General features: G+C 39.1%; 3 protein-coding genes across 3 annotated transcripts; 1 reads left to right on the forward strand and 2 right to left on the reverse strand.

Annotated features, from left to right (window-relative positions):
* Positions 1-3,143: 3,143 nt before the first annotated feature.
* cnot6a (CCR4-NOT transcription complex, subunit 6a) lies at positions 3,144-17,646 on the reverse strand. Its single transcript, XM_084944818.1, has 12 exons — positions 17,392-17,646; positions 16,283-16,404; positions 15,796-15,982; positions 15,335-15,420; positions 14,694-14,798; positions 14,423-14,491; positions 13,415-13,572; positions 11,891-12,045; positions 10,230-10,384; positions 9,779-10,012; positions 8,280-8,482; positions 3,144-8,125 (listed from the first exon to the last, which is right to left on the reverse strand). Exons 2-12 carry the CDS (start codon positions 16,392-16,394, stop codon positions 7,910-7,912), a joined length of 1,680 nt encoding a protein of 559 aa, XP_084800944.1. The 5' UTR covers positions 16,395-16,404; positions 17,392-17,646; the 3' UTR covers positions 3,144-7,909.
* A 118-nt stretch (positions 17,647-17,764) lies between these two features.
* Positions 17,765-27,218, reverse strand: simc1 (SUMO interacting motifs containing 1). Its single transcript, XM_084944810.1, has 10 exons — positions 26,642-27,218; positions 22,381-23,667; positions 22,040-22,287; positions 21,839-21,908; positions 21,449-21,609; positions 20,890-20,979; positions 20,372-20,503; positions 19,454-19,610; positions 18,796-18,880; positions 17,765-18,298 (listed from the first exon to the last, which is right to left on the reverse strand). The coding sequence occupies exons 1-10, from the start codon at positions 26,783-26,785 to the stop codon at positions 18,087-18,089; spliced, it is 2,586 nt and encodes an 861-aa protein (XP_084800936.1). The 5' UTR covers positions 26,786-27,218; the 3' UTR covers positions 17,765-18,086.
* Positions 27,219-42,639: 15,421 nt separating this feature from the next.
* Positions 42,640-47,314, forward strand: adra2db (adrenergic, alpha-2D-, receptor b). The gene has a single exon (XM_084944831.1). It carries the CDS (start codon positions 43,065-43,067, stop codon positions 44,334-44,336), a length of 1,272 nt encoding a protein of 423 aa, XP_084800957.1. The 5' UTR covers positions 42,640-43,064; the 3' UTR covers positions 44,337-47,314.
* Positions 47,315-72,089: the final 24,775 nt, after the last annotated feature.

Here is a 72,089-nt window from a genome sequence, read left to right on the forward strand (position 1 = left end):
TGTAAATATTTTATTTTATCTTTTCATGGGACAACACTGAAGATATGACACTTTGATGCAATGTAAAGTAGTCAGTGTACAGCTTGTATAACAGTGTAAATTTGCTGTCACCTCAAAATAACTTGACATAGAGCCATTAATGTCTAAACCGCTGGCAACAAACGTGAGTACACCCCTAAGTGAAAATGTCCAAACTGTGCCCAAAGTGTCAATAATTTGTGTGGCCACCAGAGATGGGCAGTAATCCAATTACTTTTTTCAAGTAACGAGTAAAGTAAGGGATTATTATTGCAAAAAAGGTAATTAGATTACTGTTACTTTCCCGTAAGCACGCTGCGTTACTAAAACAGATTTTTTTGCGAGAATGTCTCATGACAATGACGTAAGCGAGTGCGACGCAACAGCTGTGTGCAGATTAATAATGGATAATATAACGAGTGCGGGAGAGAGTATGACCGTGCAGCGTTTAAAGCGTGGAAGTACTGACCTTACTTTGAGTTTGATTCTGTAAAAAGTGACAAAAACATTAGCCTCCGCTGCTCACTGCGTTGGAAGAAAACTTCTTTTTACAGCAAAAAAACCCCTAAACTTCCAAGTAAGCACCGAGTACGCTGCCACGTAATGGGAAATTCAGAGAAATTCGCGGATTCTTCCACCGACCGCTGCGGCACACCTGCACCAGGGCAAACATCCGCCTGCCCCACTCCCGCTATACAGGTGAAAATAGAGCAACAGGACCGCTAGTCTTTGATTTTATTTATTTTCTGCTGTGTTTCACTTGTATTCATTTGAAAGACTGAGTGTAAACACAAAAACCTATTTTATTTTTTTATGCTGGAATGTGCAGAAAATAGGTTTAAATGTTAAACAAATTTCTTCCAGCCAGAGAATGTTGCATATAATTTAATGTTTGCTTGATGCATAAAGTTAAAAGATTAAAACTAATAAAACAAATTTTAAAAATAGACTTTTTCCATTTGATTAAAGTTTATATGGTGGATTATGCAGAAAAAGTAGAATTGGGCTGAAAGATCTATTGCTTTCTTATCTATTCAGGTTGTAAATCATGTTTTTAAAAACTAACTAAGTAACTAATTACTTTTGAAAATAAGTCATCAGTAAAGTAACAGGATTACTTTTTGGGGGAAGTAATCAGTAATTAGTTACTGATTACTTTTTTCAAGTAACTTGACCAACACTCGTGGCCACCATTATTTTCCAACACTGCCTTAACTCTGTTGGGCACAGAGTTCACTAAAACTTCACAGGCTGCCACTGGAATCCTCTTCCAGTCCTCCATGATGACATAATGGAGCTGGTGGATGTAAGAGACCTTGCGCTCCTCCACCTTCCATCTGAGGATGCTCAATAGGGTTTAAGTCTGTAGACATGGTCTTTTTGGAGGTGTGTCGGGGTTGTTATCATGTTGGAATACTGTCCTGTGGCCCAGTTTCTGGAGAAGTGATCATGCTGTGCTTGAGTATGTCACAGTACATGTTGGCATTCATGGTTACCTCAGTTAACTGTAGCTCCCAAGTGCGAGCAGCATTCATGCAGCCCCCAAACAATGACATCCCACCACCATACTTGACTGTAGGGAAGACACACTTGCCTTTGTACTCCTCACCTGGTTGCTGCCACACACGACTGACACCATCTGAACCAAATACATTTATCTTTGTCTCATCAGACCACAGGTAATCCATGTCCTTAGTCTGCTTGTCTTCAGCAAACTGATTGTGCGGTTTCTTGTGCATTATCTTTAAAATAGGCTTCTTTCTGGGATGACAGCCATTTGATGCAGTGTATGGCATATTGTCTGAGCACTGACAGGCTGACCCCCCCATGCATTCAACCTCTGCAGCAAAGCTCACAGCACTCATACATCCATTTTCGAAAGACAACCTCTGGATAAGTCGCTGAGAATGTGCACTCAACTTTGTTGGTCAACCATGGTGAGGCCTGTCCTGAGTGGAACCTGTCCTGGTAAACTGCTGTATGGTCTTGCCTACCTTGCTGCAGCTCAGTTTCAGGGTGTTGGTAATATTCTTATAGCCATCTTTATGTAGAGTAGCATTTTTTTTTCCAGATCCTGAGAATTCTTTGCCATGATGTGCAATGTTGAACTTCCTGTGACCAAATTCAACACACCTGTTCCCCATTTGCATCTGAGACCTTGTAACACTAACGAGTCACCAGGAAGGGAAAACAGCTGATTGAAAATGTCTAAATTGTGCCCAATTAGGGGTGTACTCACTTTTATTGCCAGCGGTTGAGGCAATAACGGCTGCATGCTGAGGTATTTAGAGGGGACAGCAAATTTAATTCAGTTAAGCTCAATTCAATTTATACAGCACCAAATCACAACAACAGTTGCCTCAGGGCACTTTATATTGTAAGGTAGATCCTTTCAATAATACATGCAGAGAAAAACCCAACAATCACATGACCCCCTATGAGCAAGCACTTTGGCAACAGTGGGAAAGAAAAACTCCCTTTTAATGGGAAGAAACCTCCAGCAGAGCTGTGTATCATTACTTTGTTGAACCAGGCTCAGAGCCCCCACTCTCTGAGCCTGGTTCAACAAAGTGATGATACACAGCTCATCATCAGTGAGGTGGTGGACTAGAGGAATTTGAGAAAAATGAATGATGGGGGTCTCTTACAAGTTAAAAAAAAAAAAAAAAAAAAAAAATCAGTATGGGCAGACCGCACTTTCGCTTTTCAGAAGACAAAATTGCTTCATTTTCTCCCAAGTTATATAAATAACTGACAAATTGCTTATAACATTAAGCTATAATATAAAATATAATCTCTGACTTTCTTCCTTCATAATTAAACCTTTGAATTATATTTAGCGTATAGGAGTCTCAACACAACAGGTCAAAGTGCCCTTCACCCTCAGCGTTTCTGAGATCATATTCGCAAGAATGGTACAGATGGAAACCACCACAGAATGACTCCGACTGTGTGGAGCCGTGAGAAAACTATATATAATCTGAGCCAGTGATCTCCTGTTGGCAACATCTGTAACATCTGATGAAGTCACCAGCCGAGGAAGAGGAACAGAAATACGCAAGTGTTAACCAAAACCTGAGAAAGGCTGGGAGGCGGGAGGAAAAAAAAGCAGGCACGACAAGGAGAACAGATATAGAATTTATTTTCCAATATCCATTGCAAAGAATAAGAGGTGACACGGCTTGAAACAGATAATACAGAATTTATTTTCAACCAGAAGTAGGAAAATACATAGGTAGGTGTAAAGGAAACGAGCAGAACCTGTAGTCAAAGAAAAAAATAAAAATATAAGAAACGAAAAATAATAAAAACTAGACCAAAGAGAACTGAGAGGACGGCTAAGGGGGTACAACGGAAAGCATTGTTTACCATTCAGTTTCATTTTAAAACAGTATGTGTTGATTTGAAAACAGCTGCCTTGATTTCTCATCTGGGTTAATGGACATTCTACAACATTGTGCAAGTGTTTTTGTCTTTTTTTTTTTTTTCTTCCTTTTTTTGCTGGTATTTCATGAATGGTAAACAATAGTTGGTCCAGTGCATAAACACAGTGACACAGATCAATATATGTACTCAGCTGACTACAGATAAGACAATCCTGATCATTGAACAACTACCACTAAATTGGCAGGGAGAAGGAGATGAGTAAATATACAAGATGGATGATAAAAGGAGGGAAAAAAAAAAAAAAAAAAAAAAAAAAAAATGCTGTTCAGGTAACCTGGAAGGGTAAAGATGGGAGTCTTAAAAATAATTAAACAACCACACTGTGAAAGATGAAATAGCTACATATTCCAGGTAAACATCTAAAGAAAATCTGAATGTGTTTGAATGTTTCTGGGTATTATTGCCAAGTTTTTAGGACAAATAAAAAAAAAAAAAAAAAAAAAAAAAAAGGGGGATGCATCTGAAATGAGCCGTCAGGTTGAGAATTCAAACTGAAAACGGGTAAATATGCGGTTCAGGAAAAGGACAAAAGTGCTTCGTTTTCCTTACAGCCCTACATTTCATGAAAACTATGAGCTGGATTTAAAAAAAAAACAAAAAACAAAAACCCCCCCAAAACAAAACCCTGAACTGGATCTAGACTGGAGAACTGAACTACGAGCAGCTTTGGTGTGCACCCATACAAAGAGACGCAGCCTGGGGAGAAGGTTAGAAAGAAAAAATACAGGGGAAAAAACTTTTAAAATCTCTTTACACCTAAAAATGAAACAAGGAAGAAAAAGGAAAAGCCAAAAAGTGATTAGTCACTGGGGCTTACAGGTTGTCACAACTCAGCTTTGATTTGACAAGATTCAGTCTGACGCCATCTGTGGTTTAACGAGAAATGATGAAGAGGACGTTTTTGTCAATAGTAGCTAACTAGTTTGACAGATTTAACCACTGTGATGCACGAGAACAGAATGAGATGGACTAGTAGTACTCAAATCATCACAGTACCAGTCTAGCGGCACATCATTAGCTTAATCTTACAAACATGTTTTACACCTCTCACAAAAGAATCGAAAGACACAGAAAGAAAAATAAAAAATAAGATGTTTTTTGTACTGAACTGCAGCCACTAGAAGACAGCTCTGCTGCCCTAACCTACAAGCACTAGCACTCTCCTGCTAGTGCCATGCAAGATCCAAAATAAAGCTGAAATGTAAAATAATAAGAAAAAATTAAAACTGCATATCCCTGCGCTCAAAGTCGTGCTGTTACCAATGATGCAGGGATTTGTTTTTCCTTTTAGCCCCACCAGTAAGCTCTCCATCCTTCACTGTGGGAGGTATTATCCAGAACATTCAACTTCTGATCAACCCATCAAAGACTACGTCTCATGATTTCTACAGAGGATTTGGTTTGTGATGGGATGAGTCGAACGGGGAAAGAAAAATTGAGTTTAAGTAAAAACAACGTAGCAAACATAACACCATCGTAGAATTCATGATTTACACATCAACAAACACAATTCAATCTGTTTAGAAAGGAAACATGAGATACATCTTTTATTCACACTTTACAAAAAAAAAAAAAAAAAAAGAAAAAGAAAAAAAAGAATATTAAAAAAAAAAGCTACCCTCTGAATCTACTACAATACTAATGCCATTCAGGAAAGAAGAAAAAAAAAAAAAAAAAAATACGCATTAAAAAAAATTATTTAAAAAAAAAAAAAGAGATGGGGACCAAATTTATTCTTCTTATTTAGGTGCTTCCCTCTCACTTTAAAACCTGAATTTCAATGCATTTAAAGTAATGAGATCTTTACTACAAATACAACAGGGAAGGGAGTGAGGGAAGCTGCATATGAACCTACTAAGTGCTTCTCATCTGTATAAAAGCATGACTGTTTAAGTAGCCATCTTGCTTGTGACAGATTTAATTCATTTTTTTAAAAGATGTATCAAATTCATAAGCAACAGGTTAGCCCATCCTAAGTTTGCTGACCCTCATCCCTTGTTTATCCAATCGCAGAGAAAGGAGGACCTTCAACCCTTTCCAAATTATAGAGGGAGGGGCGGGTCCACAAATGGCACTATAGCTGCAGTAACAAGGGTAGGAAAACTATACAAAGTGGTTGAGCAAAGGGGATTAAAAGATGCAGCTTGTGTAAGATAGTTGAAAGGTTAAAGTCCAAGATGGGCAGTTTAGGGTGAGAGGTGTTAGGTTGATGGACAGGCTTAGGGAGGTTTAAATTTGTGGCCGGGCAGGGGAAAGCTAGGGGCTATGCGTTTCTGGGGGCATGGAGCTGTGTAAAAAGAGAGCAAAACATGAGTGGATTTATAAAGACAGGAAACCCTACTCATGTTCCTAAGAAAAGGAGAAAGGGTTGGTAGTGAAAGCATACCTGATTACTAGAGAGCTTAATGAATAGCAAGGATATACACATCATAACATTGTCACAGCTCATAAAAAAAGGAAAATAAACATTAACAAAAACCAAAAAGGACATAAAATCTTCACAAATGTCTCAACAGTATTTAAAAATAAAAGGAGAAAAGGTTGTTCAGGCGTTCGTCGCATGTAAATAGTGCAAGACAACGTCAACTGCTACAGTGAGGCACGATGTACATATATGTGGGGTTTATATAGGTTTTGCCAGTTACATCACTATTGAGCAAGTTATAGAAATGAACAGATGTAACTCATCCTTGCGTGTCCTTTTGTCAGAAGTGATGGCAGCGGTGTGGATCAATGGCTTTGTTAATGGGCAAGAAGCAACAGTTTACTCAGTGTCTATTTACATATCAGCAAATGCCAGCAAATCATTAAAAAAAAACTGCAGAGAGAAAGGGGAAAAATATACTGATGCATTAATTACAGTTAATCTCAAGGAAGTGCAAAGTTGTGACAGCGAACGCCTTGAACAATCTCTTCTTACGTCTTTTGTACAAGCTGGTAATATCAATTCATCTCAACATTAACTGGATAAAAATTTAGCCTTAGTTTACAATACAATCTTTTTTTTTCTGATCATAATTTACTGATCATAATTTACTCTTCGTACAAAAAACGCCAGAAAACAGGTCTTTTGTGGTTCATATACAATCATGTAAAGACTGAGTCTAGATTTCTATTCTGTACAAACACTTGTGAAAAAAAAAAAAACCACGGCTTTGTGTATGGAATTTATGGCTGGGGAAAGTCACTACTGGCCTCAGTGCTACAGATCTGCCTGCAAATTACCTGTGTGGTGGGTGTGTTTATTTGTGTTTGTGTGTGTGGCGTGTGTGGAGCTGGATGGCAACTCCTGACAGTGAGAGGAATGCTGGTTTTATTCCTGTGTATCGGCCATTACTCGCTGTCCCTGCCCTAAAAGCAATCAAGACAAATATTGGTAATAGCCCCCCCCAATCGCTTTGCCCATCAGCCTAAATCCCCTCACCGCTTGGTCAAAAAAAACAAAACAAAAAAGAAAAAGGTGACGCATGGGCCACATGAGCTCCTAAGCACAAGACTAACCTAACAGCTATACAGGCTGGGGTGAAATTGTCAGCAAACAGGATGGTAGCGTCTATCAAATTTTCACATCGTGGCTTTTCAGCACTACACACCATCTGTGTGAAACATCAAACCTAAGCTCGGGATTCTTGTTTTCTAGGCATCTGTGGATTTTGGTAGCAGTACCAGGTCCAGGGTCAGAGGTGTAGACTATCTTGTAGCACCACGGGAGGCCATGACTACACAAAAGGCCTCAGCACCACAGAATGACAGCAGGAAATCTCACCTCATACGAGCTGCGCTACATCCGCCTCCTGGGATACTTAAACTACCAGCAAAAAGCTGCTCTAATCCCAACACATCTGCCTCAACAAATGTGTGTATCCTAGAAAACCGATCATGTAAGCTGGCTGCCGAAAGTCTAGGGGAGAACTAGCACAAGCAAAGGATGGAGTATTGAGACTGACAAGTCTGCTGTCTTTGCTGGTTTCAGGTTTATACAGGACAGACAGACATGCAGACCATCAGCCATGGAGCTCTTCAGTGGAAAGTAATTTCCTTCAGCCAAAAAAAAAAAAAAGTATCCCCCCTCACTCTTAAACCAAACAGTGCCCTAAGTGACAAATATGAATGAGTTACCATCCCTTCTCATTTTAAAAGACAGAAGCAAAGTGTGTAGGGTTGGTGGATCTTGAGAACAAAGGGGAGTCCAAAAACAAAATATGGTACACGAACAGGACTGAATTGAGCAGTTAAAAAACAAAACAAAAAAAACAAAAGAAAAATATAGAATATCTATAACATTATACGAAATCCCTGTCAGCCAGACCTCACTGTATGAATATTTTACAGGTTGTGTTTTTATGTCTTCCTCCTTCAGTTTGGTGGAGGGAAGAGCTGGTAGTGGGAGGAAGGAGGAGGGTTGAGAGGGAGAGGCTCCCCCTGGTGGTTAGGCAGGGTCTCACTACCTGCGTGTTGGCAGATGGAGCCCATTCACCTGGGGGGGCAGGTTGGGCAGGAGCAACTCCAGCTGAGCAAAGAGGGAGAAGTGGTCAGAGGGGATGTGTGGATGTGGGCAGCCGCTGACATTGTTCTCTACAAGCCAGTGGTGGTCCAAAGGGCCCAAGATACCTAGCACGTTCAGGTGAGGCTTCGAGTAGAAAATATAGTCGATGACACCCTGAGAAGAGAAATAGAGAAGTGACTTTTGCACAGTTTTGTGTAAGAACAGACTGGTCCTCAATATCGTTTAAAAAAAACAAACAAAACAAAAAACAAATACATTTAATATAAAAAACAAAAAAACCCCCAAAACATCACATATGTGTAATTACCTTAAAATCGAAGGTGTAGTTGGTATAAGGCATCAGGCCGTTCTCATAGGCGCTCTTTAACTTGAAGCCGTGGGTGATCCTGCCATTAGACGTGCTGTTCTTGCCATTGCAATTGAATTTGGTCAGACAGTCGCTGTAACGGAGCTCCTTGAAGTCCTTGTGTGTGCAGTCCACTCCACCAGTACTCAGGTACTCCACTACGCCTGAACAGAGAAGAACTGAACCATCAGCATTTAAAAACAAAAAACAGATGACGACGACAACTTAGCCCACTATGAAAATATTTTTAAAAATTAAAACAGGTGGAACATGGAACATTTATTAGTTAAGAAAAAATACACAGTTTGCAAAGTAATTTGTGAGACTCCATTATTATTTCAACTCAAATTTGATTATAGTAAAAAACTTATAGTAAAAATATATTGCACTACTGTATGCAGTGAGCAGGCTAACAATTCTGTTCACCACCACAAAAAGGCAAATACTGATGCAATTTATGTTTTTATGAATGCCAAACAATTATTTTCATGTATTTATCCAATTATAATCAAACCCATTCTCAATTGCAAGGCAAGAGAAAATTAGGCAAAACAAGGTTGTCAGCATCTTTAAACGTGCCATATTTAACCATCCTTTACTCGCTTCACTGAGATATGTTCGGCAGCAACAACGTTAACCAGCTGTTAACATAAACTCAGCACTTCACTGGAGGCACCTCAAACACCCTCAAACCTGCCTGGCATGAAGGGTAACGTGCCCAAGTGTCAGAAGAATAAAGCATAACCACTGAATAGGCTAAAAGTAGTCTTTTAACCACTGTACAATTTTTACTGGACAGTTTTAATTTATCATGCTTTTTTTTTTTAAACAAACAAACAAAAACCTTTGACTTAATGTATCCCTTTATTGGCAATTAGATTTTCCACTTAATAATCATGTGGAATTTATCCACTTTTTTTACTTCATGTTCTGATTTTTTTTTTTGTAAGACATCAAGCCCCCCTTAAGGGACTAAACAAACAAAATAGACCCACAAAAATAAGAATAAATAATTAAATAGATAAATAAACTGTGGCCATAAACACCTGAAGAGCAACACTGTTTGGTATTATATTTTAGTATTGTCCTAAGACAACTCCAACAGTATTATTTATTTAATTATTTAAGATTTAGAAATACACCAAATAATTATATTAGAAAAAATATTTTGTAAATGGTATGACAGATTACACTGTTAGGAGATACTAAAAGATCCTTACAAATACTTCTCTATTTTTAATTACTACTGTTTTACGTTGTGGTATTTATGCAACAAGGCTTTAATGAGTACAAAGTTGTAGAAACATTGCTCTAAGCTTTATAATACAAAAAAAAAAACAAAAAAACTTTTTTTAAATTTATTTTAAAAAAATGTTTTATTTTAATTTTATGAACAATCGGTGAACTCTAAATAAAACATTTTCGTAAGAGCAGGTCGAGTACAGCTCTTTCCTACTTACCCGAGTCAGGCAAGGAGTTGAGGTCAGCGCACAGCACCAGTGGAATGGCATTAGTCTCGCCAGAGACAGAGGACAACTTGAGGCTGCGTGTGGCCTTATCCACTATGCTTTTCACCTCTGACAGGAACATCATGGTCTGGACCAGCTTGACATCAGAATACTCTGGGTCCCAGTGCATGTGAGCATTGGCTACAAGGAGCAGCTGCTTTTCCATGCCATGGAGAGACTTACCAGCTGAAATGAGTGGCAGAGAAAGAAGGGTGGGGCATATATTAACAGGCATGTTTAACAGGGCACAGGGGTACTAAGAGCATTAGGACAAACTGAACACATTGCCCTTGGTATAATCGTCACCAAAATCCTCTGCAATACCTCTCTTGAATAAAATTCAGCGAGAAGATGAATTTGTAGTACAAAGGGCAGAACTGTCTGATCTTAACTGTCTACTCACAGGAGAGCTCCATCATCTCTTTGCGGACCTCAAGCAGTACAGCTACCCCAATGTTATCCTTTGTCATCACCCTGTTCAGCATAGCCTCTGAGCCCTCGGAGTTAGCCATGGCCAGCTGGTTAAACTCCACTGTGTGCTTCTGCACTGCACTGAACCTAAAGACCAACGGGGAAAAAGAACAACTTAAAACACTTTCTAAGCAGAGATGAGCAGAAATAAATAGAAAAGTATTAAGAGGCCCATAGAAATCAAAACCTGACTTATATTTGGCATTTCTCACATTCAGGGTTAAGACTTTGCTATTGTGGACCATCTTTTGTGCGATACTGGCAGTCTTGCCTTGGGGGGTCCAGTTCAAAATGCACAGCCTGATGAATAGAGCCTACCCACCGACATATTGTTTGCAATCAAACTAAAATAAAATTAAAAACAAAATCCATAAATATTGTATCGGTCTGAATGCTACAAAGAAATAAGCATACTTTTCCTCTGACTCTACACAAAACTGGATGGCTTTAGACTTGGGTACTTGGGAACTAACTGAAAACCGCTCAGCCTTGTTTGGGAACCCAGGTTTCATAAAAAATTTATGATGATTCACACAAAAATTCAGGTCACTGTGAAAGCACAAGAGTGCAAGTGGTTAGAAGAACCAAGATGATGATCTGGATGTGAGAGCAGCCAAATATCAATCAGGTAAGGTTTCTCATTTCATGGTCCTGCTATCAGAAGCTTTTGATCACCTTACTAAAGGAGTTCAGGACCTCAAACCTGAGAGGTTGGGGTTAAAATTATACATGAATGGTGTGTATTATATAATTATTTATTCTTTTAAACCTCACTGACTGTGTGCATTCTCTGGTAAATCACAACTTCTCTAAAAGAGACAACTGGAGGTGAGCTACTATTTGAATGCTAATAAAAGCTACATGTAAAGCTTTTCCTGTTTCTAGAACAGTTTTAACAAAATGTTAAAAGGTTTATGGTTTCAGTTTAACCGTTTGTTGCACATATTGTCTTCATGATGGAACTTTTTGACAGTGATAAAAACATTACTACTATTAGGTGCTATATGAATAAACCTTTTAGCTTTAATGCAAGCATTACTAAAGACAAACTACATTAACCACTAAAGAGTGAAACAAAACTACACATACCAAAAGAATAGTTTCACTTCAAGTTGAAAACAACAGTTAAACTTTAAGTTAAGCTAAAGCTAGATTAGCCTTTTTGGTAATTGCATTATACGGCTGATGGCATCACTGTCTGGAGACTACAATAAAAACCTAATAGACTTTCTCCTTTGAAGTGTAGTTAAACTGATAAGATATACATAGCAATACTTAAGCATAGGTTACAGTGTCCCAGTGTAATAGACTGGATTTTGAGTGAAAGGTTTACAACATGATATTTCATTTCTTTCTGAGAACTACTGCATCCACTTTGTGGACACTAGAGACAACCCAAAAGGAACATCGGTCACTCAGACAACAGCAGTAGGTGACGTCAGGTTTAATTGAGATTGTTTTATCACTAAGCACTGGCTAACAAGTATTAGTGAATATAGTGAAGCAGTTTCAATCTAATTCACCACAGGAACTCAAATCACTGCGAGCTATTCTTAAACCAAGAAATAGTTGCCACAGGACAAAAACACATACTTTTCTGTCCTGTAAAAAATTGCACATCCATCCACGTGCTTTCGATCTGACTCAGACATAGTTCTGGCTCGTGACTTTGGACTGAAGAACCCGTCATATCCTTGCTCCTTCAGCTCTGGCAAGAAGAAATTGTAGTACTGCTCTGTCTCAACTTCCTGCAATTAATAGCAAAAAACAAGTTCCAGGGTGAACAGGAAAGGCTGTTATTCATGGAAGTACATCAGTTAACCCCCTCTAAATATAAGGCCATCTGGCTACATTAGCCATCTATTAACAGGATGGGTAAGAGACAGCGTGTGATAAAATAGCCATGAAAATCTGCACAATATAATAACTAATGGTGATCTTTGGGGATGACACTGATGAATAGGAGAAACATCTTTGTGCAAGACATAATTTAAAGAGCTCCCAATTAACACTTCTTGGGGTATGTACACATTTGAAATGCAATACTATTCCCACCTTTTTATTCTTTTATATCTAAAATTTCCAAAACTCATTTTGTTTGTATGTTTTATCTGATTTTCTCTCTTTTTTTTTTTCACAAAAAAGTATAACATTTTAATTTGACGCAGACTAGAGTTTACATATTAAAGTCTTTTCTGTTTTAAAATCTGGTTTTGAGCTTACACATTTTTACAAATGTAAAATGTAAAAACTAGATTACAACATTGATAAATAATAAAACTGAAAGTGCTAACAGAAGATTCAGGTTCAAGGAAAGTAAGACAATAATATAATTTAACCTACATGTCCATTGAATAAGTATCATCTGAAAACATCACAAATCTCTGATTATTAGAACTGGTAGTCAATTTAGTACTGATGATCATGCACTAAATTAAATGGGCCAGCCTTGGAAGAGATTCCCAGAAACCAATACAAGTCTCTCCAGCTTGTATAGTTTTGCCTTTTAGCCGACATGACCCCTCCCAAGAATAGCTGCTACATCCATAACAAAACATAGTGCAAAACTAGTTTTGCTTCACTCAGTATATGTGCTTGTCTTTACCCCTCAGCGGTCCTAAGGGCTGACAGGTTGCAAAGCAAATAAAAACCCATCTAGTGGTGTCTTTATAATGAACAGGTGGCGTCAGAGCTAACGTGGTGCATTTAAAAAAAAATTAAAATAACATGGATAACAAACAAATGGATAAAAACATAATTAATTAGGCCTCTAACAAACACATGAAGATCACTAGTTCCAATAGAAGCACCTGAATATTTAGCTGCGAACAAAGGTCTAATCTAAGCACTCAACCACAAAAGAAAAGTTTGCAATTTGTTGACACTGTCCATTAAACTGAACACATCACAATTTTCACAACTGTCAACTGAACATAGTACTCTTATTAGACTGTTAGCATAACAGTTTAAATGAGATATTGTTAAAATAATGAGTGACAGAATTTTGTGTTTGTGTGTGGTCATGAGAAAATGTTTGACCAATTTCTTGGATCCATTTGATAGAAAACAAAATGGAAACAATTAAGAGACAGTGAAAGAAACTTTGACATCTCTCACCTGCAAGCTGATGATGTCTGCATTGCAGCCCATGATCTCCTGCATTATGGATTTTTTCCTGTACTCCCAGTTTAGAGCCCAAGTGGGGCAATAGCCATATAGCTGACGTGTGGCATACTTATCACACAGCACATTGTAGCACATCACAGAGAACAATGCTGAGGAGACAAACAGGAGAAAAACAAACAAAAACATCTTATCAAACTGTGCACACAGTTACAATTAAAAATTCATTAAAAAAAACAACAACAACAACAACAACAACAACAGAACCACAAATCTGCAGTTGCTTGCAACAGTAAAAGAAAATAAAAATGCTAAGTAAATCTCATCATTACAGAAAGCACCAAAATCAACTACCAGTACATCTTCAAACCAGGAATCAGATCAGCCGTTCTTTTTGACTCATTTGTTTTGCTTTGCTTCAGCAACCGAAACAATGCTTATACACTAGACTAAACACAAGTGGTAGAGCTTCTGCTCTAGAAAGAGGGGCGGCACTAAATTTCACACCAAACAGATTATAAATTTGTGCACCTTTCAGATCATAGGAAACATTCAGCATGTTTGTGTCAAACTGGGTATTTTCTTGATGATCAGATACATGCGAATGGCAGTCAGTTTATATGGGTGCAAGCTGGATCCATACTAAACTACATCCAACTTTGGTTTGCAAACTTTGTACTTTACATAACTGTAGCTTCCAGACTTGATGTCATCGTTTACAAATCCACTACCAACTGTTGTAACCTGATGACGCAGTCTTCTCTGGACTGTATACTACTACGAGGACACTTGTGCGCAGTGTACATCTTTAACAGGTCTGAGCTGTCTAAATGAGTTGCAGTCTGAACTGCTCTTTTAGGATCTACCAAATATTTGTGGTTTAAAGCCATAGTGCTCAACTGATCACTGCATTGCATACCATCCTGAAACTCACAACCACACAAGACAAAAGCCATACAGGTACTTCTGTTCAAAGTCATGTTGTGTGTATTTTGTTCTTACCCGAGGGCCGTGCTCGATCAGTTTCCTGGAGTGTAATCCACGACCGGGGTGGGGGTTGTTCTGTTGGCACTGAGTTTATGGAAAATGGTTCAGCATAGGTATCAACATGATATTGTCAAACAGTGATTTATTTAAAGAAAAACAAACAAAAAAAAAAAAAAACCCGACACACACTACATGATCTGTTGAGCCTGCTTACTGATTTACCTTTTCAGTAAAAATGACAACATATGCTGAAACTTCTCACAAAAGCAAGAGAGAGAACACTCACTGCGCTTTATAGCCCCCGCCAGATTGTCTAACAAGTAGCTCAGCAGCCTCCGCGTGCCATCAGGTTCCTGGTAGAGGCTCAGAATTTCTTGTGCAAGTGGGTTTCCTGTTGAAGGAAAAGCAAATCAGGCTAAATCATCAGTGTTTCCCCTACCCGAGACCTCCTGGGCCCCCAACTAAACATAGGAGGGAAAAAAAAATAAAATAAATGTAGACAGAAAAAAAAAGGATATATTTATTTTGTACATGTCATTACCAATGAGCATTTGTTCATTTCCGCTTGAGTCTGAACTGTACACGTGTTTAACCATGTACTTCACTGAAAATGTACAACCCCTAACCACCCACCCACACGAGGGAATTAGGATAATGTTACTCAAGTGGAACACTTGTTAGGTTACTGTACATGCAATGAAATGTTGCCAACAGGAGTTACTCTGTCTAAAACAACAGCGTGTATGACCCTATTTCAAGTTTGTCTTTAATAACAGAAGAAAATGATAACATAAACATCAGTTGCCACCACTGCCAATTCACCCTCTACTGTTGCTGCATTCTTAGAGAAATAAAAAAAAATAAAAATAATAAAATGGAGGGATTTCCAGTCCAGAATGGCTACAAAAACATTGAAGAGCCACTCACCTTTCAACCCCAGTGTTTGTAACTGAAAGAGTTTCCCCAATTCAAATGGCAGAACCCGCAACTGGTTGTTATTTAAAAGCAGTTCCCTGTGGAGGGCAGATGGGAAGTGGATCATTAGAAACTAAACTTCTAAGATTAAAAATAAATACATAAAAATCTTTGTCTTTCAAAAACATTTTCCAAATGTCGTCATTTAAAAATACAAGCATTACTTGACAGTGTTAAAATGATTATGAATGTAGCCTTTTAAATTAAAGTGAGACATTTCAACAGATGGGACAAGAGTGACAACAGTGGTAAAAATCAGCAGCTGGTCATTGCAGCTATATATATATATATATATATATATATATATATATATATATATATATATATATATATATATATATATATTTATTAAAATAAGGTATGAAGAAAATAGTTCTTTATAACCCAATTTAGGATACAGGTTTATCACTTACCTGAGAGACACCATGTTGCCGAGCTCTGCCGGCAGGCTCCTGATCTTATTGGATGAGAGATCCAGGTACACCAGGTTGTGTAGTTTGGCAATGTCTGGCGGGATGCGTGACAGTGAGTTGTCACTGAGGTGCAGGGCAGTGAGGTGGGTCAGAGACCACAGGGCTGTGCTGAGACTCCTTACTCTGCCTGTGGCGAAAACAGGAAAAGGCCAAACAGGACAATAAGTCCAAGAATCCAACGCCATTTTCACAAAGATAAATGTGAAAGAAAACTGTTCCCCATTGATATGAATAAGGTGAGCTGATTTCACAGTGGAGAAAAAAAACCCAAAACATGTTTGCAATATTTCTCTTTGATAGTGAGGATTTAGTAATTACTTGTGTGCAGCTGTGCAAAGCAATGGAAAAAAAATATGTGAAAGGAAAATAAATTTAAAATCCCCCAAATGATTTATCTACACAAGCACAAACACCGTGAGATACTCACCACTGATTTCCAGCTCAGCCCAGTATGACTTCTTCCCATTTGCTGCCTCCTCGCTGGACATAATTGTGTACATCCGCCTGGGATCCGGCGGGTCATATTTTTCCTTGGGCATTCCTATAACACTAGAGAAATAATTTATATTTTAATTCACCAACAACTAAAAGTATACTAAAAATTAAGTTCAAGCTCATAAATGTAGCCTGAAATAATCCAAAGCAAGTTTGAAGTGATGTGTCTCGCTCATCAGGTTAGCCCAGGTGACTGTAGCGACCACCAAGATGTGATTAAAGTCATAAGTTTCCGTTTACTGATTATAAAGCAATGCGTTTCCTTCATATGGAGCTGTTAAAATGTCAACAGCTCCCTATAAAGACCGTGATTTCGCTTGAGTTACATAATTTAACAGCGTAAAATAATTACAACTGTAGAGCCATATTTTCCACGCCAACTTGAAAAACTAGGCTTTTAACAGTGTGAAGCTTTAATTTGTGCAATAATAAAACCACATTTTTAAAAATTAGGTTAGCACATTTTTCCTCTCAGTGACGTTAACTGATTAGTCTAGCTTAACCTAATTAGGCAGCTATCGAACTATACATAACAGACGCTAGTTAACAAACTAGCTCGCTTGCTAACTAGCACGACGGAAAACAGACAAACAAAATTTACCAGTTAGCCGACGCTAACGCCCTTTTCAAGTGGGTAAATGGATAATACACTAAATAATATTAAAAGACACCATGCAGTCTCGCTTTATATAATAGCAAAGCACTGAGTTGCGCATAAACACTAGGCCACGCAACAACGTATTAGTTAGCTGTCATTAGCTAGCTTCCACTAGCAAGAAGCACTATCACGAAGATAAACAGAGAGGAACCCAATGCACACAAAGCGACAAAGCTGGACTTGAAAGCAATTTTGAGCTATTTAGCTTAGCTTGTGTTAGCTTATTGGCTAAAAGCTAACATCCTAATTATGTGAAGCTGACCACTTCCTATTAAATAAGTGTTATTTCGGAAAATTACGGCAGCACTTCTAACATTCCGCATAAGATTTTGGTCAATTGGGTGAAAATGGGTGAGTTATAACAGAAAGGATTCAATTTTTACCTGCAAGAGCATACCAAATCGCGAGGACGACTGCGTGTTCTCTTTTGTTTTCTAGCTACTTCTCACCCGTTTCCGCTGCTGTATCATGGCGACTGTAAGGATTTTTTTTTTCCTGTGCCGATAACGGCGCCTGATCTTATTGGTCAGCGTGTGGAAGGTCCAACCAGCTGTTGAACCACAATAAATATCAAGTGAGGAATGATGGACCATGAGATAGAGCGACAAAATACCATTATTCACTTTACTGTGGCTTATCTAGAAATCATGCTCAATCAAGCACAATGATTATCACGTATTGTGACTCTGTACTCTATCGGCATAATGATGTAATGCTTGCATCTGTGTGGAAGTAAATTACACACAATGACAAAACTTTTCATAGAAAAAGGCAATATAATTTATTGAGAAAAGCGAGTTCTTCAATTAGTTTGACTTAATTAGGCCAAACAAAGAGGGCTACAGTTTTATACAAAAAAATAAAATAAAAATAAAGGTCACCGACATGTAGCCACACATCTGAAAGTACATTGATTTGCTCTCCTAATATGTAGACTGTAGTATTGATATTTTAACCTTACACACACACACACACACACATACACATATATATATGTATATATATATATATATATATATATATATATATTTTTTTTTTATTAGTTTACCTACAAAACGTGAAACACAGACTCTTTTATTTAACACTGACAGACATCTAGGAGATGATCCTGTAGATAAGTTAAGGACTCTTCCACGTGGAGAGGTAAAGCTTGGTCGAGGTCAGCCTGAGATCTGGACAGAAAGGCTTCAACAGCTTCCTGAACGGCAGGTCGTGATACCCTGTCATCAGGCTTATAGACTGACATGCCAACTCTGCCTCTGGGCTCTGTTAATGAGTTGCAGAGATAGCCTGTGGATAACAGATAATGTAAATTAGGAGGACACACAAACAAACATTGTAGAGTTAGGCAGTTGCTTGACTTATTGTTACAGTGGAGGATGTGGTACACTGGGTACAAAAAAGTGACTGTAACCTATGTTTTAGAGGCATTCACCAGGAAATGCAATAACAGTGATTTAAAAAAAAAAAAAAACATTACAGGGCAATAATGCCACAAACAACAGTGCAAACAAGACTCCTGTCAGCAGGAAATGTGCAAGCTCATCCAATAGGCACGTATTTCAATTTTTAATCTATTTATTTACCTGCCTCTATAATTTGCTAAATACTGAAAAAGCTGATAACGCTGTGTACAACAAGCATTTATTGTATCAATGCAAAATTGCCCTCATTGTCGCCATCAACAATCATCTTGTCTTCAATATTATATACTTCATAGGAGACCATTTATCTACCACAGCTACAGATACTGCGAAGCAATTTCCAGCTGTTTACCAAAATCTCACCTTTCATTGCTTTGTTATAGCTGAGCAGCAACATCCAGAGGAGATGCACCAACTCCTCCCACTTGAGCCACTTTTCAGTGCCATCCTAGAGATTACAGACATTAATCAGTCGCATTGAATCATCGTTTATGGTCACTTGTTTTTTTATTTTTTTATTTCTCTCAAAAAAATTAATTGTCCAATAATAGAATTTGGAAAAAACATGCAAATGAGGACACAGCACACTTTATTTGGTTGTATTAAATGCAGTATATTGGTACACAAAGAGTAGGCCTGAATTAAAGACTTGGTCATGTTAGCCACATTAGCCATGCACTGTTCTGTGGGAACACTACTATTGAGATAATGATGGCAGACTGTGAGGCAACTAGATTTAGCTGGCTAAATGTTGTTTAATCCTAAGCCAAAGCAGCCACTATAAATAAGAAACACAAGTCTAGTGTTTCAGGCAGTGTATCAACAGTTTCCTTTCAAGAGAAGACAACATTTGGCTTTCATAACATTGCAAACTTTGGGAAAATCTACACAAGGTAAATAGCACACACTAAAGAACAGTGGAAACCCCTCCCCCAAAAGCATATTCTGGGAACTAAAGTACTGTAAAGAAGTTGGCTAATGACATAAAAATGAAGATAACAATCAGGAATGTAATATTCACCATAGGGTCTGGTGCTACAGTGCAGTGTTTTAGAAAGTGAAGCAGCAGACTGAGCGACATGGGCAGTGAGATTTTCACTGGGCATGCATAGTCCAGCAGATGTTCCAACAGCTTACATCTCAGCAGCTTACTCTGTAGGCTCTCCAACAACAACATCCTGGGAGTCAAAAACAGATTAGTCAAAGGCAGCTTGAAAAACTGGTGGGAAAAAAGGGTCAACCTTGCTATTAGAATAAATATATGTTTGCTTATATAATTTACTTAATTGATGTACTTACAAGATTTAAATATATTTCCATTAAAGCAATGCAATGAAAACACAATTATTTATTTTTCCATACAAACAGCCCTTTATTTAGTTTAAGTGAGCAGTTTCTATAATACAGACAGGTAAATTTTGTTTGTGATGATATTACCACTCATTACCACAAACAAGCAATATTTGGGCTGCAAACGCAAGTACCCAGCAACATAGGCAAAGTAATAGGATAGGACAACAGGAAGCACTGTTGAGCCTACAGGGGAAAAACGCCAAAAAAAAAAAAAAGAAGCCTGGAGACTTTTCAAATACAGATTATAATGTTTTTTAAAAAGTGCTCTACAGGGAGGATAACTACAGAAATACTTAAAAAAAAAAAAGAAAAATTGATTTCTGGCTTCTTGTATTTACGCTTTCCACTTCACATTTTAGTAAGCTCCTTTTCTGTTTTGCTAAGAGTTCAAACGATTCAAGGTAAAAATGTAAAAAGGTTAGTGTAAAAAATAATAATAAAGAATTTCCGTACTCATCATTCCATAAATTCTGATAGAAAATGGAATGAAAAACATTTACAGACTACTGAGCAAAAATAACGTGATTTAGTCTACTAGATTTTTCCCTACACCATTAAATATTCTGAACACAAGTCTCCTCCTCACCTGTGAGCTCGTAGGGGCACGTTACTGATGAGCATATGGAAGAGCTCTTGGGACAGCTTGGCAGAGGTTAGAGCAGGAGAACAATCCACCTCCAGAGCCAGAGAAAGCATCCTTTGCAAGCAAGACACCATTCTGTAGGAGACAGAGAGACATACACTTTAAAAAGCAGACACAGTTGGAATTGTCAAAACCTTTCGTAGTTTTAGCTCTGTATGCTAACACAGCAGATTTTAAATCAAACAGTCGAGATGCATTTTCAGTCCTGACTTTAAGGGGTTGAAAAAAATAAATAAAATACATAAACTGTAGACCTGGAAAATTACAGCTGAGAATATAAACTTCAAATGCATATATAATGTTTTATTACAAATTTTCTGTGGTGGTGTAAAGAGCCAAAATCACACCACTAAATCACTGTCTAAACATTTCTAGAGCTAACTGTGACATACATGCAAATCAGTTGTTTATTCTGCTCAAACAAACAGTTCTTTATTTAAGAACAATTTATTCTAATTCACCTCATATATTCTCTTTCTTGGGTCGTTTCTCTACCCTTTCCATGCTCTGTTGATTTCATAATGGCAGAAAACAGCCACTTGATGACCTCCCTGTAAAAAAAATAAATTAATTAAAAAAAAAAAAAAGATATCAAAAATGACTTTAAATATGATACTTATAAAGAAAATGGCAAAATAATTAAAACAATCTGGTTTGTCACTGGGTGTAATGTGATAATTATTTGTTGTGAAATGTATGAGTATTATACTTGATGAAAGATGTCATCATTAAAATTGTAAATGACCATTTGTGTCAATTAAACCTGAGTATTTTTGTTTGTTTATGTATAGATGAAGGTAGGTTAAAAATGAAAAAAACACCTCTCTCCTTAACAAAACATTTGCTTCCATACTGTTAAAACAAACCCAGCAGAATATCTTCACAGAAGAAAGTTTTACCCAGGCGTCCATCATAAACTAGCCAAGTAAGGGTATCCAACCTCAATGATATACAATCAAACTCAAGTGCTTATGTCCAAAGTTACCCATGTTTATAATACAGGTTGGCTATCATGCTCACCTAACCCGGGGAAACTGCTGATCACATGACAATGTTGCCTTTGCTATCGAATGGTGCAAGGAGGATGAAGAACATTTGGCCCGAAAGTCATCCTCCAAAGTCTGCACAATGTACTCCAGGAACATGCGCACCACATCACACCGATGCCTTTGTGTGTGCTCCTAAGGAGGCAAAAGGTTAACAAGTAGGGAAATGATTTTGGGCTGCAAATGTCTGCATTTTAAAGCCGATTGAAAACAAAAACAGCCTGACAAACAGGGTGAAACAAGCAAGAAAACTCAAAATGTTTGACTAGTAATGGGACTGCAAATGTTTTTCACCATTGCAACTAAATTATTTTCAGTATGCTCTTGTTCATAGAGTTTTTGTATAGACTTTGTAAATCAGTACCTCATCAGTCATGACTGAGGTCAGTAACTCCCAATCCCAAGGAACTGTGTTTTTATCAACCATGTGGTGCCTGCAATCACACAACATTCTTAGTCTAAGACATTCAAAGACCAAAAAGCAAGTGACAATTTGTAAGATATGATGCAAAGACTATGAAATTTAAACATACTCATCAAACTCATATTGCTACAGTGTCTTTACCTTTGTGACCTCATCAGGAGCTTAAAAGCCTGCACGCAGAGGTGATGAGGAGACTGTAGGTCGAGCAGAATGCCGTGGAGTAGGTGGGAGGTGATATCTCTGGGGGGATAGTAACCAGGCTGCAGTAGGTCAGACAAAAGCTGCAAAGTACCTTCTGGATAGTTCTCGTCAATCGTACTGTAAACCAGACTCAGACTCTGGCGACATAGCACCTCGGGAGTTACAAAATCTTCATCATCCTCTTCAATCTATGGAAAGAAAATGCACTTGCTTCAGCATTTGATCAGTTAATGAGAGTACCAGGAAATACAAATATAGATATCTGGGCAGCAGTCTCTCACCATTGCTTTTTGAGTCGTTCCAGCTAGTAATTTCCTGAGTGTAGATGGGCACACAAAATGTCTATCCTCTCTACTGACCGCCCTGCAGTCCATGGTCTCTTCATTCATGTCTTCTCCATCACTTTCATCTTCCCATGGGAAAGACCCTGGACTGTAAAGTCCAAGATCTCCCTTGTACGTCTCAGTCTCCAACTGCCATTCAGGCGTATCTTCAGCTGATTCGGATCTAGGAGATGACTCAGCAGGGCTCTTTCGACTATGAGATATAGGACTTGTATTGGAGGGAGGGTCAGGCTCAAAAGGCTCAGAAGAGTTTGATGCAGTAGTAGGAGAGAAGGGGGATGAGTTACCAGAGCTGCAGGATTGTCTTGATTTTTCTGGTTCGTCTAATTTTGGCTGATTCAGGTCAGAACAGGGGGATTCCATTTGAGCTTCGTCCTGTGATGACGATGCCAAATCTATGGATGTAATGGGTAGAGCTGAACTAACTCCATCACTCGGGCCATCGTGTATGTCCTGTGATGAAGATGCCAAATCTATGGATGTAATGGGTAGAGCTGAACTAACTCCATTGCTCGGACCATCGTGTATGCTATGCTCTTTTGAACTTGCAACAGAGTTTTCTCCCACTGAGCGAGGAGAATCGGCAGGGCTATGTAGGTGCTGTGGTTCATCATCTTGTACCTGTGTGTTTGTACATTCCTCACTGTTGTTTTCTTGTCCATCCTTAGGAGGAGACACATCAAACAAAGGCCCAACGTTAGAAACGTTTGGAGTCGTAGTTGTACTTAAATTACTATTGCAATGAGGTGCTTCACCGTGACTGTTCAGAGACATTTGAGTACAATCTTTGGTCACATAGACAGAACACTTTGAGGTTTTCAGTTCTGCAACATGTGTTTCTAGAAAAGGCAATCGTTTCAACTTTACAGCTGGTGTGTTAGGACAGGGGGCTGCTTTATTGTCTTTTTTTGGGTGTTGTGTTTCAGGTATTTGAGGATTTAGACGTCTCTGCTTTGGTTTTGGGTCACCACAGTCCTGCTGTGGAGCACAAACAACGGAGTCCGTCAAAGGCGTTTTTTGGTAATTAAAATCTTGACTTTGTGAGATGTGATTTAAATTTGTATTTGTGTTTTTTGATTGACAGTCATCTGGTGGTAAATTCTCTGTCTCCTGCTCTGTTTCATTTTCAGTCAAGTCTACTAATGCTGTGCCAGTGCCAGTGTCATTTTGCCTTCTCCGTAGCTCTGGAAGAGTCCATCTTGGATCTGTGAGGTCAATATAATTCTAAAAAAAAAAAAGGAAAAAGATAATTATTAAAAAATTCAATAAATGCTATGTTTTGGAGAAGACAAATATAACCTTTGATTGGTTTTTTTTTTTCATTTCTGAAAGAAATAGGGGAAAGAAGGAAAATCATCCTTACCTTACTTCTAAAAGATTATTTAGCTTTTGTAACTATGTACCACTTTATCAGAAATTTCACATTTGCAAATAAAATTATCATTCAAGCATAGCAGCATAATCATTCAAACCCAAGGGATGAACCAGTACGGTGTATACACAAAAACAAACAAATTATACATAAATGGACAGAAAATAATATTGAATTATTCCTGAAGAGAACTACAGAAATTCCAAGAAAACTTTCCTCAGAGAATTTAGGATACACTGAAGGTGGTCATACCAAATAGTGTCTGTAATTATTCAGACTTTATTTTACCTGACTTACCTTTAAGCTTTCTCACCAGTCCCTCAACATAAGCTTAAAAAAATACTCTCTCCATTTAATCACATATTCATCTACTGTGAGCTGCAGTTACAGTTATAATAGTAATATTTCTAATACATAATATCTAACCACCTCCACAAATGTCATCCAATGGTTTTGGTAGCAGTTTCAATCAACCCCATCAAAGGCAAGAAAAGTTTAACTGCTGACTTCAAGTCACCAGCAGTTTATTTAGCTGTTGTGAAGTCTCTGAATGCCACTGACAATCTATGGTCTCTGGTTATCAACTTGCTGCTTGTCAATTTGTGTGTGGTTGCACCTCCCCTAATCAGTTATCAGGATCTGCCCAAGTACTGACTAACCAGACTGATTACCATCTGCAACTAAATCTTCAGTTTTCTTTCTTCTTGCTATGTCAAATGCTTTAGACAAATTGATCAACAATCCAATGCAACACTCCTTGACTAGAGATGCGATCATATAATTTACTGCCTCTTATGATGCTGTCAAGGTACTACACTATATTGCCAAAAGTATTCACTTGTCTGCCCTCACACATATGAACTTGAGTGGTGGCCCATTCTTAATCCATAGTTTATTATGATGTCGGTCAACCCCTTGCAGCTATAACAGATTCAACTCTACCTGGAAATTTTTTCCAGGAAGTTTATAAGTGTGTTTATGGCCATTTCTGACCATTCTTCCACAACAACATTTGTGAGGTCAGACACTGAAGTTGGACAAGAAGGCCTGGCTCAAACTCTCCACTCGTATTTACCCCAAAGGTGTTCTATCAGGTTGAGGTCAGGACTCTGTGCAGTCAAGTTCTTCCACACCAAACTAACTCATCCATGTCTTTATGGTCCTTGCTTTGTGCACTGGTGCACAGTCATGTTGGAACAGGAAGGGGCCATCCCCAAACCTTTCCCACAAAATTAGGAATATGAAATTGTTCAAAATTATTTGGTATGCTGAAGAATTAAGAATACTTTGCACTGGAACTAAGATACCGAGCCAAACTCCTGAAGAATGATCCCCCCTCCCCCAACCTTTACACTTGGCAAAATACAGTCAGACAAGTACATAACACGTCTCCACTGCTGTAGAGTCCAGCGGTGGCGTGCTTTACAACACTGCATCCAGTGCTTTGCATTGAGCTTGGTGATTTTTTAAGGCTTGGACAAAGCTGCTCAGCCATGGAAACCTATTCCATGACGCTCCCTTTGCACTGTTCTTGAGCTAATTGTCTAAACTGACTGCAGAAAGTTGGTGATCTCTGCATACTACGCACCTCAGCATCCGCTGACCGCTCTGCAATTTTACGTGGTCTACCACTTCCTGGCTGAGTTGTTGTCATTCCCAATCATTTCCACTTTGTTATAATACCACTAACAGTTGACTGTGGAATACTTAGTAGCAAGGAAATTTCACAAATGGACATGTTGCACGGGTGGTATCCTATCACAGCACCACGCTGGAATTCAGATAGGTCCTGAGAGAGACCCATTCTTTCACCAGTGTTTGTACAAAGAGTCTGCATGCCATGCTTGATTTTATACACCTGTGGCCATGGAAGTGACTGAAACACCTGAATTCAATTATCTGGATCCGTAAGTGAATTCTTTTGCCAATGTAGTGTATCTCCCGGTCAAAACCCACCGGAAATAGTAGTGCAACTGAAAAGCTATGGAGTTTTCTTTTGCAATTTTTATAGATAAAAGAACTAATGCTTTATTTACGTTTGCTTTAATGGCTGATATACACAATGTCTGTATTGTTGGTTAATTGGTTAAACTTAAAACCCAAATAATTATACTTTATGGAAAGACAGCATGTACAGTTCAAGAAGAAGGTACAGAGTTGTTGTAATTGGTCTCACAGTTCTTTTGGAGGTGGCTCTCCCTTTAATATCCAGATGTATAAGACCAAGCCACAGAATAGCGAGCAATCTGAGTCAAAAAGACACTCCTATCAGGTTATCTTATCCTTCCCCATGGGCAGTTTCTCATTTGACTAGCAAACGCTCGCCTGGTATAATATAACAAAGAGCTCCTTTACATAAAATATACAACATAAAGATTTTGGTAGACACATTTTACTACGCAATTTAATCCGCATTAATGTTAACTATCATTCCCCGTTTCATGCAGTATGAAAAAATTAAAACTATTTAGCAGCGCATTTACAGTACAGTAGTACAGTAGCAATACATTTATAAACAATAAAGACATACAGCACATACTAATGACAACATAAATGCTTGTTTGAGCAACAAAATTATTTTACAATAACAAAGTTATAAACAAAGCGCCAAATAACTATTTACCTTTAAGCTAGGTTATAGCATCTTTCACCAGTAATGTCGCTACATTTGACTTGTGTTGCTACTTGACCGCAGAGCGTTAATAAGCAGGCCGTATCTTTTAACTTTTGTTTGTTTTTTCTCTATCCAGGTGACGAGCAACAGTCTGAGAATACTTACTGAAATGTACCCTAGTTTCTACAGCAACCGAGTTTCAGTCCGCTTACCGGTGGGAGGGCGAGCTTCACGGCATCGACTTCAACACGCACAGCGGAGAGAGGCATCGGGTCAGGCTTGGCAGTGAATGTACAGTAGGACCCGACGATCTCCACATCGGAGTCGTCTGAGCTGAGACTGATCACATCATCCATTTCTCTTCAGTCATTCAAATTCAGCAGCCAGTGCACAAAAGCATCACCTAAAGCAGACCCGTGACGGTCAGGGCAGTCCTAAACAGCCATGCGCTTCCGCCGTAGATATCTAATTCCGATCATGTTTTGTAGAAAACACAAAATAACTCCTCCAATGAGGCGTGCAACCTTCGGCATTTCCTTGTTGAGACCGTAGATTACATGCGTCGTATTCGGCTGGTGGGTTAAAACGTGGGTGTATCGTTACAATTCCTGGGATGCTGTGAATTAACTACATAGAAGCTAGACGCCAAAATTGAAATCCAAACGCTTAAAATTTATTGATAATTGCAATGCAACATATGAAGATTATGAACGCTTCCTGTTTTTTCTCGCCATAGCTTTTCTTCTATGACCGTGGCGGGTCACAACAAGCGCCATACGTGAAATGATCTCCACCTGCTGTACTGGAGTGCAACCTGCCTGCGCAGATTCTGCCTGTCCTCAAAGAAAATTAAGGACAGACAGAGATACTAAAGACAGACGAACACATTCAAAATACACCTTAATTCCTAAAGTGTGGCTGGTTACAGCCAAAAGCAACGGAAACGAGAGGCCACACGTGTCTTTGGACTATCCACCTCACACGATCATTTTCGTATTTATATTTAAATTACACTTTAAATGTGTTTTCCTCCTCGCCTCATAATGACTATCGATGCTAAATTTTAAACTTCTATTTAGAATATATAAATATATAAATAGCGTGTCTGACATCAATAAATAAATGATTAATTCTTAATTAGTGGTTCAGAGTGCACATTGAGTATATTTTCTAGGATGTACTGCATTTATTTTGAGTGAAAAGCATCAATTGTCACACAATGCAATATCCCATTTCATCTAAAACATGTAAACGTAACATAAATCCTTATTTAAATATATTTTACTGAAAGAACTTTCCAGAGCCATAGCACCCTTCTTCCTATAAGGTGACAGGGCAAACCACTGCACCGCCATGTCAACCTATTTTATTATTACGTGTCACGGTACTTTCTGACCTCTGTATGACCTCTTTTTCTCATGTGCACCATATACAGTCCCTATCAAAAGTTTAAGACCACTTAAAAAATGGCAAAATATCATATTTTGCATGGTTGGATCTTAACAGGGTAACCTTGATGACAACCATGACAAGCAGATCCCACTTGAAATGTTTTCTACGTGACACAGTGGAGGGGGCGCCATAATGGTCTGGGGTGCTTTTTCCTTCAGTGGAACAATGGAGCTTCAGGAGGTGCAGGGGCGTCAAACGGCCGCTGGCTATGTGCACATGTTGCAGAAAGCATCCCTCATGACTGAAGGCCCTCGTCTGTGTGGTAACAACTGGGTTTTTCAACAGCATAATGCTACAGTACACACTGCCCACAGGACAAGGAGCTTCTTCCGGGAGAATAACATCACTCTTTTGGGCCATCCTGCATGTTCCCCTGATCTAAATCCAATTGAGAACCTTTGGGGATGGATGGGAAGGGAAGTTTTTACAAAAATGGACAACAGTTGCAGACAGTAGATGCCTTTTGTGTGGCCATCTTCACCACTTGGAGAAATGTTCCCACTCTCATCGTGGAAACGCTTGCATCAACCATGCCGCGATGAATTTTTGAAGTAATCAACAATAACAGTAGAGCTACTCATTACTGAGTTTATCTTTGGAACTTTGATTTCTGTTTCGGTAGGATTTATTGGGTTTTTTTGGAAGTGCGGTTCTAAACCTTTGATCAGCTGTAGAAAAAGCCTGTTTCAGTTCAATAAATTGCATGCTCAAAAAATGTTTTGTCTCACTTTTATTTCCTCTTGTTGCATGTTGAAGCTCTACTTGGAACCTTGTTAAGATCCAACCATGCAAAATAGGATTTTTTGCCATTTTTCAAATGGTCTTAAAGTTTTGATGGGGACTGTATGATCAGTCCTATGCTGTTTTAGTAATCGAAGAGTCCTCCATGACCTCTGAAATACCATCAGATGCCTGTCTCTATGGAAACCTGGGCAAATGTGGTGGGATCACAGACAGTTCTCATGACTGAATCAAGCTCCCCCTTCGACTCTGTCACCACTGGTCCATAGGAAAAAAAATAAAAACACACAGAGAAATAGCATGTACAGTTTCACACTTTCAGTACTTCTCAACAATCAACATTTTCCATGATTTGACTGGTGAATCTAAATTGAACAGACAGGGGTCAGATTTGTCCTGGAACAGCCTTAATGTATTTGTAGCACCTGAACAAAAGCAGAAAACATTTAAATTAGTGTAATGTTGTGTATTTTGGGGTCACTTCAGAAAAAACTTCAGGCTAAAAGGCTATTCATTTATGTAGTTATTAAAAAAATCACAATAAAAGATTGAGACATCAAACCTTTTAAAACCATCAATGCACTGAGCATCTTTGATAGTGTGCAATCTCATACATCACCACTGGAGTGCACTCGCATAGTGGGAAAGAGCCATCACAGGATTTTTGCAGCAATCAAAGGTGTTTTCTTGGGTTACAAAAAAAGAAAAAAGAATCACCAGACGTGAAATGTGAACTGAACTGATCAGAGTAAGATCTGACCCATCAATGATGCATTGAGGCCTCTGCACAATAATATTTTACAGTTTACATTCCTGATATAGTTTTGTTGAGCAGAATATCCAATACTACTGGGTTTACTTACCTGTACTTCTGAACACACTGCTTAGAAAATGGGCACACTAAATTGTCATGTTGTTCCTGTTTGTAATATTATGTTATGATGCAAAATCTATGTGATTTAACACATAAACAAATTTAAGTATGCATTGTTATCCTCAAAACCATATGCTGTGAATGCACATGCATTTTCAAGAAAAATTAGAAAATATCACTATCTAAGCTGTGCTTGTTTTTCTATGAAAATTCTTTTTTTTATTATTATTATTATTATCCTAGTCTCATGTAATTCGATGAAAAGGGATATTAACCTCAGGGGGCTTCAACTATCTCTTTATACGGTCTGTGCATCCCATTCTGAGAGTTTCAGACAGGATGAGTCATAGCAGTCAGACATATACAACCCCCTGACATCTATTCAGTAACAGGAGGACATTATTAGGGTGATTAATGCGTGCATAGCAAAGTATATGTATGTACGTGTCTACAGCAGTTTCTTCTGTGCCTTGGAAATCGTCCTTATCTTTTGTTAGATTAGAGACTATCCTAAAAATGTCTTGCAAACACAATATATTATATAATAATGTCCAACACACAGGATTAATCAATTCCAGACTGCTTTGTTCACTTTATTACTTCTGAGAGGACAAATATTTCCCAAAGCTCATTCAGCTAGAAAAGGTGGTCCAAGTTCAGTTAGACAATGAGCAAGAGCTACAAAGACATCTGAAATCCCAAATGAACCTCCAAACATTCTGATGCCCGTACATGGACACAAATTAAGCAGGCAACACTTTATCAGCATCAGAACACACAGTTTCTGTTTTAGAAAGGTGAACAACAGCATGCCTCTGCTCATTATTAGTTACTTACACTGGGAATCATTATTTGAGGCCCACTGTGGTTTTAATGTTTATAGAGATCTGAGCAATGGACTTAAACTACAAAAGACACCAGTGCCTGTGTTTCCAAGTCACAAAATCAAACTTGTACTTGTACAGATTGAGGTGGCGAGTAAGTGCAGTGGTTCTGAATTTGAACCCACTTGTTTGCCTGTTATCCCTGTTCTTGTGTGGGTTTTCTGTGGGTGCTAAATTGGCCAAAGGTGTGAAGAATTGCCTGGCTCTCTGTGTCAGTGTTTCTGTGGTCCACTGGACTGTCCTGCCTCTTACCCAGTTTCCTGGGATAGTCTGCAGCCAATCCTATAAGCCTGAATTTTGTAAAAAGTTAAGACATTAATAATACAGATTCTTTTCTTTGAACAAACCTGATGGAAAAATATCATTGCTTGGGTTTGCGATAGGTTTTATATTAAACTAACTCTAGTACAATATAACATTGGCAATATTTATGTTAACATTTTTTTTTTTTTTTATATTGTCAGTTCCATTTTCAAATAAAACAAATAAAAGAGAAAAAAATAACAATGAGTTTTAGAGGCACTTGTTTTATTATCTTATGACAGAGCTGTGGCAGCTGCTGCATTAAATGTCTCCTTTTCATTTATCCGAGCAAAATTTCTCAAATCAAATTGCCAAATTGAGGAAATAGGACCAGGATCTCCTATTGCATTTTATAGTAGAGCATTCTCAAGAGAGAAATCTCAGGATGTTGCTCGAAGATTTCATGCATCTGCTACTGATTTACTTTGCTTTCTCTCTGAGTCAACACAAAAGGATAGACTCAGTCTGAGTATGGTCAAGTCCATTCACTGCTGGATATTGAGTATAATGACACCTGGCAACATCTTCAGGCAGTCAAGGTTTTTGTCTTTATCAGGGGCATCAAACAACATTCGTTCCATCTAATCTGACAATAATGTCCCTCACATTATATTAATAATACAGAAACCAGTAACATTGTTATTGTTTTCTTTTGCCTTGGGCTGTAGTAATAAATATTTTCAAAAGATGTAGAGGCTAACAAGTCAGTTCTCCGAGGACACTGAGTAAAGCATGCTGGGAGTACTTAGTATCATGAACATCACAAGAATTTCTGACGGAAATTCTAGCTTAGCTTTTCAAGGTAAATGACAAATATAATCAGTGAGTGAACTGAGTTTACAAGCATGTATATTTAGTTTCATAAAAGAATGTAGCACTATGTGCTAAATAATTGGCGTGTGAAGGTTTTTTGTGACAGTACAGAAATATCACCGGTCAGCTACATCAGTCAGTGAAGAATACTGAGAAATACCTTCAAACTTCAAACAGTTTAGATATAAACTGAGGCAATCAGAGGGCCTGATCAGGTACAGTTGTCACAAAATTAGTGACAGCTGTTTTATCCCATCCTGTCCCAGCCTGAGAGTCGAGGCTCTTTGTGACACTGGCAGAATTAGCTGCTGTAAGACTGAGGTTATATCTGCTGTCTTGATACATTTGACAGAGAATGAATAATATTTAAACAAATATTTGATGCTCCACAAAACACTGTTTTGAGTGTCCAATCAGTGTCATTAATACTGTGAAAGGATTTGCATAGCTCTTCAAAAATCTATAAATAAAAATCTGATATTCCAGATCCTGCCCAATCGTGCCAAAGAGCCACAGTGTTTTAAACAAGCGAAAGATAAGATAAGATAAGATAAGATAAGATAAGATGAGATAAGATAAGATAAGATGAGATAAGATAAGATAAGATAAGATAAGATGAGATGAGATGAGATGAGATGAGATGAGATGAGATAAGATAACTCTTTATTGTCATTGCACAGTCATACATAGTACAATAGTACAATGAGATTGGAAAACTGTCCTACGTCGGCACTACATATAACACAACACGATATGACACATCACAACACAGTATATTAACTTAGTAATAAAAAAAAAGAAGAAGAAGTGTATGTGTATTGCACACTGTTATTATTGCACATTAATTATTATTGCACCTTGTTATAAATATAAATATTATTATTGTTATTGTCGTAGGATGCTGCGTGCCCTCTTGAGACAGCGAGTGCTGTACAGGTCCTTCAGGGAGGGAAGAGGATGTCCAATGATTTTTTGGGCCATATTAATGACCCTCTGGAGTGCCTTTCTGTGTGCTGTGGTGCAGCTGGAGAACCACACACCGATGCAATATGTCAGCACACTTTCAATGGAGCAGCGGTAGAAGACGGTCAGCAGCTCCTTCTTCAGGTCCATTTTTCTGAGGATTCTCAGAAAGTGGAGACGCTGTTTGGCCTTCTTTAAAACCGCAGAGGTGTTAGAGCTCCATTGGAGGTCTGTGTCTATGTGCACACCCAGAAACTTGAAACTGGAGACCCTTTCCATGTACTCCCCGTTGATGCTGACAGGCTGCAGCTCGGACTTCCTCCTTCTGAAGTCAGCTACCAGTTCTTTTGTCCTGTTGGTATTGAGGTCCAGGTTGTTATTTACACACCAATCTGACAGCCTCTGAACTTCAGCTCTGTATGCCGTCTCATCTCCCCCTGAGATGAGCCCCACCACGGTGGTATCATCTGCAAACTTGATGACTGTGTTGTCTGGGTGGGTACTAACACAGTCATGTACAGTAGGGCAGCGGTCCCCAACCTTTTTTGCACCATGGACCGGTTTATGCCCGACAATATTTTCACGGACCGGCCTTTAAGGTGTCGCGGATAAATACAACAAAATAAAACTAGTACCGGTACCGAAAAAAAGAAGATTTATTCATAACACACGTGAAAAGACCAAGGAAAACCGAGTTAACGAAAAAAAAAAAAAAAGATAACAAAATAACGCTAAAAACCGATAAAAACACTGAAAACCATACATTTCACACCCGAGTCTCACTCTCGCGGCCCGGTATCAAATGACTCACGGACCGGTACCGGTCCGTGGCCCGGGGGTTGGGGACCGCTGCAGTAGGGGACTCAGTACACAGCCTTGTGGAGAGCCGGTGTTGAGGCTGAGGGCTAAGGAAAGATGAGGCCCCACTCTAACTCTCTGTACACGGTCTGAGAGGAAGTCTCTGATCCAGTGGCAGGTGGTAGAAGGAAGTCCGATTTCCAGCAGTTTAACTATTAGTCTGTCCAGGAGTATCATATTGAAAACAGAGCTAAAGTCAACAAAGAGCAGCCTGGCGTAACGGCCCTGCAGATGTACCCCCCCCCCCCCCCAAAAAAAAAAAAAAAGAATTCAGTGACAGTTTAGTCATAATTCACACAAAGGTCATTGGGTTTTTCAAAAATAATACATGAGTTGGAAGCAATAAATAAATAAATAATAAAAGAAAACTAAATAAAACAGAGAAAAAATTTTGATTGACTAAAGAAAAAAACATAGATATTATCTGCTCTTCTACTTACATACTGTAGTACCAGTACATGCCCCATGTTCACAATTCAGCCTAGGTAAAACTATGTTATTATTATCATTGAAATAAAGAGACGTTTGTAAAGCAAAAGTATTCCACAGAAAAAGACCCTCTGTAAGTGATTTAACACAGATGCTGTAAGTACCCATTCTCACAAGTACAATTTTAGTATTGGTTTCAAACTAGCAGTTGACCAAAGGCTGAATAGTTAAAGCTTTGTAACTCTTAGCTGATGGTTGTTGAAGAAGATTAGAAATCATTTGGGACTTTTTTTGTGTTAGATCTTTGTGTATTATACCCATCAGAATATATTAACATCTGCCAGGTCACCGGCAACCCGTTTAGATTTAGGCTTGGTTTAGCTACATGCTTAAAAAAGTCCTATACATTCTGCACACAATTTTTCTGTTAAAAGTGTCAGATATACAAAAACATGATAAAAAGATCTGGACATTACCAACCCAAACCCTGGACTTGCTGTGCATTAGGACTTTAAAGGGAATTTTTAGAGTATCTACTGACAACTACCTAAAAACACAGACACCACACTCAGTTTGTTTTGGAGGATCAAAAACCAAAAATATTGGAAAGCACCGCTTTAATCTCAGTAATACATTGCATTTTATAGACTTAGTAGTTGAAAAATTAAACACACAGTAGCTGACACACACTATTATGAAACCAAATATCATAAGCAAAGGATGGAACTGAAAAAAAAAACATGAACTCCATTAGTTATCCATGTCCAAACTATGACCTTTTACATGTAACCTCATTTGTGTTTAATTATAATGGTTGGAGCTATTCCTCGTAGTAGGCTTGTTTGTGAGGGTCACAGTGATCACTGGATGCTGACATGCACTCCTGTAGGGCTGTACTACTGAAAAGTGATGGTTGTGAGCACTGTGCTGGCCACATTTTCATTTTCACAGAGCAGCAGGACTGAGTTGAGCACCCAGCATATGGTTGAGACAGATAGTACTGTCTCATGGAAATGTTCAGCCACAATAAGAGTGAAACAGAACTGCAGGTAGAGGAGAATAGATGATAGAAGTGAAATAACAGTTTACTGAATCAACAGGTGTCAGCTGCCACCTCAAGGACATGAAAGTGTGAGCAAGAGATCGAGGTCTGACAAAGCTGGAAGGTGACAGGCAACACAAGGATGCTGCCTGAAATCAGCATCCACCTTCGGATGTTGTTTCTCACATCCATGTCAGGCTCTTAAGTCCTATAGGGCATGGCTGCCACATACCCTGCTTCGCACTGCCATCAGATTTCAGAGGGTGACATTTTTTTTTTACCATGCCTGTGGAGCAGCACAGTATCCCTAACAAGGTTCATTTGACTGGCAGAGTGTGCCAGATCTAGAGACAGTGGAGCCTGATGGACCAGAGCCCAATGACTCACTCTGCAATCTGTGACCCCAGGGGCTGATGAGTGTCACAACAGGATCCTTTACCAGGCAGATATATGATGTAGCAATGAAGAACTGGGTGCTGTTTCAGAATACAATGGTCATTTGATGTAGGATCTTTTGTAAATACAGCAACAATTTAAAGCACTGTTATGAGATTTCTCGCTCCGCTACTATACAGCATGGATCTCATGGATGGAAACACCAGCGTGTTCTATAAATTTGTCATGCAAAAAAAATTAAAAGAAAATACCAACAAAGCTCCTCAACAAATTTTGCATATGGGTTGTCATCAGTCTGGAATCTTTTAGATTATTTATACAGAAAATTATTTTAATTTACATAAAAGATAATTTTTTTTTTTTTTTAAATCTATACAAAAGGTATAAGAAATGTAATATTATTCTGTAACATTTTAAATTCCAATGCAAATTTAACACATTTATTTGACCACTCATCATAAAAACTTATGTTGTGAAACATATATATAAATATTTTAGAAGTCTGTCAAAATTTGTTTAAAAATAAAAACAAAACAAAAAAACAACATCATTTTGATTCAAGAGTTGATGGATTAACCATTACAGAAAAATAATAAAATGATTTTGGTTGATTTGGGCATAAACCTTACATTGAGTGGTGGTCTAATAAATTTGTTAAGAACTGTATATGTGTGTTGTATTTGAGAGAGAAACATGTCTGCCCAAAATGCTTGCACTTAATAAAGAGAGATATTTTCTGTATTACTAAAAAAAACAACCACACAATACACCGTGCAAGCTGAAAGAAAAACAGGCAAGGAAGCCGAAAGTCAAATCTGTAATGAATGCTCTGATGAGTTCTTGGACTGGTGGCAGGATAAACAGGGATACATTGCATGCTAGCTGTTTAATTTTAATGGTTGGGATGTGCACACAGTAGACATGGATTATTTTGGAGACTTTAAAAAAAGAAAAGCATATGCAAGAAAATTACTTCATTTTCATAGCCCACAGGGGGGTGCCATAGCCTGATTATAACACACCTGTTGTGAAGGCAGTTTTCTTTTTCAAGTGTGAAAATGCTCAAATTTGACATGAGACTACATGCAGTTAGTGGTGAATTCGCATTGGTGCTTGAATGATAAGCTAGTAACCATTTGAATGAATGTTTAGTAGGTTAATTAGTTGTTCACAGTTGTTAGCGTGCTAATACACATAATAATGAAACTGTATTGTATATAAGTACATATGACCTGGGTCCTGCGGTCAAATCCTGAATGTCCAAAGATAGAAGAAAGATCTCATGATCATAATCAATAATCAATAATAATCATAATCATAATCAATCATATTTGATTCATATTTTGCCAGAGGAAAGCACAAATTAGATCATTTTCACTTAAACAGATGCAGGGTGAACCCATAGACTGATCTTTCCATCATATTAGCCTCATAAAAAAACAATTTTTCAAGGTCCTTCAGATCTGCTGAGGCCAACTCGTTGTTTCTGCATTTTTCTATATGAATAACAGTGATGCCAAATTTGCTTGACTAATAACAAGCCCCCCTCCCCAGCATTTCATGAGAGAATTTGATACTTTTTCTCAATAGGGTTCAGCTGGAGCTCAAGACATTTTGAAGCAATTTCTTAGCTTTGCTTATAAAATCTGGCGGATTTCTCCGTCTCGGATGTTAAGTCTACATGATTGCCACACATTTTCTTCAATATTTGTCGGAAAGCTTTTCTGCAAGTCAAATATAAATGTTGATGCTTTCTAGTCATAGTAAATATTCCACTGCAGGCTTTCATGTTGCTCTGTCAACTACATATCTTATTGTAAGATAAGGTTATTTGTAAAGTACCCACAAAGTGTTTTCTATTTTCCACACAATTACTTTCTCAGATGTAATGGATGTAATACTTCTTTGAGAAACATTACTACAATTAAAAACAAAACAAAACAAAATAAAAGAAGAATAAGATCTCATAATAGAGTACCTGAGAGCCCACTACTTGTCTGATAGTGATAGTTTGTTATACATGTTATGTAAGTCCTTGTGAGTTCTGAGTCATTCCTCCCTTTTTCTCAGTGTCTCCAAATGAAGACAAAATTGGGAGTTTCTGTGAAGTTTTTGGAGAAAAGACTATTGGATGCAAAAACTTTCACACTTCTTATGGCACAGGAAATTGATCCCACTGCTGAAGATAAAATGAGGCTTAATGTGCTTAAGACCCTTATTCCACACCCATTCTTTTTCATTTTCAGCCCAGGGCAAAGGGCCACCATGGCGTTAACTAAGTTACTACAAATGCTCTGAAAGTGAACGACTCCTAACCAGCTACAAATGTGTTCTTTCTCTTAAAATGAGAAGGGCAATAATTCCCTGATGTGTTTTTGCAGGAAGCCTATTCTCTACGGCCCTGGAAGTGACTTTTAAAAGCGCCTTCCTCTACTGTGCACACAACCATTAAAGCTCTTTATCAAAGATGTAGCCCTTTATGCCTCGTTCCGATTCACAGAGCAGCTGATGAAACAAGCTGATCAGTTGCTAATCTGAATATATTCAAAGTAAGTTTAATGATCTGCAAAAAATATGCCATGCCTGCTTAATTATTTGAATTAATTTTATTTTTTTTAAAGAGCCAATTCTATTTTTTCTTGCAGTGAAATTGATGTAATTTGTGATATTTTTATTGCCATTTGGCATCAACAGCTTTCCTAACAAAAAGCCATCCTGAATTTCGGCTGATTGCTTATAATTCAAGGTGAAACTTCTTTCAGGGAATGTGGTGACATGCATGACCTTCAAGGGTTCATTAATCTGGTCACGCTTTCACATTCCAGGGCGGTTTTGTCCAAAGCTGTGGAAAAATGTGAGGGAGATCTTGTTTGTTTGGGACACAACAAAGGTCAGCAGTCATGTATTTTTTCCTGACCTGCCGGGGCTCCTGACAGCAAAAGCGACAGTGGAAGAAGGTGGGAGATGTGGAAGATGTGCAATCTGTGAAAAAAACAAAAAGACATGTGAATCACAGTGTAGCTGTGACACACATAGTCCTTCCCACACCCGAGCTATCTCCTACAAGCAGACACATCCAAAAGAGCCAAGGATCCTGTAATCACACATGGAAATTAAGATGGATAGACTGTACAGTATTTAAGTAATCATACTGGGTCATGGCTGATTTTTTTGCAGACTGAAATCCCCAAAGAAAGTGTTTACTATCACAAATCACCTGCAGCCTGAGATGAGGTTTTCACACGCCACCTCGGGCCATTTATTCCTGGAACGTTACATAACGCAGTAGTGGGTTCTGCTTGCATTCAGCCAAAAAGCCTCTTTATAAGAAAACAGGAAGGTAAGAGGATTGAGGCAGCAAGGAAAACACAGTCATCAGCTGCAACCTCTATAAGGTGCCCTCCCAGGGATCTCTCTGTTTTATCAACATAAAAGGGCATCCCAGCAGTCGGGTGGGGAATAGTGGAAGTAAATAATCACAGCCTCATCATATATCCAGAAAAAAAGCACTTTTATTGGTAATTCTGAAATGTAACATTATTAGGCACAGTAAACAAACGATTAGCTTATTGAATGAATACTTTGATTTACTCTTTATTGTATCTCCAGCAGTATTGGAGCTTCTGATGTATCTCCTACCCGCTGAAAGGCGCTAATGGTTTAGTCCAAAAGAGAAAAAACTAGTTTAGCTTTAAAGAAAAAACTGCATGATGCTAACTGTGACAAGTTCAGGTGTACATTAAAGCAACTGACCGTCTGGTGGAAACACACTACAGCTTTCCAGCAATGTTTTTTGTCCTGAATTCTAATTAATGTCTGAGCTATTGCACATGTCAAATATAGCTCATAAGGCTATTATGCACTTTTAAGGTGCTTGTGATCTAGAACTTTCTCCAGTAATAACTTAGTCTGACATGATTTCGTAAGAAAAGCTTAATAACTTGGACTCAGTTAAATATGTTGATACTGGTCAGTACTGAGAATTTTACAGCAGGTTTTTTTGGCTTTCCCTTTCAAAGGTTTGATTTTAATGCATCTATGTTTCTACAGACTGCAGTAATGGAGTCTTATTGTGAAATACAGTGCAGTCTCAGTATGGGGTGCACACAGTGCTTACCAGGTTTTTTCTAATGCTTAACACGAGTGTAAAATCTGTCACACATATGGAAAACCTCACAGTGACTCACAATATTTACATAATGCACTTGCTGCAGATGCATCGGCTCACATATATTTGTTAAGTTACTTATTCCTGTGACAATAGATATACAATGTTTATGCCCTACAAGCCTGCATATGTACTGAGCCCTGACTGTTCACACAGTCTTGTATTTCCCATAAACAATGTTATCTACGTTACTGTATGTCATAATAACATGCTTCTGCACTGCTTTTCATCATGTTGGTTTCCTGTGAGCTTGGACACACATCAGACCAGTGTGGTGGTCCAGTTCCTTGATTGCTAAATTTCCTTAGCGATTACCTTGGAAAGCACCCACGAAACTGATAAGTGTACACACAGCAGCTATTCAGCAGTGAAATTGTGTTCAGCAAGCATATTAATAATCACTGCTAAGCTAATGAATATTTTCTGTGGGCAGTATTTATCACTAAAAACACATTACTCAAAGTATTACCTGCTGGCAAGGACAGAAGTTGTTGAATCATGGTGCACACCTAATGATTGATGAGTTGATGAGATTAAAGTCGGTACGGATGCTGGAACAAGATGTGAACACTTTTCCAAACTTCAGCAGAGATTGATGCATCAGAATTACAGCTAGGGTGGACAGGATAGTCTTAAACACACTGCTGCAAGAGCACCTCGACCCAGAAAACCTTCTCGAGGCTTCTGATGTGAAAGCACACACATCGAATGTGCCTGAAATGTCGTGCTATTTCTCCCATGGGAACACACTGGCTCCTAACACCTCTGCAGCTCCGGAGAGCAGCTAAGATTTCATACCATGACAGTAAATGAATCTGGCATCTGCATTACAGAGTTGTCATGTGTGTCACCAAGCTGTCAAGCATGTAACATGTTAAGCAGCTTATTAGTTTTGCCTCCTCTGTAATGGATTTTACTTTGAATTGGAAAGTGAAATTGTCTGAATAGCCAGTTGGTAAGATTTGTGTCATATTTGGGGAGAAACCTTCAGGACTTCAGGATAGCTTTGCATTTATATGCACACCTCACTATGTCCGATGACTGCAGCATAACAGGAAGCTGTATCCAAAGAGACAGGATGTTGGGTATTGTTGCATTGCTTGGAATAGAAATTACGGAAGGCTTGAAGGAACATGTCTGTAAGTGTTTTTTATATATAGATTTCCCAAGTTCACCCGATAATGTTCTGATTAGGTTTTGTTCTTCTATTGTATAGAAGAGTGAGTGAATTGTGTTATCTCATAGCACAAAAGAATATATTGACAAGCTTGTTCAGTGACTTTAGACAGAATTTAAAATTATATAATTGTTCATTCTGAAACCAGCAAAGTGCAGAAATGGGAAGACAAAACTGTTGTCATCAGAATTTGTTCTTTTTTGAAAAATTGCCTGCAATGTTCTCTGTAGAGAGCAAAGCTAGTTCACAAGCATCGGTGCTGATTAGACTAGATTTTATCAACATCTGCAAGCAGAAGATGTCAAAACAGTTACATCATTTCTTTTCACCCTGTGGTTTAAAGATGCAGAAACAATAGTAGCATTTGGTTATACATTGCAAAACCACTGTATGAATATGCAACATATTGTTGGAATATTAATGCAAACACCTCGTAAATAAGATGTCTAATCTAACCTGAACAGCTTGTCTTTGTGTTTTTGTCCTTTGCAAACTTAATATGAATTCATTATTGTCCCTTTAGTGTTTAGAAAGCTGAGAAAGAAAGATACTTAATTGCATCTTCCATCACAGAATTGCAAAACTAATCGTGCTCATTTATAATAATGGTAATTTGTGGGCAGTTCTCTTTTAAAGAAAAAAATCAGGTGCAATAAAGACTGTTTTTCCTGCTTGTAAAGGCTGTTTGAGGGTGCTGGTGACTGAGGTCAGTGTTTTTCCTGTTTTTTTTTCAGCAGGTAGACCCTTTAGGGTACATCTACCACTGACCACTGATATGTGGTGACAGTTGCCCTGCTCTTTAAAGCTTTTTTTAATTTTCATACTGTGGGGAGAGGTTACAGAGAGTGAGCGGGAAAAGAGTCAGGGAAACAAACATGTTCATGTTCTTGAGCCTTCAAGCGTGGACACAAACGTACACCTAAAACCAGCTTTTATGTTGGCATCCATGTAGGTTTACCTGCACTGGAAATCCAATAATGACAGGCTTCTGCCACATGGTATTTACTCATATACTTTAAAATCCCAAATAAGTGAAGCGCTTACGTGTTGGGCAAAGCTACAGTCTGCACATCAGAGTACTTCAAAGTGACCCCTCTTCTGGCCTTGTGTGCACCTTTCTGTTTGGCTGGTACATTTTTCATAAACATCCCCTGGCTGTATGTCTGGTTGCCTAACATAGCTGCATATGTGTTATATAACTGAACCTCCAGAGCAAACAGATGCAAGCACCGCAGCAACAGGTATTACCTTCACTGTGCCAGCATAGAACAATTCCAGATTATAATTCATGAATAATGGATGAGTGCGATTGCACATAAACAAGTCAGGCCTTCACAAAAGTAGTTTACAATGATAGATGCGCATCTATGCTTCACTGACAAAATTCATGCACTGATCAGTGATCACTGCTTCCATTAAAGCTATTTTAATTTGAACACTTTGCCCTCCTAACTCATCGCCTGTAGGGTTGATAAAGTTCAGAGAAACCTCCAGCTGTGCTGTTTTACTTCTTGTTCCATCAGGGACTCTTAATGATGTTGCCATCATAAATTATTGAGGTTTTTCAATGAAAAATTATTTCTGATGCAACATACAGTGCTTAACAAATGTATTCACCCAACCCTATACCCAGAATAATGTTTCACCCACATCTGGTTGAATGTTATGCTTGATTCATTTCTGACTTCTCAGAGTAGTCCCTTGTGCCAGCTCAAAAAATGTGAATTTAGCATATTTTTTTTTTTAGTTTTGAAGTTTTTGATAGATTTCTAAAATATTTGTGTGTCCTTGTTTTTTTATGATAATACATTGATCAAGCAGTGTACTTATATAAAATCCGATTGATAAACAGCCATGAGAATGAGGCATCGCTGTGGTAGGAAACCTCATTTTAAAGGATGAAGGAAAAACTCGCATGTGTCTATTTTTTCCTACTGGCGTTTTGGTTTGAACATGTAAAGCAGAGACATTAAACATGAAGAAAGAAAAAAATATTAAGGACAACAAGCAAACTTACATGTGGAGAAACGCTTTAAAGTTTTAAAGAGATCTCCTCTCTCTCTCTCTCTCTCTCTCTCAGTTTAGAAATGGGCTGGTTCTCTCGGTGATGTCACCTCGCTCCTGTGTGGACATTTATTCCACACAGTGTGCATCTCCCGTTCGTCTCCATAGAGAAGCGGTTCACCCTAACGCAACTAGCATTACGCATGACATGGATGCCGCAGGAGCGAGTTTATTCTCGGAGTCTTTGCGGATTGTGAACTCTGCTCCTCTCGCAGTTTTCTCACACAGTCGACATCTGATGTGCGTGTCGGATCTCCCCAAAGGACGTGTGTTAAACAGTTTGCTGTTTCAGGAGATCACGTCTGCAGCCCCCGTGTCTTATGTGGGCTGCACTCGATAGTGACCCGGAGCTTTACGCGCAGCCGATCCCCATGCTTTAGCAACACAGCTCAGCGCACTCAGCCGTAGATGTTTCGAAAAAGAACAGGGTGAAATAACAAAGATGATACAAACGGACAATTTGCAGACAGAATGGATTTAACCCAGCTAAGCCTCTTGTTGGAAAATGTTTCCAACGTTGAAAACACCACCGACGCACCGTTCGCTCTGCCACACACAGAGGCAGCCACCGCACTCATCATCCTCGTGGTTACAGTGATCATTTCGGTCACAATTGTTGGTAATGTGTTGGTGATTGTAGCGGTTCTTACTAGCAGGGCTCTCCGTGCCCCTCAGAACCTTTTCCTGGTCTCTCTTGCATCGGCGGACATCCTGGTGGCCACACTAGTGATCCCCTTCTCCCTCGTCAACGAGGTAATGGGCTACTGGTACTTTGGAAGTACTTGGTGCGCCTTCTATCTCGCTCTGGATGTGTTGTTCTGCACGTCATCCATCGTTCACCTGTGCGCCATCAGCCTGGACCGATACTGGTCAGTAACAAAGGCGGTTAGCTACAATCTGAAACGGACACCTAAGCGCATCAAGTCCATGATTGCTGTAGTGTGGATAATATCTGCTATCATCTCCTTCCCTCCTCTCCTCATGACCAAACACGATGAACGGGAGTGTCTGCTAAATGATGAAACCTGGTACATCCTCTCATCCTGCCTGGTCTCCTTTTTCGCTCCCGGTCTCATTATGATTCTGGTATATTGTAAAATTTATAAAGTTGCCAAGCAGCGCTCCTCCACCGTGTTCGTGGCTAAGAATGGCCTGGAGAGGCAGCCCTCTCAGTCAGAAACCTGTTTTGTCAGGAAGGACCGGTTCGAAATGGAGAGCCCTAGCAGTCAAAGCTCCGGCAGCCATCCGCAAAAGCAAGGGGAGCTGGACGACATCGATCTGGAGGAGAGCTGCTGTGCATCGGATACGAAACCCCGACACCATCGCTTCACCAAGCGAAGGAAAGTAGAGGGATCGGACAGTTGTCCTCCCCAGAACTGCCGACTTTCCTGGGCTTCAGCCCGGGCGTTACAACTTTACCCGGAGCAGAAGAACCCAGCTGGACGACAACAGCTGGCCGCAGCCAACAAGACCAAAGTGGCCCAGATGCGGGAGAAGCGCTTCACCTTCGTCTTGGCGGTAGTGATGGGGGTGTTTGTGCTCTGCTGGTTCCCCTTCTTCTTTACTTACAGCCTGCATGCTATCTGCAGAGAGAGCTGCTACATCCCCGCTGCACTTTTCAACCTTTTCTTTTGGATTGGCTACTGCAACAGTTCTGTGAACCCCATAATCTACACCATTTTCAACAGGGATTTCAGAAAAGCTTTTAAGAAAATCATATGCAGGACATCAAAACGCACATGAAAGGTTGAAAAATAATTTTCTGGCTCTCAGAAACATTGGGAAGAAATCATAGTATTATAACTTATTGATCTTGGCTGACTATTCTGCTACTCCATCATTTAAATGTAATGTTTAGCATATTAAAAATATCCAGTGTTGTGTACACATTAAATTGTCTATAATTGAAATAAATCATTATATATACTTGACCATTCCTGCAGCAAGCTCAGATATTTCAGGGTAAGGTGAAGTCATGGTCACGTCTGTTGCTGGACTCTGAGTGTTGGCAGCTGGTCACTGTGGGTGCCGAGATAAATAGAAGATTAATCTCCAGCATGGAGATTTTGACTTTTTTTGTGATACTGAAGAGGAAAAAAAGTGCTGAATTCTGCATGGATGAAATGTTTGGCATTATTTCAGGTAATTCGTGTAGCTTTCTGTGCTTGCTGCAGTTAAAGGTACAGCAAGGTTATCAGCTGTTTCTTATCAGTGAACCCCTAAACTTATGTAAGAGTCTAATCTCACACCTCCGCCATGCTATCACACCACCTCAGGACCAGAACAATGGCCGAGCTGAGGCCTGCATTTGCAGAATTGATTGCACACGTCTCTGTATTTCATTTCCCTGCAACTGCTTAACATTTTGTCATTAAATATTTTAAGATGCTGTTAAACATGCAGTGCCAACTTACTATACATATCGTTTTTTAGTCTTAGACAAAAGCCTCCTGGTGGATTAAGTAGGTTTGACATATTCTTGAATAAACAGAAGAAGAACACTCAAAATAACAAAAGTAAAAACATTCCTGATAAGATCTCAGGACTGGTTTAATCCACTGTGAGCTCTCTTTGGTTAAAAAAAGAGAGTTTAATATCTATAAGTCAGGCCTCACACTGTGATGCTAAGCTTTATAAAGCTGTTAGATTACCACTTTCTTAATATAGTGAAAAATCTGCAGAAGAAATCATTCATAAGGGACAATTCTTCAGTATGTGAGTAAAAAATGATTAAGGCATTGGTACAACTCGCATACATAGGATGGGAGTGTTATTAGAAGACTGTATTTGAACTTCCCAGCTCTGTTTTCCATACAACATGTGACTGTGGTCGGTTGTTGATGCATGTGGGATACAACGTGTATGTCATACGGTGAATATATCATGAAGGACCGCTCTGAGTATAAATACACTATTTATATCCTCTTAGGAATGTCTTCAAAGCACTCCTACTGCTCACTGGCCCCTCGCCAAAGATAATCACCCTGTCTGAGGGATGTCATGCTGAAAAAGAGAAAAAAAAAATGAAAGCAGTTTTTGTGAAGTATGCTCACCTTCACAAGGGTATTGTTAAAATACTGTCAGGAGAAACAAGGGTGAAGATGGCTGCATATTTTCTTTTCTCTTAATGTGAACTACCATTTTATTTATGAAGGGAATCAGAAAGTCCAAGAGGAGTGTTGTTAGCGCGAGGAAACTATATCGCGGAGGGATTCACAAACTCTTGAAAGAAATTAAACGTCTGGGTCAAGTCGCACTTGTAAGAGTCGGTGTAATTAGCTTTGTGTCTTCATCACATTTAGCAGGATGGGATTGATGCTTATTTATCTGTGACTTAATGGGATGTTGCTGTACACATGTTACATGTAACCTTATTTCTCCAGAGAACAAAATTACAAGTGCATTTTTCATTACCTCAAAATGAAACACTCATATTTAAATTATTTGCTGATAGTAAACTGATTCGTGGCTGACAAGACACCCAACTCCCTTGTTAAATCACACTTCCAAATTCAATTGTCTTTTGTAATCAGCTGCTCAACTGCAGCAGGATTGGGGCACAATACTTTTAATTAGCTGTAGTGTTTTCTGACGCTTTCATGTGCACTTCCTCCAGGCAAGTCTCTTCAAACGTCAGCACAGCTCTGTTAAATCTTTTGAAAGCGAGCACTTGCAATATTACATTACAATGCTGTTATTTTCCTTTGGTGACCCGGGAGGAAAGTATGACAAAGCAAAACATGGAGAATTCTCACAGTCCTTCACCAGTCGTTGCATAAACGCTCTGATAGCTCAACTTTTATTCAAAACCAAGCCTGTGATGGCTTTTTCTGTTTTGCAGATTTGAAGCTCTACAGTCTGCACAACAATCCACAAACTCTTTTCCTTATCCCAGAATGTAAACAAAGTTGGCGACTGGCTCAGGAAGGGAAGCAGAGCTGCAGTGACCCTTGACCTCCTAAACTCTCTTCTAAAGACTTAATGAGAGCAACAGAACAACTGGACAGAGCCACAACATTTCCTGATGTGGACTGTTGACAAAAAAAGCCCCACTCGAGCCTCTTAATAGGGGAAGAAGAGTGAAGATTTGGAGTTTAAAAAAAACATCTTTTTAGAGCCAGAAATTTTTGCAAGGTTATTTGCAGTCCTAATAGTCAGAAAAGAGACAGTTATGAATATTTCAAGATAGGTGTGCTGCAGAGAAAAGTGAGCATCTTACGAAAAGGGAGAGAGTGGAGAAGGGAGCAGTTGCTTCTTGTCGTCTGCTACATTACCTTGTTTATCACACAACGGAGCATCTGCAGGTAATTGCTTTTTTCAATTGTCTCTAACAAGATAAGGATTGGAGGCAAGTGAGGCCAAATTTCGACTCAATCTCAGGAAGCTGTGTATCCAGAGAAGGAGACCTCAGTATGTCATTAGTGTAAATCAGCTGGTGTCATGTCTGAGCGAGGGTGGAACTGGGCTCATGTCTCCAGGGTGTTCTAATATATCGCCCCGCTAAACGCAACCACTATGTGACTTGAGTCGACAATATAAATCACACCGGTGCAGTACTAATTTAAAGATGATAGTGGTATTATCTGAGTTTGAGAGCAGATTTTACTAACTGAATCCCAGTGACGTTCATATTGCATTTTAAGATATTTACTATGAAAACAATGTTTTACTATGTTTTGTTTTTTTCCGTAGAGATTTGGAAATTAAAACATTATTGTGCATTTCCCTTCACTGTGGTGAACATGGGCACTGTTTAGATAGAGCCAGTCCAGCAAACATTTTCCCTGCTGCTGTGGAAACTCTGTAGCACGGCGAGTTTGCTGTTAAATCTGCATAAATTATCATCAAATGACACAATCTACTCCAATTTGAATAACAATACAGTGGCTGGAAGTTTAAGAAAGTGGACTGGATCACTGGTTTTAAAATTGTCTTATGATTCGTCGTCTGCTTTATTCCTTTGATTCTCAACAAATAAAGAATGTGTATAAACAAAGAGAAATATGTAAGCCATGTAATTAGTCATAACTGATACAATGTCGCTCATTTGGACTGAACGTTTACATCATGCTTGGTGGCTGTAATGCCTTAAAACAAAACTATGTTTTCCCCTTGTATGTTCTCATACAGAAAAAAACCATGTCTGAGGGGTGACTAATGACTTGGACTGTGCTGGAAATGTTTTAGTCCCCAAAGACCCAACTAGGACACGTAATCCGAGTTATCTCTGCTCTGGTACCTGCCTTATTATTTGTTATTCAGGATTAGGTACAAAGATAGTTCCAAAAGTAATGCGTAATCATTCTAGGAGACAACTTAAGTTTACCTCCATTTAACTCCAAACTATCTCTGATTTAAATGTTTGGTAGTGATGAGGTAATAATGATGTAATAAGGTGGAAAAAAGGTAATAATATTTATTGCCCATTTATATAAATTTCAGTGAAATATCACTCAGGTATGATGATAGTTGACACATTACTTGGTTATTTGATATTACTTTTGTAGAGTGGTAATTACTTGTTATTACCATATTATTACCCCTACAGAGCTGTAATAGAAGGTGATACTTAAGTAACGGACTCTTCATCACTACATCCAGAACATTCAGGGACATTTGCACCTCTCTGAGTTTATATTCATGAATTCCTCCAGAACTACAGGTCTAAAGTATTGCACCATCCAGATAGAAAGTGGACAACAAGGCCTTCTGAATGCTGTGTTGCTGCTAACTGGCTTTACACATCAGTGAGTGAGAGATACTGCATCCATCCGTGCACAGTGTCTCATAAATTGCACACAATTCATGAGAGAGTAAATCTTTTTATCCTCAGACAATATTTAAACTCAAACAAAACATTTGTGCAGCTGCTTCATTTGGGGAAATCTCTGCTACATTTCTCTCACAATCTGGACTGTTGTTAACACGCTCCAGTGCTTTCCCTCATTCCTGTGATGAGACAGATTACTTGGGCTGATTATGCATTCTGCTGGACGATGGTGCATCTCTGCCAACTGATTATTATTTATTTCTATCATCACCGGTAAATACACATAAGACAAACACACTCTCAGCTCTCTGCCAGGCGCTCGTCTGTTTCACACATACAGGGAGAGTAAGTAAAGCATTAAGAGGATGCTTGTGACCTGCGATAGCCTACATAGTCTTTAAAGCCTGTGATAGCCCAGATAGGATCTTTCACCTTTAAAACAGGAAATGAACTGGACCTGCTGTTTAGCAAAGGTATGTCACTGTCACACAACAGGTGCACTGCACTCTGAATATCGTTAGTTCACATTTAAACAACACCTAACTCACTGCTAATTAAAATAACTGTAGTCTGAAACACAGCAACCTCCCTGCCTTTTGACCCTTTTATATTTCACCAACCATCCAGATTCATAAAAGCACACATGAAACCATTTTTTCCTTTCAAGGCTTGTTTTATCAAAGTATGAAGCACTAGTAGGGGTCGCTTCCTGCAGTGTTTTTCTAAGTTGAAACAATTTTTGTGGCGGCACCCGCAGCAATAACACTCTGCTAACTAATATTTGTATCAAAAGGAGGATGAATATTAGAAATAATGAAAATGGGAATTACTATAAAGAGCTTTATGTGCATAGAAATGAAGTCTGTGTTATTTTCTCAGGCAGGAGGGATCGGCTCTGCTGTTTTTCACAACCGACAGCAACAACAACACTTCGGCGCATACTCTCTTCTTCCCCAGTCTAAATGGATATGAAGGATGGGTGTAAATGCTGATGATTAAGAGTTCACATGCATGTTTTTCTTCAGACTAGTTATTAGTAAGATGGCTACTTAAAAGTTTAATTAACTTGATGATAAAAGAACAGTAACAGCCAAGGAAACCAGTTCAGCTGAAGGCCCATCACCATTTTTTTTTTTATTTAACTGAAGATATTAAATAAGTGGCCAATAAAAGTAATTTTTAAGAACTTCTTCAACAGTATTGATTGCATTTAGTTCTTGAATGACTTACTTCTTCAGAAGTGGTAATACATCAGCCCAAGTAACTCACCGAGGCTGCTTTTGCTCAGCGTATATATGTGTGCAGTGATCATGAAAGATTTCTTTTGGTGTCGAGCATATCAAACATACCCTTCAAAAAAATCACATGCATGCGACAAGCTTGTGCTTGCAATACTCCGGTGCAGGCTCTCAGCTCTCCTAATCCCATAAGAGATAGGATGTTTTTTTCACTTTCTTAAGCTACAGTAAGAAGAGGATAACACGCTTTTACTCCTGTCCCTAAAAGGATCAAATTCACATAGCCTTGTCCATAATATTTGATATTTCAGGGGTTTAAAGAGAGAAAATAGAAAAGGAATTTAGCAAAACTTGTTGTTTTATCTTCAAGAAAAAAATGAAAATCCATTAAAGCATTAAAGCAGCATTTATCAGCATTTTAATTATAATGTAAAAAGATCTCAAAAAGAAAATGACTATCGTGTGACTGTATAGTTTCCCCATGCCTGAAGGAGGATTATTGTTTTGGTTTTTGATGATATTCTTTCATCCGCCTTGTATGGTACAGCTCCAACACCAAACATCAGATAAATTTAAACTACTCGCAGATTGATGAAACCAGATTAGCATTTAGCAGCTAAAGACACGAATATTTCCCCAAAGAAATGACACCAAAACACAGCTGGGAGCTGGGTAAAAATTGGACTTTGATTCATCAAATGGTCGGCAACAACAACTCCAAATAGTTGATAATGTTGCATCATGGCTGCTGGGTAGTTTGAGAAGTGTTGCCAGCACATTTATCAGAACACCTTTATGTAATAACAACAAATGAGAGCTTTTCTTACATCACCTTTTTGCTCTGCCCCCAAGAAACCAAATAATGAAGGTTTTACTATTCAGATTATTACAACCTCAATTCTAAACAAAACTGGGAAGTTGTGTAAAACATAAGTAAAAACTGAATGTAATCATTTGGAAACATCATAAACCCGCATTTTATTCATAGCAGAACATAGAAAATATGTAAAACATTGAAACTGAGAAAAAAATATAAATTTATGAATAAAATTCTATCATTTTGAATTTGAAGAGACATATCTCAAAAGACGGCAGTGTTTACCACTCAACGCTTCATTTACCAGTTGCTGGAATGTCCGATATAGGATTCTAGCTAACAGCTAACAGTCCTGGGTCGCCTTCTTGTATTTTTCATTTCACAACGTTTCAGGTGTTTTTAGTTGAAGAAATGTCTGGAATGGGGCGAGGCCAGTTCACCATCCAGACTTTTCTACTCTGCAGCAGTGTTTTATATGCGGTTTAGCTTTGCAGTGCTAAAATATACAAGGCCTCCTTTAAAAAGATGACATCCAGATAGGAGAATATCTTGGTTGTCTTGGTTTAAACCCTGTATACAGAATTCAGCACTCTTGATTAGGGATGGGTACTGGTATCCGGTGCCATGATGGCACCGGTTCTGACATAAACGGTAGTAACCAGACCGAAAAGCAGCACACATTTTGGTGCTTTTTTTCGGTGCTTTTTTTCCCCTGAAATGTCACACACTTTAGATTCTAGCCAATCATTTTACGTTTCTGAGGATAGTAGGCGGGTCCAGGTACGTACGTTCTTTTAGAGCAGAGCTACAGATTAAAAATGCCCAAGGCGAAGCGGTCAAAGTCTGGCTGTACTTCACAGCAAAAGATGCAAACTCAGCAGCCTGCAACAAGTGCTTTAAGCTGATACTGTGATACTGTCAAAGGAGGTAACTCCTCGAATCTGATGAAACACCTGGCGACACATAGCGTTTTTTTTAAAGCCGAGAAATGCACCGTATTTGATAGCTTGCTGCGAGGCCTCACACCGAGCACATCTACTGCGGGTGGGTTGCCTGTTATCAGACCCGGAGTTAGCAACATCCCCCAAAAACCAGAAGAGTAGAGTCCTGGCCCCTAGCCCTGCCAGTGTAGCAGAAATGATGACGGATGATGATGGCAGCAGCAGCCGTTCTTCTCTGCGTGAGAAGCTTAATGTTGTTCGTGTGTAATTTACGTTGAGTAGGCTAACCACGTTATTACATTAATGCATGTAAGGTGAACTAGCAAACATCATCATAGCTACATGTGGCTGTCTTCTTGTTTGATGGCAGATACTCCCTTCACCCTGGCCAAAAAGGCTAAAATGACCAAAGAAAAAGTGGAAAACAGCTAAACATGAGAGGTTTTTGGACAAAGTTTGTGTTTTTTCCATTGTTTAAGCATTGCTTCCAGCCAAGAGTGATACCATATATGCCCCATAGCTGCAGAAAAGGCTAACATTGTTATCTTTTTACAAAAAAACAGCTGAACATGAGAGGTTTTTGGACCAATTTTGTGTTCTCCATTCTTTAAGCACCGGTTTGAGCACCGTTTAAGCACCGGCACCGTTTCAAAAGTACTGGTTTGGCACTGGTATCGGATAAAACCTAAACGATACCCATCCCTACTCTTGATACGCTTCCAGATGTGTGAGCTGCCAATTTCAGAGGCACTAATGTACCTCGTACCATCAGAAATGCAGACTTTTGAACTCTGTACTAATAATAAGCAAATAAGCTAAAAGGCTCATTTTGATTTGTCTGGCCGCATAACAGTTTTCCACTTTCCCCCAGTCCATTTTAAATAAGCTTTGGCTTATAATTATGTTAACTAATTGCGTATTCTTTGCATCTTAGAGCTTTAACCTGCATTTGTAGATTGCACAGCAAATTGTGCTCACTGAAAATGATTTCAATGATTTGTTCCTGACATGCAGTGCTGCCTGAGTGCCAGAAGATCACAGGCATCTAATACTTGTTTTCAGCCTTGTCATTTGCACATTTTGAGAGAATTGGAGTTATATTTTAGGTCCAGGTTTATTCCTGGTAAAATAATAATTTTATGGCAAAGTGAAATACCCTTTTATTTAGAAAAGTACTTTTGATGTCTGAGGCAAACACATTTTTATCAGATATTCCCCACATACTTTTCTCCATACAAATATCCCCCTGACTGAGAGATTGTGGATTATGAATAGTATGATGAAAATCCTGCTGTTCAGAGCGGAAGTGAAGGAAGTTGTGGGAAGGGTGGAAGAGGGGTGTTTTACCCTTGACCTCAGTCCCTGTGGCCAAGAACTGAACGCAGTACTGAAGAGGCCACACGCTCATTCCACAAGACAATCACCCATAAAAATTTGGATGTTATGCGTCTGTTTCATAAACTTATTTATCATGCTGTGCATTGAGAGTCAAGTCCACTGTTAAGGTTGTGTGTTATTTTAACAATTCTAATCCAAGATTGTGGAATAGTTACTCAAGCATTCACCCGTCACTCCCCGAGGGGTAAGAAGTCACTTGGGTCATTTAAATACAACCTGCAACCTCTCCAACACCAACCAAGCATAGGATTTACAGTCATTTTCTTTTCCATTCTTTTATCTCATTTCCTGACAACGTTGGTCAGCGTTCCCAAGCTGGAGGTAGAATAGAAAAGCTGAAAATATATAGACAATTTAGTAAAATTCAGAAATTCTAAGAAAAGCAGGAAGTAATAACTCAAAGCAAAAAGCTGATTGAAGACGATGGCTGAAGAGAGCACAGCTGCAAAACATAGCAGCCGCTCATACGTAATGGAGATTGTCACAATTCCACTGTGGCATCAAAATAAGGGCAGGGGAAAAATGCAGGAGTAATGAAACATTACTCTGAGGAAATAGACCAATGTCCCGCTGTGAAAACAAGGCAAAACAGTCCAAACAAGGGGACTGTTTATTTCCATGACATTGACTCTTCTCCACCACATCGATTCGCCTCCATCTCCCTTTGCTTATTACTATGTTCATCTATCTGCCTTGCAAAAAAAAGTTCATATTCAAGGACCTTCTTACTGTATTGGAAGAAAGATAAATGGAACTTACCGTAAGCATCAAGAGTTTGGACATGTGAGAACACAGGAAAAAAACGTTAGTTCTTTTTGCACTTTACGCTGCACTCGCAAATATATCATCTTGTGCATTACCATTTCTTAAAAGAAAAATAAGACAACAGCACCGAAATTCAAAAGCAAAGCTCTTATTACTCTTAACTATTTTGTCAAGAAGTGCACACCATACTGAATAGGAAGCCTTTCATGGAATTTTAACTCTGACCCAGACTTCACTTTTATCGGGGTGTAGATGATGAGATTTATCATCTCGCACTTGGCAAGCTCTCCGAGAGGAAATTCATCTTTAAAAATAACCACCACTCCAGCTCAAGAGGTAAACTTCCAGCCTATAGATATCTGGTATTTAAGAGCTATGCAGGGAATTCCCAGATGAACAGCAGCTCATTAATGGACTTTGGAAAATGTGATTGTGTATTACTAGGGGTAATTTTTCAGGTGTTACCTGCAACTGAGTGTTGAATGCAGGAGAAGATGCGCATACGTTTATGTTTATCTCTCTTTGGAGTTTGGTTTGGCAGGGCATCAGTCTTTCCTGATTCACTGGAAATCCAGCCTGAATGCAAACAACAACAAAGTGTATTTAATATATGGTGAGCTCAGTATTACAATTTGCTGCTTGGATTTCCTTTTTTTAATAGAAAAGTTGCTTGTTGGATATATAATAAAACACATTTTTTTTCAGTGACACCACAAACCTCAATTTTTCAGCAATTGCAGCTATAGCCAGTCTATTACAATAGTAGTGAAACCTTCTTTTTCTCTGAGCATGAATGAAACTATCCACAACTACAGGGCCAGTGGCCTTTTATTAAATTTATCTGACAACAATAACACCTGGTAAATTTGGAGGCCATGTGTTGACACTGACCTCAATATCATACGTGTTCTCCAATTTTGGATTCATTCCAGCAAAGTGGGTCAGACAAAAGCTGAACTTCAGCAGCACTGGTCTCCAAAGTAGGACGCAGCGTGTGGTTTCAGTAACCTCACTTCACCTGGCACCTGCCATTATGGCACCGGTTCTGACATAAACAGTAGTAACCAGACCGAAAAGCAGCGCACATTTCGGTGCTTTATTTCAGTGCTTTTTTTCCCCTGAGATGTCACACACTTTGGATTTTAGCCAATCATTTTACCTTTCCAAGGATAGTAGGCGGGCCCAGGTACGTACGTTCTTTTAGAGCAGAGCTACAGATTAAAAATGCCCAAGGCAAAGCGGTCAAAAGTCTGGCTGTACTTCACAGCAAAAGATGCAAACTCAGCAGCATGCAACAAGTGCTTTAACCCTCTCGAGGCAGGCGTTGCCGATTTGCAACAGTTAAAAACTAACAACCTGATTATCCCACATACATATTTTATGAGTTTTTTTTACTCAGAAGTACCACTGCAGGACTTGGTTGTGCATTAGCAACAAAAAGTTTAATTTGAGCCTGAGAGGGTTAAGGTGATACTGTGCAAAGGAGGTAACACCTCGAATCTGATGAAACACCTGCTGCAAGACCGAGCAAATCTACTGCGGGTGTGGTGCCTGTTATCGGACCCGGAGTTAGCAACATCCCCCAAAAACCCGAAGAGGAGAGTCCTGGCCCCTAGCCCTGCCAGTGTAGCAGAAATGATGAGGATGATGATGGCAGCAGCAGCCGTTCTTCTCTGCGCGAGTAGTTTAATGTTGTTCGTGTGTAATTTACATTGAGTAGGCTAACCACGTTATTAAATTAATGCATGTACGGTGAACTAGCAAACACCGTCGTAGTTACATGCGGTTGTCGTCTTGTTTGATGGCAGATACTCCCTTCACCCTGGCAAAAAAGGCTAAAATGACCAAAGAAAAAGTGGAAAACAGCTAAACATGAGAGGCTTTTGGACAAAGTTTGTGTTTTTTCCATTGTTTAAGCACTGCTTCCAGCCAAGAGTGATACCATATATGCCCCATAGCTGCAGAAAAGGCTAACATTGTTATCTTTTTACAAAAAAACAGCTAAACATGAGAGGTTTTTGGACAAAGTGTGTGTTCTCCATTCTTTAAGCACTGGTTCCAGCACCGTTTAAGCACCGGCACCGTTTCAAAAGTACCGGTTTGGCACCGGTATCGGATAAAACCTAAACGATACCCATCCCTATGTAAGGGTCCATGTTGTCAAAAGATTCCTCTATTGGGCTGTTGTGACAATGGAGACCATCCAAATTCTTCCAACATTTGAATCTGGCAGCAGAAATGCAGACCGATCAGACCAGGCAATATTTTGATTACATGCCTAAATTGAGCTGACCCCATTTGATTTGCAGAAATCAGAATTATTATTGGATATTTCTATATCTGCCTTTTTACTGGTTACATGGTATCCACATTGCTTTCTCCACTGCTTGAACCCGTCCTGAACTTGGAGTTTTTTTAAGTCACGTCTTATCTGCCCATTTTGCTGTCCTACAGTCTAGTATTTAAGTAACTAAATTCTTTTTTAACCACGAAATGTCTGAGAAGTCAACTTTAGAGTCCCGACCTAATCCGCTAAAAATTGAGTGTTCTGCCGGGGTCATCGTTTTGTTAAACTCTAAAGATTTTATTTCTCTGCTCAATATTTCTTCTGTGGCAGTGTCAGCACACAGATGTTCAGTGTAACACCGCAGGTCTACACTGTAGAGAATTATTAATCTTTGAGGCCCCTGTATCTTTTTGCTTTTGTTTGTATTCTATCTAAAAACAGTTCCATCCTTCAGACACAGCAGACAAAAGCCCTCGGCATTTTAAATTTAAGCTGGTAATGGGCTGCAAATTGCCATTCTAGATTATGTCAGGGGTATCAGTGATGTGCCACGGGACAATTAGGCTCATAGGGTGTCAATGAGTATTGATTCAAGAGTATGCAGAAGTCTCTTAACCTCTCATAAGCACAAAGCCCCACATCAGTGTCACACAGACAGACCCACATGCACATTAGCCCACTGCCACTGTGAAACACTGTCATTTAAAATAGGGAGAAACTAAGAGGAAGATGTGGCTCATCTGTATGCATGTTTATACTGGCACATTTATGGTTCTGCATGTTATATATGTATGTTCATCTGTTTTAGTCCTCCTTTTTGATTCATTTGATAAGATGGAAAGTTAGATAGGATGAACTTTAAGCAGTCCCATGACTCGCACATGTTTCGGATTAATGAATTACATGTGTGTGTTCTTGTATCCATATTTGTACATGTGTGGATGCATGTTGTTACAAGGCCGAGCCCTCCAGCCTACATTATTACCATGTGGATTAGTGTTTGTTTTACCTCCCATGGGAGCGCACGCAGTTGTTTTCAGTTAATTAAAACAAACTACCTGCAGTCGTAGCCTCAGGACTTGGATAAAATCAAATATCAACACAGGTGGTGTCCAGTTACTGCAATTTATGTACATTTTTCAGCATGTAGTCTCAGGAGATGTGTCATGATGTAATTAAAAGGTGGGCTTTTAAAGCAGCTTTTAAAATGTCAGCAATACTTCAAAACTTTACATTTCATGACAGAAAGAGATTCAAAGTACACGCCGTGTTGTTCATCCAATTACATACAGCCCAAATCATCTGCGTGAGGCCTTCCAGCACAGGTAAGACACAGGTGACAAATAACTTGTTTTATTTAGTGTAAGTGCTATGTTGGCTGCTAAATGAGTGGGCAGTATTTTTGCTGCTACTGGGAACAAAGCTCCTGGAAGGGGGAACAGGTGCACGGAGGGGACAGCCTGTGCGCCTCGATTAACAAGCAGATGGTGGAATAGCGTTTATCCTGGGCCAGAGAGCGGATTGTGAAAAAGAGAAGAGAAATGGTGAGAGAAATGGGGTTGGCGCCACACTCAGGCACCTAGACAGGTAAACAAGCTGGAGTAACCTAGGAGGAGAGACACGTAGGAAGGATTAAATGACAAATGAACCGATACCAGTCAGATGATGAGTGAGAGGATGTGTGAGGAAAGAGGAATACATTTATGTCTATGTAACGTATCTGGGCAGTCATATGATGTTTACAAATGATGCCTCCTGTAATTTATGCAACTTTTGAACACGGAAACTTTTGCATATGTTGACTCTGAACTTTTCTGATTCATCTGGAATCACCAACATGTCAAACTTTTAATTTATTCTCTAATTTGGTTTATGACCCCATACCCAGAAAGCTCATTAGTTCCATTAGCCCCACAAGCACTTTGTCTCTTTTGGCAAATACCACCATGCTGACATGTGACATTAAAATGGTGAAAATGATGTGCAGGGAAATGCAAGTGGAGTCCCACTCTAAGGTACGATAACAGAAAATGTGAAAATAGTTGTGGTACCTCATCAGTGGGCCTGTCTCAGCAGAGCTTTGCACAAGTCGTATTTCTTCCCTGCATCTGACTTATGATTTTTAAACTTTCAAAAGGCTTAATTCGGGTTGTTTTCCTAAAGCTTCACCATTGTGCTTGTTTTATCAAAATCTCACCAGTTGAGTCTCGGATATGATGCTGATTTTAGGAATATGATGAATATGGCCTTTGGATAATTTTTTCTCAGCCCGTGTATCCATTTTGATTTGTAAAGGAAGCTGATTTTGATGTTTGTCAAACATCAGTTATGGATTCTCACCTTTAATTATTGTGTTCCCACTGGGCCCAAAACTTTCTCTCCTTCTGTTTGTGCTTCTTGGTTTATTATCTAGCATTATTCACAGTGAATGTCAGAAATTTCAGTTCATACTAAAATGACGGCTCATCTGTCAGACTGACATTCCTAACACCCAGATCTCACTACTGTTTTGGTTAAAAATCAAAGATGTCTGATAATTTTCTCAAAGTTTTCTCAAAGCGTAACAAAAAAAAGTACACGTTCTGCACTTGTAAGGATATTCCTGTGTGTTTACACTCAACATGACCACTCAGAGCACACCGAACTCGTCAGCTCCTCTGAGTGGATTTTCTTTTACATGTCATCCTGTTCATTACAGCTCGAGGTGAGGATTTGTGTCACAGTGGCTTATTACAATGATGTGTCCCTGTGCTATGGCTATGAATTATGCAATACTCAAATAGCTTAGAGTACAATATATGACTGTGACAGCACTGTAGAAATATGTGGCATTTTATTTCCAGTACCAATTCAGTTCAAACTCCTCCAACAGCGATGCTGTTTACAGCTTGAGGACCTCATCGGGACTGGAGTGTCGTTTTGATGATGAAATTTATTGAAAAAAAAACATGGTGGGAAAAGTGGAACCATGGGCCACCAGCACCCCACTTACACACACACACTTGCCTCCATTTAAATTTACAGTTTAAGACCAATGTCTCTGTTGTGGTATTCACAGGCAGCTTATACAGAGACAGAAGGCAACAGGTTGAAGATAGTGCTAAAATAATTCAGAACTATCATGCACAAGGGTTCAGTCCTGCCATCCCACCTCCTCAAAATGTCGCTGCTTCTCCAGAGTAAAAATAAATAAAGAGACACACAAACTGTTGGCCCTGGAGGAAAAAAAGAAGAATAGATGTGAAATCTCTGTCAGCAAGCCAAGGTAGGCCTGCTTTTATTGCAGCTGAAGCATTCAGATTGATTGGTTAGCACAATGTTAATCAGCTGGGGGATGGAGCCTTATCAATGGGCTCACCTGCTGTAGCGTTTAGTTGGACGGAAATTATGAATTCTCTTCAGCTCAAATAAATGCTGTGATTGTATAAACCACTTAACCAACTTTTGAGAGCCAAAGTATCTGAAAGCAAATGCACAGATCGAGTGCTGAACGAAGGTTACTCGGGAAGAGCATTTCTTTTAAAAGAGACAAAGTTAGCATCTGTAAATAAACAATGGAGAAACTTACACTCTAGTCCAGCGGTCCCCAACCCCCGGGCCTCGGACCGGTACTGGTCCGTGAGTCGTTTGGTACCGGGCCGCGAGAGTTGAGGCTCAGGTGTGAAATGTATGGTTTGCAGGGTTTTTATCGGTTTTCAGCGTCATTTTGCTATCGTTTTTATCGTTAACTCGGGTTTCCTGGGTCTTTTCACGTGTGTTATGAATAAATCTCCTTTTTTCGGTACCGGTACTAGTTTTATTTTGTTGTATTTATCCGCGACACCTTAAAGGTCGGTCCGTGAAAATATTGTCGGGCATAAACCGGTCCATGGCGCCAAAAAGGTTGGGGACCGCTGCTCTAGTCTACTCTGGTGTAGAAGGAGACTTTCAAAGATAAAACCCCACCCCCCTCACACCGTTTCAGAGCAACCACCGCTCCTGATAATCTAACCAGCAACCACCCTGCAAGCCAAATTGGCAATTAGCTGATGAACATTTAACGAATAAAAAGTCACATAATTCCCTCGGGAATTGGTTGACAGAGGACCAGAGCTAAAAGTAGTCCACATATTGACCAAAAGGTCAAGCTTATTACATCGAGTGAATGCTAGCGTTTCTTCCTAATTGCTAGCTATGAAAATAAACAAGTGTATGGGCCTCAGCAGCAGGAATAGACACACAAATACCAACTCACAGTGTGGCCATGATCCATGTCAAAGAATGCAAATCCATTCACTTTTTTTAGTATTTAGTTTATATATTTTAAATTGAATTTAAATAAAAAATTAATTTAAAAAAAAATGAAGAATTAAAAGAACATAATCTTATTTGACTTCTAAAAAAAGAGACCTTCTCTTTTTCTTGAGTATAAAATTTGCCCAAACTTCTGTTTCCCTTTAATTTCCACCTCTCTATCTATGGGCTCAAAATGTGGTCATAAATATTTTGTACTTGTAAAAAAGATTTGTATGTGTAAAAAAGATTTGTATGTGTAAAAAAGATTTGTGTGTGCGTAAAAAAGATTTGTGTGTGCGTAAAAAAGATTTGTATGTGTAAAAAAGATTTGTGTGTGCGTAAAAAAGATTTGTATGTGTAAAAAGAATTTGTGTGTGTGTAAAAAAGATTTGTATGTGTAAAAAAGATTTGTGTGTGCGTAAAAAAGATTTGTGTGTGGACTTAGCCCAAAAAAACCCCTGCAAGTTACAAGTACGAATTTTGACCCTATTTTTCTTCCTTTCGTCTGATTGGTCAATGTCATGTCAATCACAAATGTAACAATCCAATCAGAGAACAGATGGGTTTGGCTGTCGGAGGGGCGCTTTTTTTGAACTGCAGGTCTTTGAAGGGAATAAATGCCCTTTTACATGCCAACCCAGCGTTTTCCTTCATCACCACGAAGGAAAACAGTCTGTGGTCGTCCGAGTTTGGTGATTTTTGTGTCACAGGTCTACGTGTTTAATATAGGGACTTCCACAGCCTTTTCAACAGCGCTGCGGACCGCGGGGTGGGGGCGGGCAGTGTTTTAGAAATGACAGTCTTCATTACAAAGCTTTCTTCGTTATGAATTAGCATACATGTTTTTATTGAACATTTGAAGAACCAGCAAAAAAAACAGAAACTCCTGTAGAGGACATAAAGTCAGAGATAGAAAAGACAAGGAGCAGGTGCATCTAGTACAGGTAGAGCTGCTGCAAAAACCCACAGAGCCCAGCAGCCAGTGCAACAAATTCTGGATCCTTTGCTTTTAGTTAGCAGTTAGCATTAGCAGCACATCCTGCGTCCGATGTGAAAGGACTTTTATGCTGCGCACTGTGACTCACAGCAATGGTCCCGGGTCAGCCCTGACTTTGTGTTAAACTAATCCTAAAGTAATAATGGTATTTCTAACCACTGATATAGCACAACTTTATCCTTTCAACAGCTGCTGAAAGTTAGTGGACCTAGCTGCTATCGGATATTTATATAGAGATCCTCCAGCTTCAAACTGTATTACCCTTCAAGGACCTGCAGTTCAAAAAAGCGCCCCTCCGACAGCCAAACCCATCTGTTCTCTGATTGGATTGTTACATTTGTGATTGACATGACATTGACCAATCACATGAAAGGAAGAAAAATAGGGTCAAAATTCGTACTTGTAACTTGCAGGGGTTTTTTTGGGCTAAGTCCACACACAAATCTTTTTTACACATACAAATCTTTTTTACACACACACAAATTCTTTTTACACATACAAATCTTTTTTACACATACAAATCTTTTTTACACATACAAATCTTTTTTACGCACACACAAATCTTTTTTACACATACAAATCTTTTTTACGCACACACAAATCTTTTTTACAAGTACAAAATATTTATGACCACATTTTGAGCCCATATCTATCCTCTCGTACCACCTCATTCAAAAACACACAACCGTCGTTGCACTGAAACATCTGCGTTCGATTAGCAGGAAGCTTTCAGTGGCAGCGCGCGTTATCGGAACTCCAAAGTTCAAGAGCAGCTAAACGTCTGCAGCGCATCTGTCTTCAAGCATGTTTTTACTGTGAGAGAGCACTTTAATCTAAAACACACAACCTGCTCCGTCTCTGTGCTGCATAATGAAGTCTGGTTTTCATAAAGTGTACGTGCAGTCTAGTCACAGTTAAGGGGAGTGTTAAATGGAGTGAAACATAACATGACAGGAACTTTTTCAGTGCAGACATCGTTCTGCTCTCTGGATATCAAGTCTTGCCTTTGGTCTCTTGTGCGCTGAGTTACAGGATCCTAAACTGGCTCTCGGACAGGAATTCTCACCAGGTCTAAGCTGTCTCCAAATATTCCTGTGAATTAATTATTCTGTTCAATACTATATAAGGAAGTAAGTGTTCCAAATTTCGAGCCAATAGATGATGTTGGCTAGACCGGCTGTTTTTTTTCTCATTCTTCCCAACTAAACATGTACTTACTCCCTGATGTAAGCTTTAGCTCTCTTACCTTACTGTAGTAAGGTTGTAATTGTTGTTTTCATGCTGAGACCCCTGTTACTAGAACAACACTGTTTGTCTCCCAACGCAACAGTGATTGTAACATATCACTATCACAAAAAAAGTGTAATTTTGACTGATGTAACTAAGCTATCAGGGACAATAATTAAAGCAAAAAGCTCAGCTGGAGAAATGTAAACACACCAGAAACACCTGGACACACAGGCAGCAATCCATTAAGTGTTTTCTAACATAACTCCACACCCTAATGCAATTTAAGTGGGTTGGCATATTTAATAGATGTAAATACTAGTGAAATTCAACTATTTCTTCCAAATTACTTAAATGTTTAGACTTTATTAACTTACTGCTAAACATACTGTCTTATTGTTAGTTTTTTAAGCTTTTAATATTATCACTTTCATTGTGTTCAATTACATTTTGAACACAATGAAAGGTTCTTTTTTGTTACGATTGGTACCTACTCCTCCTCCATTGCCCCTGTTACCTCTGGTGTCCCCCAGGGGTCTGTACTGGGTCCTATGCTGTTCTCTTTATACTTGTTACCCTTTGGCCGAATCCTTGAAAAATACAATATTTCTTTTCATTTTTATGCAGATGACATTCAAATCTATTTCGAACTGGCTGAGGATGTCACATCATCGTTGCAACACCTCTTCGATTGTATGAATGAAGTTAAAAACTGGCTGCTGAGCAATTCCCTCATTCTGAATGATAACAAGACGGAAACTGTAATCTTTAATAGTCCCATTCGTCAGGCTGAACTAACTAGTATATTTGGGCCCTTTGCTGACTCTCTTTCTGATACTGCGAGGAACCTGGGTGTTGTCTTGGACAGTTCCTTTAAGCTGGACAAACATGTTTCCTCTGTAGTTAAATCCAGTTTCTATCAATTACGTCTTATCTCCAAGGCCAAGCCCTACATACCACGTAAAGACCTTGAAAAACTTATTCATGCCTTTGTTACTTCCAGATTACATTACTGTAATTCCCTTCATATTGGTCTACATTCTGCCCTTATTCACAAATGGCAGCACATTCAAAATGCTGCTGCGTGTCTTAACTGACTGGTAGGTTTGAGTCTATTACTCCAGTTCTTTCCGACCTGCACTGGCTCCCCATTAAAAATCGCATTGATTTCACAATCTTATTTTTTACTTTTAAAATCATAAATGATACCGCACCCAGCTATCTTAATGATCTCCTCAGCTTTTATACCCCTAGGAGGGCGCTTAGATCAGCAGGCCAAATGTTCCTGGTGCGACCGAGATCTCGGCTTAAGACCAGAGGTGACCGCGTATTTGCCTCTGTTGCACCCTACCTCTGGAATAATCTTACTCAAGCTATTCGTGTGTCTGATTCAATTCAATCTTTTAAATGTCGATTAAAAACCTATTTCTTTAGCCTAGCCTTTCCAGCTTCCTAGAGTCCGCATGTGTGATGGTACTGTATTTTATCATTTTGCTCTGATTATAACTTATAATGATTTAACCTTCAGCCTTTGGCTTGTGCCTACTGTGTGCCTATTGTGTGCTTACTGTGCCTGGTGTATATTGGATAGTTATGTTTCCCACCTGTCACTATATTTGTATTTGTATCTGTAATTGCACTTAATTGATTCTGTGAAGCACTTTGGCACCCTCCTCAGGTGGTAAATAGCTAAAACAGTCTCACAGCAGTAAGAGGAAAAGACACAAAATTGCATGTTTTCAGTCAGAAAAAGTCCAATCTTTTCTGTTTACATACAGATACCTACCACACAGTTTGGATGTACATGGAATTATATTTATTCATTTTTATTTGTCATGACAAATTTTCAGTGTTTCCAATGTTAGGAGTCATCAAGGTCCAGTACAGACAAACAAATAAACAAAATATATTATTTATCACACTCAGTCTGTCATAACATTTCATCTAAACAAAGAATTATTAGCCATTATATTCAGCATTACTAAGAAAAGACCATTAAGATCATAGATGTAGTTTATAAAAAGCTCTTCATCTCATCAAATCTGAAAAATAAACCAAGTACATTAAAAACTGTATTTCAGTGAATTCATAAACATGTCGGTCTCTCTGCATCGACAGTAGAGCCTGTAAATCAGCTTTGCTCTGCTTGTTGGCCGTCGCAGTGGAAATGAACAGAGCCACAAAGCAGCAGGTTCAGCAGACTGGAGCAGAGAGGAGCTTACATCAGGGCACAGACCTTCTCTTACTGAGAGCGCTCTCACATGGTGAACAAAATAAAAAACCTGAGATTAGGATTTGTTTCTTTATTTACATGTTAAAAATTCCATTTTATTTGGTATTGCAGTTATATTTGAAATTCATGTTATCCACTATAACTATTATAGAGATTCACATTGTCGTAATCTTTAAGACTGGGGACCTGGTTGTGAAAGCTCGGTCCCTAACCCACAAAGCTGAAAAGGTCAAAATGACCTTGGATGGAGGCCGCAGTGCACGTCGCACAAACGCAGGTGTGCTGAAACACTTCTTCTCCTGGGAAAACCGATTTGTGAACATGAAAAGGGAAACAAGCAGGATATCATTGCGTGTTTGTGTCGGTGTGTATACCTGTGTCATATTCAGAGACAGTTTGGGAGTCAGGTGCTAAGCGTGTGCTGCTGTTTTTGCTTAAGGGATATAATCTCCTTTAGTTCTCTATGACACTGAGAGTGAAAGGAGATAATTTAATTTTCCAGTCAGCCGCATACCTACAAAATTGTTGTACAGTAATGTTTCCTATGAAAATGAATGGATTTTTTTTTTTTAAATGCAGTGTTGAACCGAAGAAGTTTTATTTAACCTTAAAATGAACTTATTATTAATTTGTATATATAAGTTTTAATGTGTAAATTTGCTACATCCAGCAGTTTTTTGTAATTTATTTCTTAAAAATGTGTTGTGCAATTTATTTAGGGCTTTTTTTTAGCTTTCCTTGTTTTAGAACATGATAAAGAAATGCTGCTGAGGTAAATGAAAGAAATCTGTCAGCACGACTGTGTGAGACCCAAAGTGTAAGAAATATGTGTTTACTGTGGGTCCTCTAAAAAAATAAAAATAAAAAAACATAAAATTCTATGTTAGATAGTGAAACAGGAACCTTTCTGTCATTTAATGTTTAACTATATCTTAATTATGTTAGTGTAGTATGGCTAGCCATGGGGAAGGTCTTTATCAGTAGGAAAAGCTGTAAAGCTTAAAATACAGTCAAAGAGCCAGCCAAGATTTTTATTTCCTTCACATTTTCCAAAGTAATCCAATGGACCAGATTGGAGTCTTTGCCGGGCCTTACATTTGATACCCCTCAATGAAGCTGTTTGGCGATAAGACTCCAGTGACCGATCAGAGCAGAATGAAAATCCCAGTGGTGAAAGGATTTAGGACAAACCCGGGTGGTGGTAAAGATCAAGAATGAAGCTTGGATGGAGCTCTGAGTGACCAGGATGAGGAGGAGATTTGGAGGAGACAGGGAAAAGGGAGCTTTGAGATTTAAAGCACACAAAATAGGGGCTGATTGGGTCAGAGAAGGCAAGTCTAGAGCAATGATGTGGAAGTGACATAAGGAAAAGACTAGCAGGCAGACACCTAATAGCAGGCAGATGAGTTATTAAAGAACATCCTTTCTAAACTTATGTATTGCATATGCAGGCCTTATTTGCGTGTTCTTGAAATTAAATAACTACCAGTGTTGGGGAGTAACGGAATACATGTACCACCGTTACGTATTTAAAATACAAAATATGAGTAACTGTACTCCGTTACAGTTACTGTTTAAAAAGGTGGTATTTAGAATACAGTTACTTTGTTGAAATAAATGGATTACACGGCGGTATTTTCCTGTTTCATATTGTCGCGGGTCAGGACTGTTTGGGTTTTGTTTGACAGCTATGTGCTGTTGTTCCAGGCAGGGCGGCAGCGTTATGGTTGCCATGGTTACAGGGTGACGCTCTCTGCGACTGTCTGTTTCCTGGGTGAGAGAGTGCCTTTTTGTTGTTGTGCTAAGCTAACAGGCAGAATGGCATAGCCCTAAAGAATGTAGCCTCATGGGCAGTGTAGTCCGTGCTGCAGGGAGAATGGACTGTCATACACGTTATGTGTCTGTGAGCACGAGGTGGGAGAAAAAGGAGAGTGGAAAAGTACTAGCTGTCACCGAGCAGAAACGGGAGCTGGAAGTATGTAAATATAATAATAACCACTGCAGCCAAAAAGAGTGCCTGACGAGCCCAGTTGTAAGTAAGCTATTAAGACTCGACTGTACACCCTGTTTTCCTCCGAAACAACAAGTTCCATTGGAGCAGCCTTTCAACTCCTCTCTCTGTCTCTCGCATGGTATGGAAAAAAAGAAAAAAAAAAGAAGAACGCTTGGACACTGCTAGCATATTGGACAAGTTTTTGACGGGGCTCCTACACAAACGCAAAGCAGAAGATGAAGCATCGCCATATATGTTTCCAAACCAACTTCCTCCCAAGCCAAAGACTAGAAAATATGGTGAAGCATATCTTCCCTTTGGCTTTACCTGCACAAGGGCCAAGGTAGGTCTCTGTGACAGAATTAGTTTTCCCTGCGTCGGGAGCAGCGCTGGGCTCTTCAAATCAAGGACAAACAGTATCCCACATTCTTGATTTTTAGTTCACAAACACTTCTTGTAATGACTAACTACTCCTGACATTTTGGAGATGTTAGCTCTTTATACAGTAAAGTTACAGTAGGATACAAATAACATCAGGCTGATCCTGCCACAATTTGTTCCCCCAGTTCAAATCACGGACAAACAGTATCCTACAGTTGTTTATGTTTTTGAACCCATTTTGCACAGAGAGGCATGTTTTGAAAAATGTATTGATAGCAATGTTGAATATTATTACACAGCAAAAAAACAACTACACGTAAAATAATCACACCATGACGCCTCTGCCTTTCTAACTGGAGGGACAGTAACAGCGTGTGTATATGTAAGCGTGTAAAACCTGAAGATAGTAAGATTAACAGTATTTTGTCTCTATCTGCCATTCTGCAATTCATCTCATGTAAACAATATCGTGGCGCACAGCGTGACGTGAAAAAAGGCACATACCTTTGACGTTGCATGATGAACTCTGTATTCCTCGTCCACACCTAAACGCAAAAAAAGGAGTTTTAAAAAATCTCGGTTTTCGGTGATTCGAAACGCCGTTTACGTGTGGATAAAATGCCCAAATGCAGTGTATTTTATTACTACCTGTAATTTATTGCAGTTTACTTGTATTTGCTTAATTGTTTACTAAATGTTTGAGGTGTGACAGAAACCGCAATGGAGTTTGAAAACAAAATATAGATGTGTGTGGTTGGATGATGTGTTTGTGCGGGGGTGGGGTTACAAGAACAAAGGCCCCCCTTTGTTTTTGTAAGGTTAAAACAGAGTCCTCGCTTGTTGATCCTGCTCTACAGAGGTCCATGCCCATACTGACCATCACTATTTTTGCTCTTTTACTTGTACACTGCCTGTCCTTCATCATCAATAACAAGAGGTGAGAATCCTTAACTTCATAAAGAAATCTGCTGTCTTCCCAGATCTACTTGTTCTACTCACGATAGACTGATTGCAGATTATATGATTAGTAATTAGTAAACACATTGAGCAATACGGCATATTGCATGAAGTGGGAGAAGGGAGAGGGGAATTTAAAAATGTAAAAAAATTATTCGAAAGTTAGAGTACCTCCTAAAATGATGTGAAAAGGCCTTGTCTGTAGCCACTACATTTTCAAAATAATAAACTGAAAGTGATGTAGATTTACTTTTATGTGCTACAGCAGCTGTTTTCATATGAATGAGATTTAAACACGGACCAAATCACACTCGTATGTTTGGAAATTCCAGTGATAAAAGAAAAGTCACTGCATTCTGAAGTAGTCTCGGTTTTTCGTATGCGATAAAAAAAGGAACGACTTGCTTTACAAAACCTCTGATGTAATGAATGAAAACCCAATAAAACACACAATAAAGAAATCCCCATTGCAATCAGGGTTCTTACTTCTGAAAGAAATCTCATTTTAAGGGAAAAACTGCACTTCACAGGGTGCGTGCCATTAAATCTCTGACCATCAACCTCTATATCCTGCTTTCTTAAAGTGTTTCTCTCTCCCAGCAGTGCACTTCTAGCCCTTGTATTGTACGATTTCAAATATCTCATGTCTCTATCAGCGGTCCTCTACGAGCTCAGCACTGACAGCCCAATAAACCTCAGCTTATTCTTCAGCTGAGATGCTGCGCAAGATGTGTGCGAAACCACAGTCTGAGACATGATGGTACGATTAGGTACACAGTAATATGCGAGATGCTGTGATGCAAAGCTCCATCCCTGCTTGTTTCAACACTAAATTATGCAAGCTGAAGTTTCGCAACCTGAAAACCTGCAAACAAATACAAAGTAAATCTAGAAAATGACAGAAGGTAAGTTTTGTTTCTACAGATTCCTTTCTCGGAATCAACTTATCTTTAATTCATAAAACACATAGGAAATAAAGTAAATGTCCATAAAGTAAATGTTAACCGGAAAGGATTGTATCAAATAGGTGTTATTCAGTGAAAAAGGTGTAGCTAATTACACCCACCCAACAATTTTTTTATTAAACCAGATTTCACCAAAACATGGACCAAAGAAAAAAACAATTTAAGAACAAATATTAAACAAAAACCTATTTTTTTTATAACAGTGATGATCACACCTATCACCACATTTTTAAAAAATGTGCATAATGAAGTACACAACCTCAGTTCCTTATCGCAGCGATTACAAATGTTGACAGATACAGAACTTTGACCTTTGATTTTTTGAACTTTCCTTTTCCTCCGAGTTCATGTTTTATGTCTCTTGTTTCAAACAAATTATCTTGTGATTTGTACTTTATCACTGCAGTGCTAAAAAGATCTAAACTGTAAAATTATCAGGCATTTAGTTTAACGAATAGTCTGTTGATTGGTTCATAGTAATCCAGCCTATTTATATGTCTTAAATGGTTTCTGGCATTTTTGTTATTACGCGGTCAGTTATCACACTCAAAAATTTTGTTTCACACACTCTTTCTATGTCAACATTATTCATTATAATTTTGACTTTATTTACTTTTACGACTGACTAAATATTATAAACTTTGCTTTTTTCCCAGCTCTTTAACAGCCTTCTTGAGCTGTTTAATGACGTCTATCAGTGCAGTCAACACATCTTGTTGTTTGGTCACTTTACCGAGATCATCCTTCATGGAGAGATTTTCTAATCTCCTCCAGCTCTTCTTCAACAGGCCAGATTATTAGCTGTCTTTGGTGCCATTTTCAGCAGTTATCATTACTGTTTTCTTGTTGTTGTTTTGTAGGCGCCACCGTCAGAATACCAATGATTTTTCATGAAAAGGTTCAAAACTACATATAGCTTAGAGAGAAAAAGTTTAATAATAATGGATTGGATTTATCATTCACTCTTGCATTCACACACTGGTGGAGGCAAGCTACGGTTGTAGCCACAGCCCTGGGGCAGACTGACAGAAGCGAGGCTGCCATATCGCGCCATCGGCCCCTCTACTCTGGTAGGGTAAAGTGTCTTGCCCAAGGACACAACAACCAGGACAGAGAGCCCGGGGATTGAACCGGCGACCTTCCGGTTACAGATGCGCTTCTCAAACCCCGACCACAGTCGCCCCAGATCTTCAGATCTCACTGGCATCCAGTTATCACTTTAAATAGTGTTGAAATAGTGTGATGCTGTTCATTGCGCTCCTTCTTATCTTAATATCCTTTTTTATGACTGCCTTTATATTTAAACAGGAGGTGATTTGATTCCAATTCCCTTGCTGGTGTAGAACAGATGAATGCCTCACTTAAATGTCTGCTTATCTGTAATCTATTTGTATTCCACTGATTAAGACCAATGCTTTGGAAATCATTTCCAGATACAAAGCGACGTGCCTCCGCAAATGATGTTATTCGTGACCTCTGCCCACTGAAGCACACAATAAAAGCCAAATTAATCCATACACAGACTCTGACATGCAAGCTGTCATTTGATGGACAATTGGCCCAGCCAGTGCTGGATTAGCTGAGCATGTGCATGTCCACAAAGCACACAGGCACACACTGACACACACACACAGCCTAACAGTGTCATTTCTCATTGGAAACCAAACCAGGAGGGTTCCTCATGTATTACCCATTGCACATAGCCAGACCAGAGTGCAACTGCAACCTGTCAATTAAAATGATTTCATTTGTGCACTTACTTCAACTCCAAAAGGTGGAGAAAGCAGAGGGTTGGGGATTAGGAGAGCTAATGGGACAGGAGAAGAGGGGAGAGGGGTTTATATAATGTCATCATGAGTACATATGAAAAAACAATCACAGTGCCACAGACCCACGCAGTGTGTGCATTTATAGCAGTGTGGCTACATCCCTTGTGTGTTTTGACACTGAAGCCATTTTCAGACATGGAATATATACCACAGCATCATTCTGTCATTTATTGGTCACTCTTACATTCATTTTCCCCATTTTCCCACGGGACATTTACCACACTAGTGAAACTGAGCTTCTTTCTTTCAAAGGGGTGTAGCAGTTTTGTAATGCAACTACATCCAGTTCAGATTATACCATGTTAAAAGTGACATGTAAATGTTAAAAGGCCATGGTCTTGGAACTGTTAGAGGATTTTCTGACATACTGAGATCCCATCACATTAATGGAAATGAGTAAATGTTTGAAAAGGGCTTTCTCCACAGTAACTGTGCAGTGCTGACTCCCCAGTAAAAATGACTCCCAGTGGGACCAAGCTCTGACCCTGCCCCCATCCATCATCTCCTGCCTTCTCTTTATTGATGTAATATGAGAATCACATTAATTCCAATGGTAATTCCTACATACACCAACATGCTCTGATGTCTTTTTTGGAGGGCTTTACAACTTGACCATCTCTCTCTGGATCACTTACATTAAATGAGTGAAACAACAATAATCTTCTGTTAGCATTTAAAAAAAAATTAGACATGCTGAAAAGCTAAAGATGGAGTTGTAATGCCCTTCTGCTTCTTGGGGCACACAGAGAGGAACACACACACACACACTTTCATGGATGCACACCCCCTTAAAAATGAAAACTTCCTCTGTCATGGGAAATGAGTGGGAGTGAAACAGGAAACAAAAGTAAGTGTGTGTTTGTGTGTGTGTGTGTGTGTGTGTGTGTGGGGGGGGGGGGGGGGGGGGGGTTAAAGGATTGTAATGATAGTGCCTATTGTTGTTTTTCTATTGCAGTTCTCATTTCCTTATCTTGATCATTGTTTATTGCCTCTTAGTTGTGTTGTTTAGGAGCATTACCTTGGCAACATAAATGTGCAGTCATATTCGTTGTGTTCCCACTAGTGCTGTCAGTTAATCTCGTTAAAATGACATTAACGCCATAACGGGGCAAATCTCCGTTAACGAGTTACCGTGGATCGCCCCGTGTGTGGGGCTGGACGGCGTCAACAAGTTAACAAGCTAACGCACTAGTTCCCACCAATTGAGCATTGCGTGGCACATCCGTCATACTGTTTTACTTTTGTCCATGACGCGCTTACCATCAGGGTCTTGCTTCACATGAAAACCAAAATAGTTCCAAACGCCAGATCTGAATGAGGGTGGGGGAGGTTCAATTTGCCATGTTGCAACGAGCTTAGCTTCTGTCTTGCTAGCTTGCGCTGCACTCAGTGGATCTGCACTCGACAGTGCAGCCTAGCCGGA

The sequence above is a fragment of the Perissodus microlepis genome, chromosome 2 (assembly GCF_051167445.1).
Source record: "Perissodus microlepis isolate ML-2025 ecotype Zambia chromosome 2, ASM5116744v1, whole genome shotgun sequence".
In the NCBI taxonomy this organism is placed as follows: Eukaryota; Metazoa; Chordata; class Actinopteri; order Cichliformes; family Cichlidae; genus Perissodus; species Perissodus microlepis.

Excerpts from the sequence above, each read along its gene's own strand:
- simc1 (XM_084944810.1), bottom strand. The coding sequence starts at position 26,785 with ATGGATGATGTGATCAGTCTCAGCTCAGACGACTCCGATGTGGAGATC. Across the intron at positions 23,668-26,641 it reads TGAAGCTCGCCCTCCCACCG|AATTATATTGACCTCACAGA; the intron begins GTAAGCGGACTG and ends TTTTTTTTTTAG. Across the intron at positions 21,909-22,039 it reads CTCCTGATGAGGTCACAAAG|GCACCACATGGTTGATAAAA; the intron begins GTAAAGACACTG and ends GTGTGATTGCAG.
- adra2db (XM_084944831.1), top strand. The coding sequence starts at position 43,065 with ATGGATTTAACCCAGCTAAGCCTCTTGTTGGAAAATGTTTCCAACGTT.
- cnot6a (XM_084944818.1), bottom strand. The coding sequence starts at position 16,394 with ATGCCCAAGGAAAAATATGACCCGCCGGATCCCAGGCGGATGTACACA. Across the intron at positions 8,483-9,778 it reads CAACTCCTTGCCTGACTCGG|GCGTAGTGGAGTACCTGAGT; the intron begins GTAAGTAGGAAA and ends TTCTCTGTTCAG. Across the intron at positions 8,126-8,279 it reads ACTACACCTTCGATTTTAAG|GGTGTCATCGACTATATTTT; the intron begins GTAATTACACAT and ends TTCTCTTCTCAG.